The 69453-nt window shown below is 31.9% G+C and overlaps 9 protein-coding genes and 1 long non-coding RNA gene across 31 annotated transcripts in view; 5 read left to right on the top strand and 5 right to left on the bottom strand.

Annotated features, from left to right (window-relative positions):
• Positions 1-4782, bottom strand: part of LOC105136778 (UDP-arabinose 4-epimerase 1-like) — a 5038-nt gene extending 256 nt beyond the window's left edge. Inside the window, exons 1-12 of one of the 10 annotated variants that reach the window (XM_011042248.1) lie at positions 4528-4658; positions 4195-4262; positions 3543-3680; positions 3255-3379; positions 2761-2874; positions 2528-2635; positions 2330-2421; positions 1656-1797; positions 1399-1493; positions 962-1091; positions 372-516; positions 1-282 (exon numbers count right to left, since the gene is read on the bottom strand). The exon at positions 1-282 is cut by the window's left edge and continues 256 nt beyond it. In XM_011042248.1, coding sequence (XP_011040550.1) covers positions 41-282; positions 372-516; positions 962-1091; positions 1399-1493; positions 1656-1797; positions 2330-2421; positions 2528-2635; positions 2761-2874; positions 3255-3379; positions 3543-3603 — 1254 coding nt within the window. In that variant the 5' untranslated portion in view covers positions 3604-3680; positions 4195-4262; positions 4528-4658 and the 3' untranslated portion in view covers positions 1-40. The other 9 variants (XM_011042253.1, XM_011042249.1, XM_011042255.1 and 6 more) reach the window with 9 other exon arrangements.
• An 11471-nt stretch (positions 4783-16253) lies between these two features.
• On the bottom strand, positions 16254-18254 carry LOC105136777 (1-aminocyclopropane-1-carboxylate oxidase homolog 1-like). Its single transcript, XM_011042245.1, has 3 exons — positions 17635-18254; positions 17166-17487; positions 16254-16887 (listed from the first exon to the last, which is right to left on the bottom strand). The coding sequence occupies exons 1-3, from the start codon at positions 18159-18161 to the stop codon at positions 16630-16632; spliced, it is 1107 nt and encodes a 368-aa protein (XP_011040547.1). The 5' UTR covers positions 18162-18254; the 3' UTR covers positions 16254-16629.
• A 1517-nt stretch (positions 18255-19771) lies between these two features.
• On the bottom strand, positions 19772-20481 carry LOC105136776 (uncharacterized). The gene is made up of 2 exons (XR_844416.1): positions 20269-20481; positions 19772-20164 (listed from the first exon to the last, which is right to left on the bottom strand). It is a non-coding gene; the product is annotated as an uncharacterized LOC105136776 (long non-coding RNA).
• A 1885-nt stretch (positions 20482-22366) lies between these two features.
• Positions 22367-25336, top strand: LOC105136775 (mRNA turnover protein 4 homolog). Its single transcript, XM_011042244.1, has 8 exons — positions 22367-22507; positions 22937-23102; positions 23460-23550; positions 23647-23705; positions 24204-24264; positions 24623-24713; positions 24815-24891; positions 25001-25336. Exons 1-8 carry the CDS (start codon positions 22480-22482, stop codon positions 25115-25117), a joined length of 690 nt encoding a protein of 229 aa, XP_011040546.1. The 5' UTR covers positions 22367-22479; the 3' UTR covers positions 25118-25336.
• A 910-nt stretch (positions 25337-26246) lies between these two features.
• Positions 26247-27544, top strand: LOC105136774 (uncharacterized). Its single transcript, XM_011042243.1, has 3 exons — positions 26247-26401; positions 26997-27156; positions 27254-27544. The coding sequence occupies exons 2-3, from the start codon at positions 26998-27000 to the stop codon at positions 27299-27301; spliced, it is 207 nt and encodes a 68-aa protein (XP_011040545.1). The 5' UTR covers positions 26247-26401; position 26997; the 3' UTR covers positions 27302-27544.
• Positions 27545-29957: 2413 nt separating this feature from the next.
• Positions 29958-35083, top strand: LOC105136773 (protein CHUP1, chloroplastic-like). Its single transcript, XM_011042242.1, has 7 exons — positions 29958-31165; positions 31652-32587; positions 32947-33078; positions 33419-33600; positions 33699-33810; positions 34277-34426; positions 34715-35083. The coding sequence occupies exons 1-7, from the start codon at positions 30380-30382 to the stop codon at positions 34793-34795; spliced, it is 2379 nt and encodes a 792-aa protein (XP_011040544.1). The 5' UTR covers positions 29958-30379; the 3' UTR covers positions 34796-35083.
• A 4299-nt stretch (positions 35084-39382) lies between these two features.
• Positions 39383-40459, top strand: LOC105136772 (protein LIGHT-DEPENDENT SHORT HYPOCOTYLS 4-like). Its single transcript, XM_011042241.1, has one exon. The coding sequence runs from the start codon at positions 39463-39465 to the stop codon at positions 40162-40164; it is 702 nt and encodes a 233-aa protein (XP_011040543.1). The 5' UTR covers positions 39383-39462; the 3' UTR covers positions 40165-40459.
• An 851-nt stretch (positions 40460-41310) lies between these two features.
• LOC105136770 (Pentatricopeptide repeat (PPR) superfamily protein) lies at positions 41311-46547 on the bottom strand. Of its 13 annotated transcripts, none has more exons than XM_011042238.1 (5): positions 43874-46547; positions 43279-43395; positions 42689-43206; positions 41732-41770; positions 41311-41506 (listed from the first exon to the last, which is right to left on the bottom strand). In XM_011042238.1, the coding sequence occupies exon 1, from the start codon at positions 46531-46533 to the stop codon at positions 44008-44010; it is 2526 nt and encodes an 841-aa protein (XP_011040540.1). In that variant the 5' UTR covers positions 46534-46547; the 3' UTR covers positions 41311-41506; positions 41732-41770; positions 42689-43206; positions 43279-43395; positions 43874-44007. The 13 variants fall into 13 exon arrangements, with proteins under 13 accessions (XP_011040540.1, XP_011040541.1, XP_011040535.1 ...); XM_011042239.1 differs by having other exon boundaries at positions 43061-43206; XM_011042233.1 differs by having other exon boundaries at positions 41656-43206.
• A 1389-nt stretch (positions 46548-47936) lies between these two features.
• On the bottom strand, positions 47937-53993 carry SMU1 (transducin family protein / WD-40 repeat family protein). The gene is made up of 15 exons (XM_011042226.1): positions 53877-53993; positions 53422-53785; positions 52939-52987; positions 52516-52599; positions 52108-52211; positions 51844-51930; positions 51707-51760; positions 51089-51184; positions 50381-50508; positions 50011-50137; positions 49862-49921; positions 49584-49691; positions 49166-49266; positions 48915-48966; positions 47937-48336 (listed from the first exon to the last, which is right to left on the bottom strand). The coding sequence occupies exons 1-15, from the start codon at positions 53900-53902 to the stop codon at positions 48238-48240; spliced, it is 1539 nt and encodes a 512-aa protein (XP_011040528.1). The 5' UTR covers positions 53903-53993; the 3' UTR covers positions 47937-48237.
• Positions 53994-60945: 6952 nt separating this feature from the next.
• Positions 60946-68231, top strand: LOC105136767 (serine/threonine-protein kinase tricorner-like). The gene is made up of 14 exons (XM_011042225.1): positions 60946-61098; positions 61540-61788; positions 62102-62276; positions 62746-62829; positions 63264-63505; positions 64302-64527; positions 64914-64993; positions 65068-65152; positions 66263-66394; positions 66494-66607; positions 66797-66844; positions 67388-67475; positions 67571-67624; positions 67715-68231. The coding sequence occupies exons 2-14, from the start codon at positions 61541-61543 to the stop codon at positions 67861-67863; spliced, it is 1725 nt and encodes a 574-aa protein (XP_011040527.1). The 5' UTR covers positions 60946-61098; position 61540; the 3' UTR covers positions 67864-68231.
• Positions 68232-69453: the final 1222 nt, after the last annotated feature.

Here is a 69453-nt window from a genome sequence, read left to right as displayed (position 1 = left end):
TGAGTTAAATTTCTGCTATGGACACTCTTTCCCTAAATGTTCAAGAAGCCATCACCAAAGGTGATCCATACCCATTTTGATGTGATTTTTGCCATCTCCATGCAGTCTGTAAGCTCTTCTGGAGATCTGTGTATTGCGCTGTCCAGTTCAGCTCATGGTAAATTTTTGATGGGTCACTGTATACTTCAGCATAGTCACCAGGACGGCGAGGTAAATATTCAACTTTGATATCTACACCAGTTGCCTTTTTACATGCCTTAACAAACTCCTTGACTGATCTACCTGATAATAGAAACAAGAAACAAACAACAGCTTGAGAACACAAGAAGACTGAAAAATCACGTAGAGAACAGTGAAACTTGGTCACCCACCCTTTCCAGTGCCAACATTGTAGATTCCAACTTTACCAGGCGTTGCCTTTTCAAGTGCTTTCACATGAGCATCAACAAGATCAGTAACATCAATATAATCTCTTATACAAGTTCCATCATGCGTCTTATAGTCTGTTCCTTTAACCTGCAAAGTGAAAACAACACCAACACATTCTAAGAATTTCATTCTTTGTAATGTAAATACAACAGATCAGGGCATGGCACAAAGAATATGGAAGAAATCTCTAAGTACGAAAACTCAATAAATGTCCCAATAGCCTTATTCCCAGACTCCCAAAGAGTCCAAATTTTCAGCAAGGAAATCAACACCTAAAACTAAACCAGCCGAGTTCTGAAAATCAAAGTAACAACAATTACAAAGCAGGAAGGCACAGTGTTCTACATTCTTTTTCTGAAAGATTGAATAAAGAAAATCTCCTTTTCACCAGGAATTGCAGAATCATATATTTCTACCAAAATACAAACTGAAATTTCTAATTTTTTCGCAGGTTAGCCTTGAAATAACTCAACAGTCAAGTTGCAATTTTGGTCTAAAGGGAAAATTCAAGGAAAAAAACAAGTAAAAGTACCTTCAGCCCAGGAATAATACCACGAGCTGCATCGAAACAAGCACCGGAAATTCGTCCATGTTCACGCAGTTCAGGTCTAGGAGCCTCACCTAACCTGCCATCTGGATCTGATCCAATCACATTGAAGTATCTGAAAGTTGATCGAAAAAGCATTCATCATTTCACACCCTTTAATAGTGAGCAGTTATCATTATTTAACTTTCATTTAATGACGGGATGTTGCTTTAAAATATCAATTTTGTATTCAAATCTTCATCTTCTGCAGTTAGTTCAAATACTGAAGGGCATTTGAGGAATACTAAAAAAAAAACAGAGATCAACTAGTAAATTGAACGAAAAGCATTTGAGAAATACTTCAAAAATAACAAGTAAGAATATGCCAGCTATTGGAAAGTCAATAATTCAAAGAAAAGGGTATAAGGATACTCAACACCAACCTCAATATCATAATTGCCATGTCTGAGTTTTTAGAAAAATCAAGGATGATATCTTCTGCCATCTTCTTAGCTTTTCCATATGGATTAATGGGTACCTGAGTTGAGGGACAAACATAATTCAGTCACCTATCATGTAACCTGATAAAAAGGAAAACAAGTTGTAGCGTTCATTCTTGCACTCTCTTGACCTAAATGAAACTGTAGACAGGACAAGCAGAAGAAAAAAGAATGCCAGTTAGAAAGTTTTTAACTCAAACCTGTGGAGTTACTTCAGTAATCGGCATCTTTTCAGGCTCCCCATATGTTGCACATGTACTTGAATATATCAAAGTCTTTACATCACTTGCAGCCATTGCCTCCAACACTACCAAGGTATTTGATGTGATATTGTGATAGTACCTGCACAACAAGGACATGCATATCATCATTTTGGACACATGATTAAGTGTATTGATTTTGACAGAGAATATAGGTTTTCAGTTAGAAGATGATCCCATATCCATACAAAGTGAACTATATGATAAAAGAAAATCTCAAGACTTGATTTACATTATATAAGTTTTCAAAATCAATGTTCAGTAAGTATTCTATAGCTTCCAGTGGATTTTCTATGATTATTGGACTAAGAAACACAATATGCAAGATACAACAGAAGTTTCAACCATAATTGGCTTCCCTAAGCTATTAGAATCAGGCTATTCTGCAATAATTTGATGCCTGTTATCCCATCATCTAAATCTTACTTGCAGTTCTTGTACGCAAATCATAGAATCAGGCTATCCAAAAAATCCCTTGTATGAAAAGTGGTTTCAGTGATACCTTCTTTAAACTTCTTATTATTCCATGTGGCAATAGAAAAGGAAAACCTAAACTTGTAATCACACAAACTACTTTGCAGCAAGTTCAACAGGAAATCAAAAAGAAAGCTTACTTCAGGGGGTCCATGGTGCTTTCCCCAACATATGCAACTGCTGCAAAATGCATCACAGCATCAAATGCATTTTGTGAGAAGATAATGTTAACCTGGCATTTTGGTGAAGGAAACATGTTGCAACATCCAAGTTCAGCTATCTTTATAAACAACCTAAAATCAGCATTATACGTTATATATATCAAATTATAAGGATACAGTTTTAGGATCTCCCAGGTCAGCATATATAAACTGAAGCCTCCCGGGCTCCGGAAATAATTCTTGTAAAACCTTGACTGCACCTATGTTTCCTCGAGAAAGGTTGTCCTGTTAACAATATGAAAATCTTTACATTAAATATATAGAGATATTAACATCACGGGTGATAACAGGATCTTTCAAGCGATAACAGATCTGAAAGGAAGTTGCTATGTTTCATGTAAGGAACATACCACTATGGTTACTCGGTAACCATCCTTCAAAAGTCGCAATGCAGCATGGGAACCAATGAAGCCAGCACCACCTGTCACAAGGACATGGATCACCCCTTCTTCATGCAAAGAGAACTGAAAAACAAATCATCAAGTACATTAAAAAAAAATGTCATAAACTCAATTTGTAATTCAATGGCCGAACATAATTGAGATTTGGACAACCGATTTCACATTTTGAAAGAGGCGCGCAAAAAAATCCAAATGCTCTTTACTGGAGAAGTAAAGGTGGCAATACAATTCCTAGAGTGAGATGACCCTGTATTTTCTAGGGGCAAATAATAAACATGCTTCAAGTTTCAAAATGCCATTTCTGCAGCTTCAGGGGAAAAAACAGGATGCTTGGACAAGTCCAAGCAATCAAAATGCCTGTTAATTATTTTGATGTCAACTCTTCCACACCAAAAGAGTATTGACTTAACAGAAGACAAATGAACAAAGGATCAAGGAGTTACCGGGCTTGGAGAATAAAAGGTCGGAGATTGCTTTAGCATAATTATACATAAAGCTGTGAGGGTAGCAGCCAAAAGAATCTTTCCTACAACGTTGTTTTTCCTTTTTGGATCTGAATAATCCATGCCTGCAACAGAATGAGCAAAACCAAAAAAATCAAACCCTGAAAGCAACTAGCAGCTTCATATAATTCAAGCAAACAGACGCCAACCAAACAATTGCGTCGCCATAAACATCAAGGGAGTAAAGAGGAGCATTTTGATATCAAAATGTAGAGCCATGAAACAGACCTCCAAGAGACATAGATCTATTGGACCTTGGCTGAGCTCTGGTCCTGCCAAAGTTTAGCATTTGGAGAGTCCTTCAATTCCAGTCCCTTTCTCTCTCAAAACTAAGTTTCAGTATCAGTGATTTTCTGCTCCAGTCTGCTGCAATGAAATCAAATTCAAACAATTAGCAATGATAGAGTTTGAAAGAGAAGAGACCAAAAGACATGGAAGGTAAAATCAGAACCAAAAGGAAGACCAGCTGGGCCCTATACAAGTATTTGAAGCCAAAACAAAACGAAACAAAGAGAGCAAAAGGTTAAACACTACAAGTACAAAAAAAAATACAATTCAAATGGGGAAAAACAAAAACCCAGGAAAATTCACCACTCAATTCAATTCTTTACAATCTGAAACCAGTTAAAAGAGAGAAAAGGAGAAGAATTTCAAGATCCAGAAAAACCAGTAAACACAAGAAATCACTCCTCAGAACTCCATTTGTTACATAAAAAATAAAATCAATTAAAAAAATGCAGAGACATAGCAATTGTTTGTCAGGGCATGTCTGATACCAGAAATCAAAAAGCAAAATTCTCATATAGAATGTCCACCATAGACAAATGATGAAGCTTCTACCAAATATAAGGGGAAAAAAACATTTTACAGAAGAACAAACCAAATCCCAAAATGGGAATTCCTCAAGATCCAAGAACACCAATCAATCAAAACCTATTTCCAAAAACACTGAAAAAATCCCAAAAATCACACCTTTATCAAAAAAGAGCTAGTTAATCAAAACAAGAACAAGAAAAAAGCTCAAATGTTTAGCAGCAGCAGTCTACTTCAAAGAAAAATACTTAAATTCTAACATCAATACCACTAACGAACTTCCCAAAAGAAACCAATTTTCCTGATCAAAAACCAAAAAAAGATCTATCTTTACTGTAGATACAAATATACAGCAAAGAATGGAAGAGAACGCTTGAAATTTAAGGACATGTGCACTCACATGAGAAATGACGCAGAACCCACAAAAAGATGATCAAGAAAACGTTAAAAAGAGAGAAGTCTAACTACAGAAATAAATTAAAGATTTTTAAAGAGAGAGGAAACTTGTAAGAATTTAGAGAGAGAGAGAGAGGCGTACAAGTACAAGAAGAAAAAAAGGTGAAGACGAGAGAATGGAGGGTTCCGGTTGTTAAGGTACGTTTGAATGTGTAAGAGAAGAATTGTAGTCATAGGCGGAGAATTCTCTGTGCATTCCATGTTGTCATCGAATGACAACGCGGAGAATTCTCTGTGCATTCCATGTTGTCGTCGAATGACAACATGAGAGAGAGAGAGAGAGAGAGAGAGAGGAGGTTTGAAGATTCAATTAAGAAAAATATTATTTTTTAACACTAATTATTTCGTGTTCAGTATTTTGATTTTAAAAATATTTTTTAAAAACTTTTTAAATATATTAAAATTATTTAAAAACATTAAAACAATATTAATTTAATATTTTTAGCAATATAACTATATTTTTAAAACATATTTAAACACAAGTGAAAATAAAATATCAAATTAAGTGTTTGTTTGGAACTGTTTTTTGTACTGAAGTTTTAATAAATTTTTATTTTTTAATAAATTTGTTTATATATTTTTAAATTATTTTAATATATTAATATAAAACAATTAAAAATAAAAAAAAATATTATTTTAATATATTTTAAAATAAAAAATATTTTTAAAAACAACATCGAACACACGTCCCACCCATCATGCTCCAACTTTTTAATATCGGTTTGGCGACGCGATAATTGTGGCGCAATATGAAGAACACCAAGGATAAAACTTTTGCTAGGGCGCAACGCATTTCCTTTGGAAGAATTGATTTTTAAGATGATATGATGTTTTCTTTAGGTTTTCTAATAATTATATTATGTTATTTTAGTTTATTATAATTTAAAAATAATATAAAGTAGAAAAACATTTGTACTTTATGGCGAAAATATTGTAATTTATGATATATTTACATAGCAACTACTTTAAGGAGAATATATTACAATAAAGGTTTGTAAAATATTTTTTAGATTTTCTCTTGTTTGTCTTCAAAAAAAATAGAAAATATTTTTTATATTTATTTTTAATATAATATTTTACAAAAAAAATAATCTATAAAAAATATTTCACAATAAACCTTCAAACTTGGTTTATTTAATGTAAAATATTTTTAAATGATAAAGTTCCATTAAATATTTTATATGTATTTTTTTATCAATTATCTCTCCCTCCACTATTATCATTGAAAAGCATTTTATATGTAAAATATTTTTATAATAAGATATATTTCAAGTTAAATATTATATACATATAGGATTTGACTAAAACAATTACACAAAATAAACATTCCCTAAATTTGTATAATTTTGAATTTCAAGTTATCAAAGTAGCAAAACATTATATACACGTGTAGGTATTTTTGTGTTGAATTTCAAGTTATCAAAGTAGCAAAACGTTATATACACATGTAGGTATTTTTGTGACTTTATTTATTTTTTATTTTATTTTATTTTAAAAGTGCTTTTAAAAAAATTTAATTTTTTAATTTTTTATCTTAAATTAATATTTTTTTTAGTGTTTTAAAATTATTTTGATGTGTTGATGTTAAAAATAATTTTTAAAAAATAATAAAAATATTATTTTGATATATTTTGAAATAAAAAATATTTTAAAAAAATAACCACAACTACACTCAAAAAAATAATTAATGTGCTATATTTTTTTTTATTGGTTGATATTTTGAGATTGAATCTCAAGGGAATTTTTTTATTTTTTTTTAAAGCACTTGATTCATATGAAAGTTGTATTTTTAGAATTATTTGGAAAAAAAAAAAACTCAATACCGGTCTAAATCTCCCATTCCATTAAATTTCACAAAACAAGAAAAAGTAGTTAGATGAATGTAGTGAAAGAACCCAGATCCCTGTGAAGATTAATTTTTTTGATATGTATAAAAATTAAGGCCATATAATTTTTCTAAAATTGAATAGAAAATACCATGAAATTGGTAATCTAAAATGAAATATATGGGTATATTTAGAAGTGTTGTTGTGATTGTCTTTCAAAATATTTTTCGTGTTGAAATATATCAAAATGATATTTTTTTATTTTTTAAAAATATTTTCGAGATCAGCGCATATATATATATATATAATTTTTAACAAAAAAATAATTTTTTCTAGAAATGTAGTTTGCACCATATTCTCAAATAGTGTATTTAGTATTACAGTAGTTGTTGTGGTTGTGGTTTTAAAAAAATATTTTTGTAAAAAATACTTTTAACTGTGGTTGATTTAAAAAAATATATGTTTGGTTAAAGCAGTGATTGAAATTGAGGTTGAACAAAAAGTAATTTAATGTGTCTGGTTAAGAATGCTTTTGAAATTGAGGTTGTAAAATATTTTTAAAAAATACATATTAATATTAATTTTTTTAAATTTAAATATTGTAGATTTAACTATTATTATTAAATTATGAAACAAATAATACTTTATATAAAATATATTTTATTATTCCACTAAACTATCTACAATTTCATTATGTATGAAATATATCTGACAAATACTATAGTTTTTTAAAAAAAATTAAGAGCGTAACAACATCAGGTAAAATAAAATCAAGAATAAAATTAAGATTATAATTAAATTATGTAAATGTTGCATGATCAAACGATATCCATTTAATTTATATAGTATCATAATGTTGGACATTAATTTTTTAAATAAAATATAATTAAAAAATAAAATAATATTTTTTTTTGTTGAGTTAAATCAGATTTAATATATTTTTAATTTTAAACCGGAACTGACCATTTTTTCTATTCAAGTTAACAATGGAACATAACTTTACTGTTTAGTAATTCTTCGCCCACGAGAAGCAGCAAAATTATACCTCTACAAGACTTGCGGCACAATTATATTTTTAATAGATCCTACCATTAATGCACCTGTATTTTCTTAATCAAACGGTGATATTTATGTTGTGGGTAAACTTTATCCGTAACTACATAACTAACCGGTCACTAGATCTTAATTTAAACGTTAGTAAAAAACACAATATGATATATTTTAAAAGTAGTTTAACAATAATAGTAGTAATAAAAATAAAAATAAAAAACCCAATCTCTTGAAATTTGTACTGGGAATAGATTTTTAAAAAGGAATGCATGAAAGGGAGAGGCAGTCAATGACAAGCGAACGAGTTTCGAGCGGAAATAGCGGGGCGACGGCTTTTTCTTGGGTATCTGGAACTCATCTACTCTGTCTGTCACCAGTTACGTGCCTCCATGTCATTGCTCCTGTCTCCCCTTTTTCTTCGTCTTTAAATTAATTTTATAATAATTCAATGATTACCGCTCGACTTTCTATAAAACCATGTTGCTCCCTGCATTTTATAATTAGATACAACTTGAGAATGCCATGCAAACTATATCTTTAAAAATTTTATTTTTACTAAAAAGTAATTTTTTTATATATTTTAAATGGTTTTAATGTATTAATTTTAAAATATTTTTAAAAAATAAAAAAATTATTTTAATATATTTTAGTATAAAAATATTTAAAAAACAATTATAACTACATTCTCAGATAAATATTATCACTAACTTATAATCTAAAAATTTTATTCCAGTTATATTTTATATCAAGATATTTTTTTAATTTAAATGATATTTTTTTATTTAAGTTTTTAAAAAATAAATAATATTATTTTAGATTGAAGATTGTTTTTCTTTCAACTGTTATTCTGAATTTTCTATATTTAGCCTTGTTGTAAGAAATTAGTCAATAAAATTTACTTTTTAGTTGAGACAGAACATAAACTTCGGATGAAAGAAAATGTTTTTCATTTTTAAAAAAAGTATAAAACACTTTCAATAAATAGCTGGAAAGCTAAAGTGGTATATAATACAATAATAAAGTAATTTAAAGTATAATATTATTAGAAAATAATAAATTACTAATATATTTATATGAAAAAAATATTAGGATACATATCAATATATAATATAAAAGCACATTATTTTGATATATTAGTATATATAATACTTCAATTTATATAATATTACTATAAAATACATTCCAATACAAAACATGTCATGTTATACAATAATTATACATTTTAAATCATATTAATTGTGTTATAAAATTAGGATATTATAGGGGAAAAAAATGTTTGATAAACATAAAAATTCAACTATTTTTAAAGAAGTTAATAACTCAAAGTGTGTTATTTTTCAATTTATCTTTTTATATATCTAGGAACATTTTCAATTCAATTTTTATTATACAACCAAATATTTAAAATTAATATATTTCTCTGAAAAATCATTTTCCTTGAAAATCATTTCCCAAAATGAATCAATTTTTGTGGCCTCGGTCATGTCTAAATTTTTTTTTAAGGATTTGAAAATAAAAAAATTATTAGATTTTACTTTAGAAATATTTAACAAGGTTAATGTGTATAATATTATATTTAAAATATTTATATTATATATATAGTTACATCTTATAAAATAAAATATATAAAAAATATATAACATAGTAATTTTTTAGTTTATTTTCTATAATATAGTTAAACACTAAAAAATATTTTGTAATTTTAAAAAATAATATAAATCATATCATGAAACCTCACCTAACAACTTAAGTTATTGGGTTGAGATGGTTCTTTGACATAATATCATAGCCTTGATGACCAAGCGGTCACGAGTTCAAACCTCACATTCTTTATTTATTTGATAAAAAATCAAACACAAGATAATGTAGACTTATGCAAGTTTCAAACTCAAAATACTTTTACTCGAGGGGATGTGTTAGAGAATAATATAAATTATATCCTTTTACTCGAGAGTGTGTGTTAGAAAATAATATAAATTATATTTTAAGATCTTATTCAACCGTTTAAGCTACTAGGTTAAGATAATTTTATAATATGTAATTTATTTTTTATGATATTATTAAATATATAAAAATAATTTTTTTTAATAACATGTTTTTTATAAAAAATATTTTAAAAAAAAGCTTTTTTTCAACGAAAAAAATTTAATTGATTTGATAAAATTGAGGCACTGATTATGAACCGACAATATTAACTATGTTTTTTTTTAGATATTTAAGCGGGACCCATACAAAAAACAAAAAGAGAGGTGCGCCTCGCAAAAAAGAGGACAGCTAGAATGGTCGAATACGTTGGCAGGTTGTTTTTTACTGCACGTCTGAAAATTCAGTGGTTTTTTTAAATTTTTAATGTTTTGATATTAAAAATAAATATAAAAAAATTATTTAAATATATTTTTAAATAAAAATTATTTTAAAACACAGCCCCACTATTAATAATATAAACACGTTATTATAAGTCAATTTAGTTGATGAAAAGAACAGTTAGAAACCCGTATAAACTATATTTTTTAAAAAGTTAATTTTTTTATTAAAAATTAATTTGTTTTGTATATTTTAAATTTTTTTAGTATACTAATATTAAAAATAATTTTTAATAAATAAAAAAAATATAATTTTAATGTATTTAAATATTAAAATACTTTTAAAAAATAATTATAACTTCCAAACATATTCTAACACATTACATTGAGTAATTCAGTTGTTTATAATTTCAATTAAAGGGGCTTATAAAAAAGCTGTCAACAAAAAATGAGCAAGTAACCAAGCTGGGCAGATTAAACTAAACAATACTAGTATTTTAAAATTTGTTTCAAGTGGAGGTGAATTTAACCCAACTTAGATTTAAGATTTTATTTAAAAAAATAAAATAATATTATTTTAATTAAAAAATTAAAAAATAATAATTTATTAGTGATTAAATTTTGATCAAGTCAATCCTATTTTTTTTTTCTTCTTTTTCTTTTTTCTTTTTTCTTTTTTTGTTGAATGGGACACCCAAACTTGGCATGAAATCAATAAATCCTGTCTATCACGGGTCCATTATGAGTTTCTCCAGCCAAAGGGTCTTGTTTCTCTCTAGCTCTCCTCTTTTTAAATTTTTTTTTATCACTTAGTATGGAATTGTTTAATCAAATTTAATTAAAAAGTTTTCATAAAATTATATATATATTTTTTAGTGTTAATAATTGGATTTCAAATGAAATTCAATCTCAAAAAATATTATAAAAATAAATCTGAAATCAACTCTTCTGATTTATAATTCAAAAAAATTAAATTTAATGATAAAATGAACCTTTTTAAAATATCTGTCTCCCTGTTTTTTTAGATAGACTTGAAGAAATAAAATGAAGGTAACAAGAGTATTATAAAAAATAGAATAATTTGAATTTTATTTTTATTAAATATATAAACTTAACTTATTTGTAAATTGAATTCAAATTAAACACTATGAAAATAATTAATTACTCCTTTTGTTTTTCATTTCCTAGAAGTAATGCGATCCAATAATTAATTCTCCCGACAAATAAAAATAATAATTAATAATTTACAAGTGATGACGACAACAAATATTAATAACAATTCCACCTGCTCTGCATAAATAAAGCATTGCTTCTATTCATTTCTGTCATGGATTGACACGTCTCTTCGCTTGATAAAAAAACAACTGTTGGCAGTGTTGGAAAGTTTAATTTTTAAATTATATTTTTATTTGAAAATATATAGAAATGATATTTTTATTTCTTAAATTTATTTTTAATATCAATACACCAAACTAATTTAAAATATACAAAAATAATTTAAAACTATAAAAATTATTATTTTAAAAAAATCTAAACAAAATAAAACCTTATTTGAAAATAAATTATGGAACTCTTTTATTTTAGTTTTTTATTATTATTTTAAGATAAGTCATGGGGTAAAATAAAGCTCATGTTATAAAGATGACATCAAGTTTTGTTTGTTTTTATATTTTAAAAGTATTTTAAAAAAAATTAAAAAATTTTATTTTTTTACTTTAAATTAATATTTTTAGATATTTTAAGATTATTTTAATATAATGATGTCAAAAATATTTTTTTAGAAAAAATATTATTTTGATATATTTTTAAATGAAAAATATTTTAAAAAATAATCACAACTACACTTTTAAAATACTAACATAAATCAATAGTTAGATTTTCTTAGTAGTCAATAAAAAGTATCTTATTAAATAACTTTAAAGATATATTTCTTTAATTCATTTATGATATTTTTTTTAATATCTAATTTAATTTGGTATTAACTTGGTTTAAGCCTCGAGTTATTAAGTTTTTGGTTTAATCAACGAGTCATTGGGTCAATTTAGTTTTATCATTTGTTTTGGTAAAATGAACATTGATGTAATAAATCCTCGAGAATAGAATCATGAAAACGAAACCCCCTATATCCCATGCGCAAAAAGTCTTCAATACAAAAACCCACATGAAAAAAAAAAGAAAAGCATCATATGATCATTGACAAAAATAAACAACCTTTCCCTTCTCTTTTATGGTGATGCTTCAAGAAGATTAACTGATTTAATATTTTGCCTTCCACCATGGACCATCTCATTCATTCGTTGTCTTCTAAATATAAATACATTGTGGCACACAAGAAATGGCAATAATATTGCACATGTAATGGCATAATTGCATCATGGTCCAACTTGTTATAGTTATGAAACTCATCTTAATTTATGACTTGATTAAAATTTAGATTATAGGTTAAGTAACTTAATTTAAAATGTTATTATTTAAAAAATATTAAATTTTTATTTTATTCAAATCTTAACCCTCTCAACTAGATTACAAGTTGACTCATCGTATTAATTCTTATCTGATTTAATATATTCGAGTAAAATTTTGAATTAATGAGTTATTAAACTGACTTATTAAATTAATTTATTTTTTATTAAAAATATTAAATTTAATATCGCTTAAACTTTTATCAAACCAAGATATAAATTGACTCACCATCTTAATTCTTATTTAATTTAACATAGTAGGGGAATCGGTAACCCATGAAACCGAGATGCATTTTATAACACTCAATGACTTCCATTGTTTTGGACCCTCGTCATAAACTAAAGGAATTATTCCCTTTCCATGCAGGTAATGGAGGGCCGGTTGATACCTAACTTGGTGTTGGCTTCTGACTTGCAGCCACTTGCATTGTTTGACTTTTCAATCACGCTCAGGACTCGAAGAAGAAGAGCCTCCTCTAAGTGACTTCCAAAGTCCTTCCCACCATGCTTTCAACTCTCGAGGAGAAAGACAAGGGGAGATGAGATCTTCAATTTGGTGCTTCCATTTAAAGGAAAATAATTAACTATTAATCTCTTTCTTAATCCTAATATTTTTCTTAGTCAAGGGATAATCCATGAAATGATTCCATCATTTCAACCAACATGATCATGTGACACTTCTGGTCCTTAAATCTTAGAAAAAGAGCGGATGAAGTCATGGGAACTCGAAGAATATTATGTGTTTTACTTATTCTAATTGTATTTGTTAATTTCTTAATGCCTTAAATTTGATTGAATTAATACTGTAAATTAACTTAATTAATCTCTTCTTAAATTCCCATGGTCCAATTGAAGCCTACATGATGTAGGATTTGGGTTAGGTAAAAGGATAAGAGAGAGAGAGAGAGATCAAATGAAATTGATAAGAAATACTGAAAAATCTAGATTGCTTTGACTAAGTAGTGATTAAGATGGAGATATACTGGTATTAAGCCAATTAATCGATGGAGATGGACCAAACTTACGATATGTGGACAGAGAAAATCAATAAATTCTTGACCAAATCATACTCTTTATATTGGCTCTTAGAGGGGTCTAAGGGTTAATCTGATTTATTTTTATATTTTAAAAATTAAATATTTTTATTTTATTTTTAACTTTAAACTAATATTTTTCAGTACTCCTAAATTATTTTAATATGTTGATTTTAAAAATAATTAAAAAAACAATATGAAAATAACAAATAACAAGTTAATGGAAGCCAATTCAATGCCTTGGTTTTCTTTCGTAGGTAGGGATAGGTAAGGTTCTTGTACCTATACACAAGTTTTTATTTTTTTCAGTATTCCTTTCTTGAATTGCCATTAATTGAATTTGACTTCATATTTCAAACATCTAAATCAAGAAAAAAATCTTCACATAAATTAGGCCAATTATACGGCTGACAAGAATTGCCACATGCACGCATATGAGTGGACAGGGAGGCTTGAACAATCAAGAACTAGAAGTACAACCGTCTAAGATTTGAGCAGAGAGGTTAAGATTAACAGGATCATAAACTTAAGGGACCACAATGTTATTTACCCTGCAGAGTCGTCGGCATGCTCCACCAGCAAGGTGTTGAAAAGTCGCCCATTTTAGCTGCCGATTTTGGCCACGAAATCGCAGATTCCACATGCAATCTTTGCAGAGAGTGGGTGTTGATTGAAAGCAAAGTACCTTAATTTGTAGTTGGCTGAATTTGTAAGACAGGCAGATCACCTTTCTTCTCAAGGTGTGGTTAGATGGGGTGTTTGATTGTGATTTGTTTGTTAATTTGGTTGCTTGATTCAAAGTTATTAAACCCAGATTTGATGACCCGTCTCGAGTCCCCGGCTAATAAAATTAAAAACTTATTAACTCTGGTTATCTCAAATTATTTTAACATATTTTTTAAAAAAGTTAATATAATATTATTTCAAAGATGTTTTTTTTTTAAAAAATTAAATTTAATTTTAATTGGATCTTGTAAAGGGATAAGATCGACGAGTTATCAAGTTGATGTTTGATTGTAATTTAATGGTTAAGACATTTATTTTCTTCAAGATATTTAAAAAATGAACATAAAATGAAATTAAGGGATACAATATAATGCTTAAGGCTTGGATCAAGGGATTCATACTTTGTAGTTTCTCGTCTAATGTTATTTAACATATGCTTAAGTTCAAGAAGGATTGGTAGGAAGAAATTTATGATATATACATTATTGTTTGCAAGAAATTCTATTACTAGAAAATATGAAAATAATTTTTTGATTTAAGAATATACATAAATTGTTGAATAAAAGAGATACACCAATGTATAAAGTTGTTTAAAAGTGCGAGAATAATTGCATTTAACTCAGGAAACATCTAAAAATAATATATATTTTTTAAAAAATTATTTTTTATATTAATACATTAAAATGAGCTGAAAATAAAAACATAAAAATAAAATAAAAAATTATGAAAATATTTTTAAAATAAAAAAATAAACATATTTTAAATTACCCAAATTAAGAAATCACAATATTCTTTAATAATCTTAAGATTCTCAATATGCCCTTCCTTTCTAAAAAACCCTGATAGTTTTTGAAGCTCTCTCTCATGACTCCATGATATTTCTTGATTTAATATTAATTTTTAGTTTAAGAGTGAGTTCGATAATATAATAATAGTTATTTTTTAAATAATTTTTCATATCAAAATAAATAATAATAATTTTTTTTATTTTTTAAAAATTATTTTTAATATCAATACATCAAAACAATATAAAATATACAAAGTATATTAAATTTTAATAAAACAAAAATTTTTAAATTTTTTAAAAACACAAATTAAACTGCATTCCAAACCGTTACTCAAACAAAGACGCTTTTAGTTTCATTTCGTGAGCAGGGATCTCAAGCATACTCTTCTCTTTCTATTATAAAAATTAAAAAGAAGAAGAAATTGTTGTGGACGAGTACAGCAATCCATTGACCCCTACCCTACATCCTAGACATTTGACAAAGAAAAAGTGGTCACGTCCTTCTTGCCGTGAACACACCAATGGGAGTTTTGCCCTGCACAGATCCATCTCTTTCTAAGTGCTTGCCGTGAACACACCAAATCACTTCAAAAGCAAACGAGAAAACATAATTTGCGGCATTGTTTTTGAGGCACTCTTTAGCCTTTTCTTCTGTTTATGTTTGAACTTTATGGCTCTCTTACGTTTTGCCGTCTGAAAATGATGATAATACTGGCACAAATGGACCTCAATGCAGGAAGATTCAACACGCGCTCAAAGACCTTCAGGAATCAAGAATATCCCCAAAACAGAGGAAGCAGTCTGGCCTACGGTCACAGAGATATAGCCATATCAAAATCATAAAAGGTGTATTTGATTCCAGAATTGATCTGTAAAAGCATGTGGGTTATTAGATCAAGTCCTGAATTATCGGTTAATTATTATAGCCGAAAGATATTGATTTGTTTTTCTCAAAATGAAAAACAAATTACAAGTTTTCTCAGTTAAAGTTGCAGGCAGGCAGTGTTTAATATTATAGTATTGGTTGTTTTTTAAAGTATTTTTTATTTAAAAATATATTAATATATTTTTTATTTTTAATATAGTACATCATAAAAACATAAAATTAATCTAAGTAAAAAAATAAACTCAAAAGCGCTTTCTGATTACAAGAATAAAAAAAAAGGGACTAAATTACAAGTTTCTAATTCCTACCTTACAGATGGAAACAAATTAGTAATAAATATGGAACCAATCCACCGACTTGCTCCAGCTGTCGTGGGTTTGAACAAATATACAATGACATTGTTAGGAAAAAGAAAGGCAAAGCAAACACGGTTTAGCTCACTGCAACACATTGGTTCGTCTGTGCAAGACAACTTGGGTTTGAAACTTCGAAGTTTGAACCGGGGGATGTACTATCTTTTGTATGGATTTCAACGTGTGTGAATTGTGATTGTTATTAAGGTAATCTGCTTCAATGGGAGCTTAAAATAACCATGCTTGTCAAACTAGATTCTTGAATGATGAGAGAAAACAGATAAATTCGTTGGGGAAAAAACAAACAAAGAGAAGTGATCCTAAGTTTCATACCATTTCCTGCTGTAGTTGTTCTTTTAAAAATGGCCGACTGCCACTTTCAGGTTAGATTCGAAAAATGACAGCAAACCAACCACACCTAACCAGCTTCCAAGTCCAGCCGATATGAAATGTCTAAATGTAATTTAGTCGAAATACATACGGATCCGAAGAGGAAACATATGAAACAAGACAAGGCGGCAAGACAACCTCGCTCATACATAATTATCACCGTTCGAAGGAACAGCATTTCACTAGCATTCTAGCTAGAGCTTGAGCAAGAAGATACTCACAACCAGTTTCACAGCTTGAAATGCTCCAATGCAGAGATTCCATCGAGCCCTTTTGCATAGTAGTGGGTTACCAAGTCCTTCACAGTGGTTTCTCGGTAGATTGCGGGGCTTTCTTCTGATAGCAATTCCTTGATTGGCCCATATAGTCTCGAGGCATTCTCAGGCGGAAGGTGTTGCCTTATAAAGCATGCCACAGAAATTCTTGGACCTACAGTTTTTGCTAGCACTCTGTGCTGGACACTAATAAATCTGTCATTCGAAATTAACTGCACCAAGACATGGAGAAAAGGTAAGACATGTACCTATAGTTTTTGCTAGCACCATCTAGTTATCACAAGCATGGCAAGTCGCAACTCTCATTCAAAACTGTAATAGCATTGTCTCAGAGAGTGGACTGATTTGGTTCCCAATTGAATTACAAATTCTAGTCATCATAACTCTCTGCTGGTCAGTCTAGATCATTCATCAATCAAGTAGAGGTATTAAACTTCACACAATCATTACCTGACAAGCCAATGAAGTATGTATTTGGACATGAACTTACCTGGAACATATCTCCCAGGTTTATAACAAGAGCTCCTGGAATGGGGTTAACATCAACCCATTGATTTTCATGAAGGACTTGGAGGCCGCCAATTTGGTCTTGTAGAAGAACAGTGAGGAAGCTACTATCAGAATGGCTGCTAGTGCCAAAAGTCAAATCTGGTTCAGGACATGCTGGGTAGTAATGGCCCAGAAAAAAGAGTCCCTCTGCACAATGAATGTCTTTAAGGTAATTAGGATCGAGTCCTAGTGCTTCTGACAGCAATTCGAATAATCTTTGTGCTAAAACCATTACTTTGTTTGAGTAATCAATCATAATATCTCTGCAAATCGATTAAATAGGCATATTAAAAGAAGCATAACACAAACACCTTAAATGAAACAGCTAAAAACTACTTTATAATTATAAGCAAAAATCACATCTTTTTTCTCTCACGAATCCATCCTTTTATCAACTATTACCAACTAACCTGCACGCATGAGGCAAGTCTTGGGGATTCGGCTGGCGAGGAGCCATGACACAACTCAAAGTATCTCTCCAATTGGCAGCTGGGGCTTGATAAAGATCAAAATTTGAATTATAAAGCACCTTCCTTGTGTAATCCCTTGAATACCATTCTTTCTTCACTTCACTTTCTTGCTCATGAAACCTAGCTACCCCACTAATCATTTCCTCCAAAACACTAACTGGGATTCCATGATTGACCACTTGAAAGAAACCCCACTCGGCACAAGCATCTCTTATTCCCTCGACTACCTTTGCACGTTGACTTCTATCTTCATCTATGCCTTCAAAGTCTATCAACGGAACAGCCGCATTCTGATCAGAATCACTTGAAACATCTGATCTTTTGTCATGAACGAATATCTTTGGAATCTTGGTCATTCCATTATCTATTAGACCCTTCACTCCAGCTCTCGTGTCATCAAAAGCTTTGAGTTGTTTTTTTTTGTCATAGTTTGATTCTTGAACTTCAGCTGAGCTTGTGATCACCATGTTGTTCTTGATTTTTTATGGTAGGAGGGGCAATTGAGATGTTATTTTGACTTCAAGACATGTAAGGCTCTTTAGGATTTGTGCAAGGAGGCTCATCTCCTTTGAAAGTGATATGGGTGGCTGTGATCAAGGTAAAATTATTATTATTATTATTTTAACCAATTGTTCGGATAATTTATATGTATTATGATTATTTTTTAAACTAATTAAATATTTTATAAAATAAATAAATAAGTAAAATATCATAAAAAGTAAAACATCATAAAAATAATAAGTATATATATATATATAAATTAAATTTAAATATTAAAATAAAAAACAAGCCTATTTTATAACCACTGCATCATAAATTCAAGTCGAAAATAAAATTATTTTAGTTTTACCATGAAAAGGTTGATATACATGATTTCTGGGCTCAGTAAAACATAAGCTCAGATATTTGCAGGTCTAATTAATTATCAAATATGTTATTTTTTTACCTATTAATAAATTAGAAATATTTTATTTTGATAGCAAATACTAAATTTTTCCCTACAAAAAAGAAAGCACCCAAAGAACAATAATAGAAAAAAACAGTCAGATTCAATTTTTTCTCCTTGCTTCAACAATGATAATTTTATCATAATAATAAAATTTTATTTAAAAAGATAATTGATTTTTCTTGTGCCCATTCTAATTTAATTAACAAAAATCTTCAAATAAATAAACAAGGATTTTTTTTAGATAACAATGATGATTCACCTATGTTTTCACTATAGGCTAAAACTAGAATATTAATGACTTTATTCCTAATCCAGACCTGACCTCATGATGTCTCATTAAATTAGTCCATCCAAGCTGAGTTGGGCTTACAGTTGTTGGCCGGTTGCTTCCCTGCCTGCCTGACACCAGGGCAGGAGTTATGACACTTGTTCTTCCATTGTAGGGAATTTTTTTTCATTTGAATATGAGCCAGATCCTTCTCATTTTTTTTTCTTTTACTTTAGAAATTATGATGTATTATCAAAATTGAAACTTGAACCTGGTTTTAGTTTTTCATGTTCCATTGGTAAATCCCTCAAAATGGAGTGTGATTAGCTTCAATAGATGCTGCATGGTCACGAAGATAGTTCATCACCACTGTGAAATATTGCAATTGATGATTAGTTCACCTCCACTCTCAGTATTCTTATTAGAGCTAGCCTATCCTTCTAATCAAAGAACTCGACGCATGCATCAACATTGGCCAGGGGAACTATGAATTGATGCAGTACAGTAGCAAGAATTTCAAGAAGCTCTAGTATTACCAATCAGACGCCTACAGTCCAGCAAAATGATAATAGCCTATCAGCATTACCAAATACACAGATATGCAAAAATCTCCTAAAAAATGAGATTAATTTATACCCAGAATCCCAAATGCAAAGATTACTTTTCCCTTCTAAAGAAATGAACCATATGGGGTTCCTTACCATACCAACTCAAAAGCACCAATTCGAAAGCCTTACAGACCACAAATGGCGTCATGTGATGATTTTACAGTTACATCTTAATGCACTCAAGATGAAATATCATAGCCAGATTGAGATAAATCCCAGCAGATCATGCAATAAATCAATCATAACTCAACATTCGAACAAGTCACTGATGCTTCATTCATGTCGAATCATTGCCCAGACTACACAAGGTCAAGCACATTAGACTAGTCAATTCTCTCAACAACAACAACAAAAGAAGAAGAAGAAGATCACACCTCACTCTTCACCTAAACTAAATTCACTTTCATAGCTAATCGTCCATGAACCCCAGCTCATTCCACGCCCAACACAAAAACAACATATACTTAAACAACACAAATAAGGAAAAAAAATACTTGACTAGATTTCACTACAAAAAAATCCACGCATCTAGCCAATCCCCCCGCAAACAAGTGCTGAGCATCTCGGCGTAATCTGATGCAAAAATTTAACATAATCCTCTGAATGAAACTGAGCAAGCTTAACCGGATATGCCTTGTGGGGTCTCTACCAAGCAAGTTCAACACAAATAAAAGCATCCCGCGTCATAGTTTCCAAAAATTACACAACAAAACAATAGAAAGTTCGAATCTTTAGCATAATTACCATACATAAACTTCCATCTTCTTGTGAAGCTTGTAAGAGAGAACAAGATGGTGTGTCATTCAAAGCCTGTGTGGTTTCAATGGATGGTTTGGTCTAAAACAAACACCGCCCACATCACCTACAAAAAAAGATCCCATCTTTATAAAACTTCCATAAGTTTTGTTAGCTAAGAAGCAATGCATAATAAAATTTGGATGCTACATTATTCACTATTATTGATAGCAAAGAACAAAACAGCTTAATAAAAGTTTAAAGCTTTTTAACTTACCATTGTAGAATAGGAAATTCTGTCCTTCGAGAGCTTTTTTTCAGACAAACTTAGCAGACAAAATATATACTTTTTTATTCTCTTACAGCTTAATAGCTGATAAGTTTTCAATATTGTTTTAAAAATTATTTTTTATTGAAAATATATTAAATTATTTTTAAAAAAAAATAATTTCAACATTAATGTTTTAAAATATCTAAAATTATTAAAAATAGAATTTAAAAAAATTTAAAAAATTTAAAAATACTTTTATACTATTATTACTCATGGACATAGAGGGAATGTACAGTGTAGGTTTATGTTTTGAATGTTTATTAAAGTGTTTGGATTTGTTGTTGTGCTGCTGCATTACTATTCACATGAAAAAATATTTTAAAGTGTTTGGTTACTACTAACTATATTTTTTTATATGGATTTTTTTTTAAATTAAGGTTAAACCTGAGTTTTTAAAAAGCAAAAAATAAATATCTTTTGTTATCGTGCTTTTTTTTCTCATCAACACTATATAATTTTAATTAATATTGCAATACTTTTTCATTGGAGAGCCCATCTTCCCCTCTGTTTCTAATTTGTTTTGATATCTTTGGCCTGGACAACGATTTTGTTGAACACCTTATCCTCATCCAATATCCTTTCCAAACAATTCAAGTAGTCTAAATTTACCATGTGCAATGAATTCTTTGATTCTATTGGATTCTTTTCAAAAGTTTTCCCCAGTTTTTTTTTAATCTATCGATGTTGAGGAGATAGATATCTTTTTTTGCTTATTATTCAGTAGCCATCTTTTAATTAAAAGTAGTTGTGCTCTCTCCTCTAAATTTCAGGACAACTACTATAAGATACTTCGTTGTATTGGTAATTACATCTTAATATAGTTATTGAGTGGTTATATTTAGAGGTAATTTGCTTCGTTGTACTGGTAATTACATCTTAATCTTGTGTTGTTTTTAAACCGAGGGAGAAAGAAAATGAAAAAGAGGCAAATGAGAGACTAAAGGGAAGAGAAGATTTGATGCTTTTTATCCATGCTTGAAAATGATACCCTTTAAAAACGAGTATAAATACAAATTAAATATGCTTAGTTTTTATTGGTCGGTGAAAATTCAGGCAAGTTTTTATGTAATAATGGCAACAAAACATATATTATTTATTCTATTATAATTTATTTGTATAAAACTTTTTTATTGAGTGGTTATATTTAGAGGTAATTTTTGTATATGTTTATTTAAAAAAATTAAATATGTGGATGTTTAGTTATATCAACGGCACTATATAACTATATTAGAAGAAGATCGCAGGATGATGAGATTTTTTTCAAATATAATCGCAATTTTAATTTTATTTTTTACTTCACATTGTACTTCGCTCAGTTATTCAAGGATTATAAAGGCTTCCACGTATGAGATTTATAGCCAATAAAATTACAAATAGTTTTTTTTTTTTATATATATATATACTTTTAGGTAATTTTACAATCAAACCTAATACAAAAAATATATTAATCAAACATAAAAAGTTGTTTTTTTAACCATATTTTTAATTAAATATATCAAAATTTAAAATGGATCTTACATAAAATACTTTTTATTAAACTATTTTTTTAAAATTATAACTACAAAAATAACTATAATACCAAACAGAGGCCATATACCTATACAAGATTGCTATTTTTTTTTTGATCGTTAACTTAAAGCCCGTGGAATTAGTCGTGGTGCGCGCAAGCTGACCGGACACCCACGTTAATCTAAAAAAGATTGCTATTTTTATAAGGACATAAATACCCTCTTTTGTTTTTTAATATTACAATGGTAGCACTTTAAAAGGTCTGCTATTTCCGTCTAAAACCCTAAAACCAAAGCAAGCAAAGCTTGCATCTTTGTTTCACTCTCGTTTATAAACTTCTCTTGTCCCTTGAAGTAGTAAAGGAGCCGCCTTTCGTAAACTAACCATGCCTAAGTCTAAGCGTAACAGGCCAGGTTTGTTCTGCCTTTCTCATATTTGCACATATACGTGACTGTGACCTATCTTGTGTGGGCAATTTAGTCTATGAGAGAAAAACTGGCTCGTGGGTGTCTGGGATTTTGTTGTTTTAGGCTTAAAAGACAACTGAGTGTAACTTTGTCTGGGTGATAGCTGTAGTTTTTGGGTTTAGTTTGTTGAGTAATTGTGGGGATTTTGAACTTGTTTTGATCAACTTTTTTTTTTAATTGGTGTTTCAGTATTTTCGATCTTCAGCTTGTGCTGCTTTTGAATTATATAGGCAAGAAAATCTGCGTAATTTCATGCTTTATGTTGCCGTTGGAAAAAAAAGAATAAAAAATGCTTTTGAGGTCATAGAAGATGAGAATTTGCAATATGGATGATCGGTTTTGTTATTTATAGAGGTTTCGTTGTGTGATATGCAGTTACATTATCAAAAACAAAGAAGAAGGGGAGGGAGCATAAAGAGTCTATAGTGAATTCGATAAGGGATGCTGTGGAGAAATACAATTCTATTTATGTGTTTAGTTTTGAAAACATGAGGAATCTCAAATTCAAGGAGTTCAGAGAACAGCATAAATTAACCAGCAGGTAGCTTCTGATTTTCTTTTTGTTTCTTTTTAGCAGAAGACAAGCCACCCGAGATTGTCTTCTTTGTATTAATGAAACATGAGGAATCTCAAATTCAAGGGTTAGATAGTTTGCTTCTGGATTGTTGAATGAAACTCCTTGTGTTGTTTGGGGATGCCGTTTAACTATATGTGATTCAAGATAGCCATCTTCTTGAATGAAACTCCTTGTGTTTTTGTTTTCCTCAAAAGTTTTCCTCATTTTTTTTAAACAATTTAGTTCATGGGAATTTCAAGCACTTGGCTCTTCAACATCTTACCAATTTGTTGAGCACTTGGTTTTCTATACATAACCAACTTACTGTTATGGTTTTGTCAGATTCTTCCTTGGGTCAAACAAAGTGATGCAGGTTTCTCTGGGCCGATTTGCTGCTGATGAAATCAGGCCGGGTCTTCACAAAGTTTCTAAGGTAGCATGAACATATACACAGCCATAGTTTCACATTTTTCTATCTTGATAAAGAATTCTGATGACTTACATTTTCTTTATGCATTTTTTCTCTTAGCTTCTATGTGGTGATTCTGGACTTTTTCTTACCAACTTGTCAAGAGAAGAAGTTGAAAGGTAACCCTAGTACTTATTGTGATAAATGTTACATCCTGTACTCTATTGGGTTGTTTGGAAATAGAGGAACCAAATAGAGGTCCTGGTGTCTTGCTGTTATTGGAATTATTCCAGTCATCTTTTTGATGAAGTAGAAAGGAACTTCAATTACTCAAATAATTTTTATTTATGTTATTATTTGAATATAAATAAGAGGAAACCTGATGTTCCTCAGTGAGAAAATGATAACCACTCACATATGTAATGCCTTGTTACCTGTGACAAAAGGGCCATATTCATAATCTGGTTCTATAGATGTAAGGCAGTGCCATATGTAATGGGTCAGCGGGGGGGCATATACACTGATCATTTATAATATAACACTTCTAGTTCTTTATTGGGAGCTTGTACTTGACAATATGTTTATGGATTTGGTTGAATTTCTGGCAATTTTGTGCACCTATTCTGTGATAAAAATACAACTTCATGAGTTAAATGTTTTTAGTTGTTTTTTTGCAGGTTGTTTAATGAGTATAAGGAATATGACTTTGCTAGGACGGGAACCACTGCAACCGAAACGGTATGCAAAATCTTTTATGGCTGGCAGTAGACTTACATGCTGGTTGAATAGGTTGAACCTTGCCTTGCTGCATTGAATCAAATAGCTAGATACATGCATGCACATGTATAATGATTACTATATATACATACCCTTTTTGTAATTGACTAAGGAAAATATCATCGTGGATCTTTAATTTGCTTTTCAGTCTGTCCTTTTTTAACATCCACTTGAAGTCTCCAGTTTGGAAACAGTCAAATTTTTTATTTCATCTTCATCAAAATATAAATGCGTAGTTTAGATGCGTTATAAATCAATGACCTCCTCTTTTGCACTGTGTATAAGTTCTGTAATTCTAACTTGGTACTGGGTTTTACAGGTGGAACTTAAGGAGGGTCCCCTGGAACAGTTTACTCATGAGATGGAGCCCTTTTTGCGCAAGCAAGGGATGCCTGTTCGGTTGAATAAGGGTGCACAATTGCTTTCTGCTATTTTCTGTCTCTTGCACGCACGCACAACACACATGCACAAAGGACTTGAGGTCTGTTATTAATTTTATCGTGGTCTGCAGGTGTGATAGAGCTTGTTTCCAACTTTGTTGTCTGTGAAGAGGGGAAGCCTCTCTCGCCTGAGTCTTCTCGCATACTGGTTAGTTCTGGCATGGCCTTTGACTTTGCTTGCTAGTTAGTATGCTCACAGTGTGTTTTCCTTTTCTTCTGGTTAAAGATACGTGGCTGATGTATTTTACTTATTTCAGCGCTTGTTAGGCACCAAGATGGCCACCTTCCGACTTCACTTAATTTGCCGATGGAGCCCTGAGGATTTTGAGCTTTATAGAGAAGGTCTGGATGAATCAGATGTTGAATCAGCATAAACCTATGCAACTCGTTTGACTATTTGCAATGGTATTCATGTGAAATCAATCAAAATCGTTGAGAGAATACCTGTATAATTGAAGTTAATTGCAGTAGGTGTTGAATTTTTGTAGTTCAAGGTGATACAGGAACAAGATCCTTTCATGTAAGTTTTGGTGATCGAAGACAGCATGATATTTTATTGTTGAGCATGTTTTATCTTTGAGCTAAATTACTGTAACATTGTTTTTTAGAAGTGTTTTTGAAAAAATATATTAAAGTAATATATTCTTTATTTTTTATTATTTTTATATCTATGTGTTAAAATGATATGAAAATACTGAAAAAAAGTAATTTGAAGGAAAAATAAAAACAAAAATTTTCATTTATTTTTTCAAAATGAAAAAACAAAAATAAACTAAGAAGAAGAAAAAATCATTTTATTAGGCATTTGCTGCCTCAAAAAATGTTCCTAGGCCCAAATGCTTGCAATTCACTTGTATTTTATTCATTTTAAATCAATAATTAATTTCTAAAAAGTGATCATGTGTTGAAATTTCAATATCCTAACCCTAAGGAGCAAGAGAGTTAACCCATGAATGGGAAGAACACAAATAAATTTCTAGTAAGTAATCACCAAGGAGCAATAATGAAGGAAAGGGGAATTGAAGAATAAAACAATTAAGCAATACCATTCCCCAAGAAAAAAATAGCACCATCAACAATACATTATATGAAAATTAATTTAGAAATTAATTAATTCCACTAATTTAATTTAACTAGCTTTCAATTCGTTTTTCTTAGTAATTCTAATTGCAAAAGAACACTATACTAAATATTTTTAAATTAATTTTTTGTTTTTTTCAACAAAATTAATTCATGGTTTGTTTCTCATATTGGGTTTGAATTCAACCATGAATAATCAATCTGGCTAATTACTTCATTGAGAAGGAAATTAGTCTCTTTACATGAAAAATTGTTGAGAAATATCTATATGGGAGAAGAAAAAAAAAGAGAAAATAGAAAGAAAAAAAATTAGTTTGTGTGAAAATATCCTTATTAATATTGGATAATCTTCTCTCAATTTATCACAGGTGATAGTGTATTGATTTTCTCTCAATTTATCACAGGTGATAGTGTAATTACACAAAACTATGGGGCAAAACGTGTAATTTAAACAAAAAAACCTCAAAAAAATAGACCTTCACTGTGTTCTCTCATTCAATTCTCCACAGACAATCTTCTCTGGTTTCTCTCTCAGCATCCAGGTCCTAACCAGACTTTCTTAAGCTCCATTCATCAAGGTAATCCATTTTCTCTCTCAATCTATCCATTTCAATACCTTCTCTCAAAACCCTAACCTTTTTGGCTTTTTAATGGACTTTTCCTCCCGAGGATTCTTTGAATTAATCCTTCATTTTAAAATTTTTGAGATTTTATTCAGCTTGGTACTTCAGAATTTGGATTATAGGCTTTGATTATGGCCTTATGATGTATGTTTGTATCTTTTTTTTTTAATCTGAATTTAGATTATCGAACGTTTTTAGTTGATGGGTTTCAATTAAATCTGAGAGTTTCCATGTAAATATTTTGTTTTTAAGGCACCCAATTAATATCTAATTCATGTGAAGATTGTTTTTTTAATTACCCAATTAGTATCTTTTCATGTCAAGATGGTTTCCTTGGGTGCCAAATTAGAATTCTATGACTCTTACTGTGAATTGGGCTGTTTTTTTCCTTCTGCATTTAATGACTGAAACTGGGTTTTTTTGGCTAGGCCCTATTGTTTGGTTATTGTGTTTATTCAATACTTGTTCGATGTTGTTTATGTGTAAACATGATGGATTTGTGCTTGCGCTTAAAAAGATTGGGATTTTTTGTTGTAATTTGAAATTTAAGGATGACGATGGAAGAACCATTTCGACCACGTGAGAAGCTATTAGAGAAACAGAGATATTTCCAAAGCATTCACAAGCACACATATTTGAAAGGACCTCTTGATAAGATCACCTCTGTTGCCATTCCATTAGCATTGGCAGGCACCACACTTTATCTTATTGTGAGTGGTCTAGCCTGTTGTTTTATGTACCAACTCTTGCTGATGATTTTCCATGCCTTAAGATGAATTTTGAACATGTTATCTGTTTTTACTTCAGGGGCGAGGAATCTATAATATGTCTCAAGGGATTGGAAAAAAGGAATGAGGAGGCAGTTTGTGTCACGATCGGTTTTATGTTCTTTGTGCTCGTGTTTTGAAGGATTATTTGCATAGCATATGGATAGTGTTGTTTCTAGGGTTGTTGTTAAATAATTGCATGGTGGCTGGCTGGCTGCAGCTACCAATGGAAGTAGAAACTTCACCGGTGAAGTCTTTGTTCTCTATTTAACCTTTAATGCCTGCACGTTTGAATTTCAGGGTTTCCCTAGTTGTTTGGACCTCTTTGCTAGCTCCGTGTATTCTCATTCAATCTCTCTCTCTCTCTGTCGTTGCATTGGAAGATAAGATAAGATGGGGAAAAAATCTCACCAGGCAATCATACCTTGCTTCTTACTTGTTGTGACTATTTGCGCGAGTTGCTGAGCGCTTGGTTAGGTTTAGATTTCTTGTGCGTTTTTTAAGAGTATGTGGGGTTCAGGTCGACTCAGTCATCTGAGAGACAGTTATTTGAGCTGTTAAGCTGTTGGACCAAAGCCCTCACTGAATTCCTTACAGGGAAGACTGAAAATTCTGTAGCCATTATTCTTTTGTACCTTTCCCAATTTCTTGCATATTTCCAGGCTTCTAAGCTGAAAATGGGGTGCTGATGTGCACCCAGAAAGAAGCTCATTATTGATGACAGGGAAGTGCAAGGACCAGAGTCGTGGTGAATGCCAGTACATGAAATAGCCCTGTCAAGGTGAAGAGATTTTTCCAATATATTTCTTAATCTAGTCATGGAAGTCGCGCGTCTCAAACAACCCCTCAATCATCTACCTGGCCTCCTGTTGTTTTTTAGCTTGAGTAGCTGACGTTCGTGATTCAGGGCAGGCTAGATGCATCATATGACCTCATATAGGCTAGAGAGTGAGGATCCAAAAGCCACTCTATCTCCCTAAACAGGAACATCTTACAATTTTGTTAGATGTGTATGCATTGCGTTGCACGAGTAGTATATGATATGAGTGACTTCCATTATGTTAAATTGAAAAATGTTTTTCTTATTTTCGATTTCCCAGGCCAAGAGTATGAGTTGGATACTCGGGTTACATGTTAAGTTTTGTAACTACAAGCAAAACAAAACAGGACTTAAACTTGGGTCAATGTAGTTTAAGGGCGCATTCAAAAATATAATCGTTGTGTTTGAAAATATAATTGTGGTTGTTTTGTAATATTTTATTTGAAAATTTATTAAAATAATATATTTTTTATTTTTTTTTAAATTATTTTTTATATCATCATATTAAAATATTTTAAAATATAAATTAAAAGTATTAATTTAAAATAAAAATAAAGAATTTTTTAAAAAATATTAAAAACACTTTTAAAGCTTTAAAAAAAAAATATTAAAAACACTTTTAAAGCTTTATTGTCACGTAATCATATCCCTAGGCTTCAACAGGTTTCATACGGATTTGGTCTATACATTCTTATATTCTGGATCAAGCCCTCCAGGTTCATGGATGGCTTCAATAGATCAAAATTTGCTGAATGAGACCCTTTTGAGAGGATTTAGATCCCATCATTAACGTCCTGCGGCTTGTTCAAATTGGAAAAGAGAATTTGGCAAAAGTAAATGATGCAGGACAAAGAGAGATTCGAAACTAATAAAGAAAGAAAGAGAAGAAGCTATGAAGATAAGCCAGACAAAAGAAAAAAGGAGCTGAAGAAGAAAAAAGATGTAGGAGGAGAATTACAACTTGTAATCTATATATATATATATAGTAAAATCCTAAAATAACTCATTTTTTTAGTCAAATGCTACCTAAAACTAGACTGAAGTTCTTAAAAAAATAGTATTAAATTTAATAACAAAATTCATTGAAATAAATTAAATAATCTGAACTAAAAAACATAAGTTCTTGATTAAATGAAAAGGCTACCCTCTATTATTTATGATTATATACTTACAAGAATCTTGTGTAGGATCTAGTATCTAGTACCTAGTATCTGCCACTAATTTTTGTTTTTTTGGAAAGATATAAAATCACAAATTCTATGTTGGGAATCACAATCAATCAACTATCTTTTAGTTTATTGTGATATTAGAGTGGGAACTGATCAAGCAGGCTCAAACTTCTATCTTTGAAATTGTTAGAGTTTAGATTAAATTTGTGTAACATAATTCAAAATTTAAGTTAAACCTTTGAATGTGTAACATAATTCAAAATTTAAGTTAATCAAAAGAGTAATTTAAAAATAATTATATTTTAATTAAATTGATATATAAAATAAATCAAGTTGTTTGATAGAATTAATTCTTACCCAGTTATTTATTAAATTATATTGGATTATATTTTTATATTAACTGATTAATAAATTGATTATGAATTTTATTGAAGTTAGATTTGTTTAACATTATTTTTAAATTTTAAATTTTTATTTTTTAAATTATTTTAACATATTAATATAAAAGTAAATTTTAATATGTAAAAAATATTATTTAATACATTAAAAATTATATTTTGAAAAACAAATTCTGCCGATCTCGCTCAGCTCATCATGAAGGAATGAACAAGCTGACAATTAGTGGCCCTTTAAATGTTTTGACCTCAACCTTGTCGCGTGGAATGTGGATCCCACCCGGCACAGAAAACGACCGTTGCACACTCTCCCTCGAAGTCCTCAAACCCTAACAAAAACAAACTCAAAAACTACAAAAATGTTCTCTCTTTTAAGAAAAACAAATTCAAATTTCAAACGTTCAAAATCCTGTAATAAAGAAAAGCTGCCACCTTTTCTAACTGATAATCTCCTTCCTTCACTCTCTCCACTCTATGAGTCCATCTTGAGAACTGGACTCTTTTCTTCCATTTCTAGCGCTGTACATGGCTCCACTTCAAATTCAATTTCTTGCACCATCAAGACTCTAGCTTTCTGTTCCATTGAGGACCAACCCATGATTTCTGCTTTGATTCTTTGTGACCTTTCTTAGCCTCTTGGTTGAAGAAAACCCATTTTTGAGCTTCGAAGAATTTATGGGTTTTGATTGATTGTAGGTTGAATGATCAGAAGTCCAAACCCTTTTTTGTTTTTTGTGTAGGTTTTATAGAGGTGAAAGTTTGATCTTTTTTTATTCAACAAAATGAGAGAAGAAAACACAGTTGAAACTAAATCGAAAGCAGTAAAATTTGCTGATCAAAACCAAGCACCAAAGCCACAAAACATTAAAGGAAACAACAACAACAATGGTTCAAAGATCAAGTCTTCATGGGGTTCACATATAGTAAAAGGCTTCACAGCAGATAAAAAGACCAAAACGCAAACAGTCACAGTGACAGCCAAGAGACTTCCACTAGCAAGCTCGGAGACCACAAAACAAAAGAACTCTCTTGTGAATTCTCATTCAAGAGTCAAGAGATCACTTATTGGTGATTTAACTTGCTCAGTTACAGGAAGCCAGGCGCACCCACAAGCCTACCAGGCCAATCACAGGAGACAATCTTCAGGGTCAAGAGATTTGTTTGTGGAATTAGACCAATTAAGGAGCTTGCTTCAAGAATCAAAAGAAAGGGAATTTAAGTTACAAGCAGAGCTATCAGAGGTTAAGAGGAATGTAAGAGTAGTGGATCTTGAAAGGGAACTTGAAGCTAGAAGAAACGAAGTGGATGAGCTTTGTAAGAGAATTGGGGTTTTGGAGTCTGAAAAAAGTGGTCTTTGTGAACAAGTGAATGAGTTGTGTTTGATTTCAGAGAAGAGAAATGAAGAGGTATTGAAAAGGGAAGGGAATGAGAGTTCAGTGGGGAATCTTGAAATGGAAGTTGTGGAATTGAGGAGATTGAATAAGGAGCTGCAGATGGATAAGAGGAATCTTGCTTGCAAGCTCTCTTCTTTGGAGTCTCAATTGGCTTCTCTTGCCAGGTCTTCTGAGGTATAAATATTCAATTCTTGTTCCTTTCGTTCTGTATGCTTTGTTTACTTGATGATAAAATGTTGTAGTAGAAAAGAAAATGAAGTTAAGTTTTTCAAATTTAAAAGTTTTCAGCATTAGGGACTGGAAAGAATAATGATTTGAGATAAACTAAGTAGAATCTATGGTTAATTGATTTAGTTTGTTTCTAGAAAACAAAATAGATTTAATTTGGCAATGTTTAATTCCATCTTGATATTAAAAGTTCAATTCTTTTGGCATTTTTTAATCCTGGCTTGACGATGGCAAGCTAGTTCTTTGATCCATGCTGTAGTCTACATCCATTGTTAGTTACTTTTTTATGATGGGTTCCAGAATTTAATTGGAAAGCAAACAGTGGGCCAATGATGTCAAATTGTTGGAATTCTCCTTTCTTTTTGCTTGAAGAGACTAAGTTTAACATAGCTAGCCAGGATTCATTACTAAACTCTCTATTGAATTTATCAGAGTGATGTTGTTGCAAAAATAAAAGCTGAGACATCTTTGCTAAGGCACACAAATGAAGATTTGTGTAAACAAGTTGAGGGTCTACAGATGAGCAGATTAAATGAGGTAGAGGAGCTAGCTTATCTGAGGTGGGTCAATTCATGTTTAAGAGATGAATTGCGTAATTCATGCTCAACGATGAATTCTGACGAGGTCTCAAGCCCCAAATCAGTAGAGAGGAGTAATGAATCTGCTGGCTCAATTTCTTGCCAGAGTAATGACTCCTTAGAAAGTAATAGTAAAATGAGACAGAATTTTATTAAAAAGTTGAAGAAATGGCCTATTACTGATGAAGATTTGCCAAATTTAGAATGCCAAGATAAAAATTGGGTCCACTCGGAAGATGGGAGAAGTCCTAGAAGAAGACACTCTATAAGCGGATCAAAGCTCTGTTTAGAAGATTTGGCACCGAATAGGAGAAGGCAATCTGATGTTTTTATGTGTATAAAGGAAATGGAAAACGAAGTAGAGCTTGTAAGTTCCGAAAAGTATGAGTTGGATATGATGCAAAGACCCCAAATCCTTGCAAACTGCCAAGAGACCAACAAAATTGTAGGTCCATTAGATGTCGAGAAAAGGACTTTGCGTGTTCCAAATCCCCCTCCAAGACCCTCATGTTCTGTTTCTACTGGACCTAAAGAGGAAGTTCAAGCTCAAGTTCCTCCCCCACCACCGCCTCCGCCTCCCCCACCACCGCCTCCGAAGTTCTCAGTGAGGAGCACTACAGCAGGAGTGGTGCAGCGAGCACCTCAAGTTGTAGAGTTTTACCATTCATTGATGAAGAGGGACTCCAGAAAGGAGTCTTCAAATGGAGGAATCTGTGAAGCCTCAGATGTTGCGAATGTTCGGAGCAACATGATTGGTGAGATTGAGAACCGGTCATCACATTTGCTTGCTGTAAGTGATTTCTGACTTCTAATCCCAAGGTCAATGACAAGTGATTTCATTGAATAGCTTGGATGCCCTTTCATTAAATCGCAGCTCACTATTTGTGTTAAAAAAATGTTGAATTTTATTGCGTTACTATGAATAGAGAGGAATGGAAAAAGTACTTGTAAGCTGGCAACATTCTAGGATTAATTTGCTGCTGTAAGAATGCAAGTATTGTTTTCTTTTCAGACTATTGTCAGATGGATATGAAATGAAAGAAACAGTTCTGGATTTTTTCTTTCCATAGAGTTTGACATTTCTGCGCGGTATAGAAGTTCAAATGCTTAAAAGTGATTCTTTTTTTTTCTCTTTTTTCTTCCTCTCAGATTAAGGCAGATGTTGAAACTCAAGGAGAATTTGTCAATTCTCTGATCAGAGAGGTCAATAATGCAGTTTACCAGAACATTGAAGATGTTGTAGCATTTGTGAAGTGGCTTGATGATGAACTTGGCTTTCTAGTAAGTTTTTCCCGGATAGAATAACTTATTTGTAAAAGGATTCCATAGAATTCTATTGCCATAGGCAACGAATAAAGCAAGTTAGGAAGAAAACCCACAAATGCTGTCACGGCTCCGCAACTGCTATAACACTTTTTACAGCATGTACTTGATATACTTTGAAAGCATTTACATGGGCTACAATCACCTTGAAAATCCATGAAACATGGAATTTGAAGTAGGGAACTTCTATATGCACATGGGATCCATACTTCTCGAGTTGAATTAACAGGGGAAAATAGTACACAGTAATGACAAAAGGATTTCATATCATCCTCGTAATCCATTCGTTTATGTGAAGGTGGATGAAAGGGCAGTCCTGAAGCACTTTGATTGGCCAGAAAAGAAAGCTGACACATTGCGAGAAGCAGCATTTGGGTTTAGTGATCTCAAGAAATTGGAGTCTGAGGTGTCTTACTACAAGGATGATCCCCGAGTTCCATGTGACCTTGCTCTAAAGAAAATGGTTGCTTTGTCTGAGAAGTAAGAATCTGAAATTTTGCACTGTGGCAGATATATAGTATTCACTTTGTGGCGAATCTCCCGTTTATAGATATATATTAATTGGATATCATCTGCAGGATGGAACATACAGTTTATAACCTTCTACGAACAAGAGAGTCCTTGATGCGCAATTGCAAAGAATCCCAAATTCCCTCGGATTGGATGCTTGACAATGGGATTATTAGCAAGGTAAGCTTCACTAAGTCACTCCATTCTTTTTTTGTTTAGTTTTTAATACTATACAAGTTAAACATTACAAGATTTAGGCCAATAAAAGAAAAAAAAATGAATTATGTTCCTTCTCCTTCATAAGAGTATTGGATCAAAGTACTAGAGGTGAACAAGCAGCAAAGCCTGGTATTGATATGAAAAGAAGTGGCGTTTGGATTATTAGAGTTGAGGAAAAAATTAGTCTCAACAATTTAAGATTTTATACTTACTGTTAATGCCAAACCTACATACGACTCTAGGCTTTTACTTTCCAAATGATTTCTGGAAATGGTAAATCTACATATGACTAGGGTTTTACTTTCTAGATGCTTTCTAGACATTTTCTAATAACAGATCTTCCCTGCCAATCCTTTCATGCTTCATTTCAGAAAAGAGGTATTTACTGACTTTCACGTGGAAATGAATTCCTAATTTTGTGTTGTAGATAAAGTTTGGCTCAGTTAAGTTGGCGAAGAAGTACATGAAGAGGGTAGCCACGGAAATCCAGTCTAAGGCAGCAGCAGCGCTAGAAAAAGACCCAGCTCTGGACTATATGCTGCTTCAAGGGGTTAGATTTGCTTTCAGAATCCATCAGGTTTGTACCGTGATAAGCATTTTAATGGCTGTTCATTTTATATTTTCTTGTTCTATTAAGCATCAATAAGATGCCTGTTTGTGCTAATGGAAAGTAGCATTTAGAACGTGATTGTTGAACTGAACTGTCTGGTTTGGTTGGCATTTACTAAGAACATAGATAGGGGTACAGAAACAGCTGAGACTAAAAAAAGGAAGCGGTATGGCTGAAACATCTAAGTAGTGTTCATGAAGGGGAAATAGAACGATGCATGGCAAAAGTTATTGATTTTTTTCTTGCGTTATGCAGTTTGCTGGAGGATTTGATGCAGAAACAATGCATGCATTTGAGGAACTTCGCAACCTTGCTCACCTGCTTAACAAAAAGTAAAGATGAATGGTGGGGAGTGGGAGCAATTCGGGCTTGCCATCTCAATAAGCTTTACTTGGATATCTAATCTATATAGTGAAGATCTGGCTGGGGTAGTGTATGTATGGTGTGGTTTGCTCAGGGTTTTAAACAGTTGAAAGTTGTACAAGTTTTGTGTGTAATATAGGAAGCAATTTTGTTTGTGCTTTTTACTTATTCTTAAAACAAAGGAATGTAAAAAATTTGATGAGAAAGCGTACAACTGTTCATACTCAAGTTTCTATCTGGAAGGTTTCTGTCAGATTTGTCCACTGAAGCCACCCTCGCTGTTTTCTGGGCACACATGGCGGTCATGGACAGTTTCTTGGAGCAGTTGCTCTTGTTCAGTTAGCTCCTTGGCTTGTTTTGAATTCTCTAGACAAATAACTAGACAAGGCATGCAAATTCTTTAGATCATCCCTCTGTCTGGAAAGCTACTGGTCAAGCAAGCTTGGGAAGTTGATGTTCAAATTCAGAAAAGGGCTTCTCCAGATTACTGGAGGCTATCAGATTCTTGACATTGGGACTGGGGATCTTAAGAACTCACATCCAAAATGATGATACAGGAACTTACAAATAACATTTGAATTTGAAGCTTTCATGCTTCTTGGCCGTTGTACATTTTTTTCAAGTTCAAGTTCATCAGAACCAAGTCAAGATGATGATGTAACCAACCAATCAACCAACCCTTCTTCTCATGCCAATGTTTTTCAGGTTCAAGTTCCAGGAAACTTCATCAGAACCAAGTCAAGATGATGATATAACCAACCAATCAATCAACCAACCCTTCTTCTCATGCCAAAAATCTGTCAGGTTGGAAGGAATTGGATTTCCATCTCATTGATCGAAAATGGAAGCTAGCTCCATGTCAAATTGCCATTGAAGGCAACAGCAATGACAGATGATCCAAAGAGTAAAAACAAAGAAAAGGGAAATCACCATGGATAGACTATTCCAATAACCATTAGACACTATCCTTGATGCATGGGTGTCCACTGAAAATCCAGTCATGGACCAGAGAACTAGGCCAATGGCCTGTAGGTCAATCCGGTAAACTTGAAAAAAACAACAGTTCAAAACAATGAAACTGTCTATAACAAGAACAAGTGAAAATATTAGTATTTTTACTGTTTTGGCAAAATATATTAAATTAAAAAACAATAAAAAATTATTAATTTAATATTTTTTAAAGAACAAACCCCTTTTAAAGAATATCAATCTATCATTTTTTACTTATTTAAAAACCCACAGATGATTTTAATTATTATTTTTTATAAAAAAAATCTCAGCAAAAAAGCGGAAAAAGAAAGGACCCTGAGGGATTTGACATTTGACAAGATGTAAGATCACAAGCAAGCAACTTGGTGGCCAGACCAGAACAAAACAAGAAAGAAAAAGGAAGGATGGATCTTCACTGCCTGGTCAATCAAATTGATTTTGCTCCTTCAATTCTCGATTTTACCCTTCCTCGAATCTTTCCTCTTTTTAACCCTACCTTTCTTCTTACTTAAATAATTCAGATTTCAAAAAAAAAAAAATTAAAAAATAACACGTGCAGAAAAAACTCTTGTAATTAATCTCTGCGGGTGTCTTTGCTTGCACGGCCACGCAATGTTTTTAAATTTTTTTTATTTTTTTAAATTGATTTTTAATATTTTTTTACATTATTTTAATGTCCTGAAATCAAAATAAATAAAAAATCTAATTTTTTTTTAATATATTAGCAAGTAAAAATACAAACTAAACACACATTAAGATTTGAATTTGTATTACATAAAATATTTTATAGGAAAATATTATTTATGTTTTTTTGAAAAAATATTTTTCATAAAAATGTTTTTATGTATTTGTCCCTAAAAGTATTTTACAGGGAAACAAATCAATATAAAATATTTTACAATTAATTTTTAAACTTAATTTATTTGGAATGAAAAAAAATAACTCGTGAAATTTTATGAAATATTTTATAAATAATAATTTATTAATAATATCATTCATCTATGTTAACTATTATTTTCATCTCATTATCACCATTTTTATTTCAATAACATCATTATTATCACTTTCTTTTTCACTATCATTGTCATCTCATCAACATCAACACTATTATTATTATTATTATTATTATTTTACTATTTTGATCACTATTATTATCTTATAATCACCACCATTATATCATTATCACTACTATTTTTTATTTCACCACCACCATTTTTTAAAAATTCAAGTTTAAATTCTTTTGTGAACAAAAATCTCTCTGAGTTATGAGTCATAAATTGCAAAGCACCCTATATAAAAATTAATTTCGGGTTACAGGGGATAATTCAAATTATAATCATAAAAATTATTTTAAAAATAAACACGCTTTAAATCTAGTGTTTTAAAGCTAGCCATGCACTGTGTTTTCAAATGAACATATAATGTAAACCACATAATATTTTAATTTCTCTTTAAAATACTTTTAATTATGTACCATAGAAAGAACATCAGTTCATCAATAATTGGAAACCGATAGGGGTATAGACAATCTTGAAATCATTGACATATATATATATATATATATATAGTATTAATTTAATACTTTTTAAAAGGAATATCAATCTATCATTTTTTATTTATTTAAAAACCCACAGATGATTTTAATTATTATTTTTTATAAAAAAATCTCAGCAAAAAAGCGGAAAAAGAAAGGACCCTGAGGGATTTGACATTTGACAAGATGTAAGATCACAAGCAAGCAACTTGGTGGCCAGACCAGAACAAAACAAGAAAGAAAAAGGAAGGATGGATCTTCACTGCCTGGTCAATCAAATTGATTTTGCTCCTTCAATTCTCGATTTTACCCTTCCTCGAATCTTTCCTCTTTTTAACCCTACCCTACCTTTCTTCTTACTTAAATAATTCAGATTTCAAAAAAAAAAAAATTAAAAAATAACACGTGCAGAAAAAACTCTTGTAATTAATCTCTGCGGGTGTCTTTGCTTGGACGGCCACGCAATGTCTTTAAAAATCTTTATTTTTTAAAAATTGATTTTTAAAATCTTTTTTACATTATTTTTATGTACTGGAATCAAAATAAATAAAAAATATGAATTTTTATTTTATTTTAATATCTTAACAGCTAAAAATACAAACCAAACACATGTTATAGGGAAATATTATTTATGTTTTTTTAAAATATTTTTATGTAGTTGTCCCTCAAAGTATTTTACAGGGAAACAAATCAATATAAAATATTTTATGATCAATTTTTAAATTTAATTTATTTATTAGAATAAAAAAATAACTCATGAAATTTTATAAAATATTTTATAAATAATAATTTATTAATAATATCACTCATTTATATTAACCATTATTTTTATTTCATTATCATTATTTTTATTTCAAAAAACATCATTATTATAACTTTCTTTTTTGTTATCATTGTAATCTCATCAACATCAACATTATCACTATTATTATTTTTTATTATTCCAATCACTGTTATTATCTTATAATCACTATTATTATATCATTATCACTATTATTTTCTATTTCACCACCACCATTTTTTTAAAGAATTCAAGTCTAAATTCTTTTGTCAACAAAAATCTCTCTGGATTATGAGTTATAAATTGTAAAGCACCGTATATAAAAATTAATTTCAGGCTACAGTGGTTAATTTAAATTATAATTATAAAAATTATTTTAAAAATAAACGCGCTTTAAATCTAGTGTGTAAAGCACATAATATTTTAATTTCTCTTTAAAATACTTTCAATTATGTACCATAGAAAGAACATCAGTTCATCAATAATTGGAGACCGATAGGGGTATATACAATCTTGAAATCATTTATATATATAGACCTGAATATTATACTAAGAGATGACATTATTGTTTAAATTATAGTGTCCTCAACAAAGCAAGTAAATTTTACAATGTTACTCCTATTCTTTAAGGTCAAAATAACAGTGTTATAAGACCTGGCTTGGCTTGAGAGGTCAATCACGTGACCTGCTAATTTTACATCTAATCTAGGTTAGAATATTAGTGAAAAATCAGATATTTTGTTTTATTAAAGCAATATTATTTTTAAAAAATCAAAGTTTAGGCTACCCTCCTAATTAACCTGCGAATCAGCTCGGACAGTACCTTGTAAGTATGCAAAACAATATTTCCTGATGGAAACTATGCATAAGGGACTCGTCAGTTTGGATATGTTGTTGTGTATCCACAGAGGCGGACACAACTGAGATCTCAGTGAAACATCTTATCATCACAGCAAGAATCTTTTTGGGCCATGCATCGACCCAAACTTGTAATATGGTATTAATGGCATGGTCAAGTTACTGTCCTCATTTGCAGGCTCTATAAATGATATTTGTCTTCGCTTATAGTGCAAGATCATAAATGTTACATGAACAATCACATGTTGTGTGATCATTCAACTCCATGTTTGTTTGCAGAAGTTCATACAAGCAAGTATGATCCTCTCTTTAAATATTTGAAAAAAGTTATAAGTTGTAGCTTCGTTTAAATCTATTTTTTCAACTTGTAATTGCAAAAGCTGCTCAAAATAAACCCCCCCCCCCTCCCGTTTTATGTGATTCCTCAAGAAAATAAGCCGTCTCTTAATTAGCTCCATCCCCAACAAGACTTGTAACATGTCAGCTGCTGTTGCTGCCGCCGCGTCTGCGGCCGCTATATCACATAATTCTGCAAGAAGTGGCTCGTCAGGAACTCCTGAGAGCCACCAATTGCAGAAAGGAGTGCTATTACCACCATCATCACCACTACCATTGAGTCGTTACGAATCTCAGAAGCGACGAGACTGGAACACTTTCGGACAGTACCTAAGAAACCACAGGCCACCACTGGCACTGTCACGGTGCAGTGGAGCTCATGTTTTGGAGTTTTTGAGGTATCTTGATCAGTTTGGAAAGACCAAGGTGCATAACCAAGGTTGTCCATTTTTTGGCCACCCCCATCCACCATCTCCTTGCTCTTGCCCTCTCAAGCAAGCATGGGGCAGCCTTGATGCTCTCACCGGACGTCTCCGTGCTGCCTTCGAAGAGAACGGTGGACTGCCGGAGACAAACCCTTTTGGTGCACGCGCTGTGAGATTGTACTTAAGGGAAGTAAGAGATACACAGGCAAAAGCTAGAGGGATAGCTTATGAGAAGAAGAAGAGAAAGAACCCAGTACAACAGCAGCAGAAGAAGAAATCACAAACTGCAGGAAATGGCACTTACAGCCATGTTCAACAAGGCATTTGTAATGGTGGAACTGATGGATTCGTTCCAAGAAATGTCCTGTCAAATGAGGCTGCTGTGATTGATGTTGGGGATGTGTACGTGTTCAACTAAGCCAATAAAAGTTGTTCTTAATTGGTCTAGGGTTTAGAAGGATATGTAATATGTAAGGTAATATTGTAATGCAAGTTAGGGTTTATCAGATGTTTAAGTACTTTTCCTTGTTATCTGTGCTAATGGTGTGTTAGTTGTTGGTAATTAAGAGAGAAAGTCATCATTTTCTCCTATTTTGGATCCTATGGTAACCAGGAATCATCAGTTAATCAAAATGTTTGTGAGATTTTCCTAAGATATAACAGCACAGGGACTGTGAGCAATATTTCTAAGATTATTTTTTTCCCTCTATCAAGTTTTATTTTGTATTAGGTTTTGATTCTATGTGACCTATCTGTAACATTTTAATTTTCATTCAAAAGAATCCATTCTACATAGCAATGAAAAACAGCAGAAAATAATCTTCATAACAAATTGAAAAGGTGAGTGTCCATCCTAAGAATACCTGTGTGATCTCATGAACATGATGGAACTATTTGAGCACAGAACATGTAAAAGGATTTCATTGTCCCACATAAAATTCTTTAGTCTGTGGTGAACTACCTGAGAGATTGTGATTACCATATGAAAACTAAGTAATTCATACGGGTAGTTCCATATAGGGTAATGATGGGATTGGAAGATTAAATAAGATATTTAGCATTAAACAATCTTCTGTTTACAAAGAAAAACAGGCCATATACAGTTAAACCCTAAGATTCTTCTTGACCAAGTCCCCCTTTTTTGCTCCTGTTTCAGTTTCCTTTGCTTGTGAAACTCTCTTTCCTATCTCTTTTTGCAATGTTTGAAGAAAAATCCAAAGATGTGCATAGCAGCTCTTTTATGGAAAGTCTCGTGTATCCGAGACACCTTTTCATATCCACAAATCCTCTGATGGGAAGACCAAGTCTTCACGTTGACAACTTCCCTCTCTTTAGCAAAGTAGTGGTGGTAGAGGTTTCTGATTTAGATGGGCAGTTGAGCACATTATTTCCTTCAATTCATATCCCCCAACTTTAATCATTACTCTGTAGTGGTATATTTTCTGCATTATTTTATACCATCCAACTGATTTTTATCTCATGGAATTTTTTTAGAGGATTACAGATATTAGCATCTTATATGGATGACATCTGTTGCACACATTAGGCCCTACATGAGCTGGTATAATATGCAAATGTGATGTAATCTGATAAAATCATGCTGCAAATAACATAATCTTGTGTTTTACAAATTTCCATGTCAAGTCAGATGAATCTTCAAAGCTTGCTTCAATAATGTGAATTAATTCTAGCCATAGGATCTCTTCAATGAAAAGAAGAATTGCAAGGAACTCCCAACTCCCTTAGAATTTACAACAGTCCTGCCAAGAAAGACAGCTTGACTTCCATCATCGGTCATGAAACACAGAGAGATACAAAAAAGGAAATGCACTCTTTTAAGGAATATGACACTGTCCACCCTGAAACAAACAAGATAGACCTGGAAAGATCTTTTAGGTACCAACTTCACCTCAGCAGTTTTGCTTTAATGCCCAAAATTCCTATGCAGTAAGGGTTGGCTCCTGTAGATGGATATGTTTTCTTACCTGGATTGTATGTGCTCGCGGCCGCACTGTGTGGCACACCTGTGGAAAACAAACTAGAATGCTATCACAGACAGCTGGTTCATTAAAATATAAGCTCCAGATCAGAATCAAATTAAGACACAAAGGTGCAAATTATGCTGGTAAGATTTGGAGATTATGTCCATGAAAGATGGGGCCTAGTTCTTAAAATAATCAGAGAAAGAGGATCTGGTCCTCACTTTAAGCAGCAAAGCATGGTGGGATTAGAATAGCAATACTTATCTTTTATTGCAACTTTGTATGCTATATAGCAATAAAGGGAATTTTTGATCCCCGGATGTCTTTGTATCAACTACGGAGTACCACTGCTCATCAGATACGAAAAGAATTTTAGCAGACATCATGCATCTTTGTCATATACATAATGAATATATCAAGGACAAACAATTCCCAAGTTCAATACAGAATGGCAAGTAATGTCATGGAGAGAATAAAGTATACCACGAACTTTAGCCTCAATACCAGTTCAGGAAATGGTCATGTTTCTTTTAGTAAGTTTCTTATCCTCGAGAACTGCCTATGAACCAAGATGGTAATCATCAAACTGCCGAATATAAACCAGACCTGGGTGTGTGATTTGTGACACTTGCTAATTATCTTTGTTAGTCTATAGATTTTTTTCTGGCTACAGAAGAGCATGAGAATTTATCAACAAGAACATACTGGAATAGGGCATTATTGTAAGGAGTTTACTTGATTATTGAGGTATTTGTGTTGCTTATTAAAACAGAATTTTTCGCAAATACCATTCTTGAAGTCAAGGAGTAACAGACACGTTGATATTTTTAACTATTATCATCGTTCTCTCCATGTGCAGTCTTCTATATGTTGCACACGAAAGCAATGACATCAAAATCAACTCAAAAGTTCTGTGTATATAAACAGACTTCTAATATCTATGCTATTGATCATCCAAACCTCAGTTCCAGATTTAAGTAGGACGCCAAACTTAGCATAGCGTTCACCGCTCTGGATAAATCTTTGGTAACCTAGACTCATCCTGTTTTCGATCAAAGGAGTTATCACCAAACTGCTGATCTAGTTGATAATAAGCTCTAATATCTGTTCAAATAAAACAGTAGTGAAAGTTCACAAGCCCATGAAATTTCGATGGGGATAATCAAGGTGTTACAAGGACAAGACACTAAAATTGACATGGGGATTACTAAGTAAGCAAATGGGGATAATCAAGGTGTTACAAGGACAAGACACTAAAATTGACATGGGGATTACTAAGTAGGCAAGCGAGAGCTAGACAGAAAAAGAAAGAGTGAGCAGAGAGCAACTCGCTGAACAAGAATATGGCAATGATCAGCAGGGAGCCGCCAATAAGGTTTCCTCAACAAGAGAATGTTTCGTCATAAATTAAAACTGGTAGCATGGGAAAATCATAAACCGAACCAACCTGTCCCGTCCAACTACATTCCAACAGAAAACTGGTAGCACATGGTGTCAAACAGCAATGCACATACATGAGCATAATAGATATGGATACATAATACACCAACCTTAGTGTTGAGTGCGAGAATTGTTCAATACATGTCATCTATATCTTGTTTCATAGCAGCCATTGCTAGATATAAGGGGAATGTGTCCCAAGAAGAAGCCCATCCTGAATAAGCCAACTGCCAAGTAGCCAAAGTTTGAGGGTCGGTAAATACATTAATGAAAAGATGCACCAAAGCAAATGTTGATGCGTACATAAAATAAATAAAAATTAAAAATTGTAAGAATAGGAGCGTTTTAGAAGCAACTTGACTTCTAGAGAGCAAGGAAGTTCATTACGTGAGGCAACACAAATGTAGTGTATTGATGAGGCTTCATCATTTGAACAGTGAAAACAATCACATTTTCAAATTATAAGGCCGCCTAGGGTAATACCTACTTAGAGTGTAAACAAGGGGAAAAAAACCTAGAGCAATCTGTGCAAGTTCTCTCTTTATTCGATTCTTGGTAAACATGTCATGTTGCATGTAGTAATTTTAAGCTAAAAAGAACATTTTTTTGACACAGGACTACAAAGACAAAAATTAAATAAAAATAACCAGTTTCATTATTTGACACATACAGACATTAATAATAAACCACAAACAATTTCCTAACCTCGTTTGGATCAAAATCAGATGACACAGAGAGGATGCTCGAGCCACAAATATGTTTCATGATCGCATCTGTTTCATCACTCCATTTCCTGCATTTATCTTAAAATTTCTTGTGCCATGTCCATTTCTCAAGATTCAATCATTTCCAAAACAAGCTACAGCTTGAGGAACATAACCAACTTTTCTTAGCTCTAGGAGGAGACTCTTCAGCAAAGAATAGATCTGAGGAGATTCCGGGTGACTTCCATCTGCAGCAAAAAACATACAAGTGGTGTTGTTGACCTCAATCCAACTGCATCCAGGAACTTTCTGGACTCCTCTTTCTTTCATCAAATGTTGTATCTTATGCACACTCCTCCATTTTCCAGCATCAGCGAGCACATGAGTAAGCAATAAATAGTAACCAGAATTTTTTGGTTCCAAGTCAAGTAGATATCTTGAAGCCACTTCAGCAAGTTCAACATTGCCATGGACTCGACAGGCTCCCAGCAACGTGCCCCAAACACTGGCAGCAGGTGGAAATGGCATGCTTTTTATGACTTCAAACGCTTCATCCAAATGGCCTGCCCGGCCAAACAAATCTGCCATGCAAGCATAATGCTCCATTTGAGCTGGGATACCATATTCCTCAGTCATGCAGCGGAAGTAGTGAACTCCATCCTCGACCTGTCCAGCATGGCCGCAAGAAGATAATATAGTGAGAAATGTGATATGATCTGGCTGAATTCCTTCTTCCAACATATTATGAAACAGTGCAAGAGAGTCCGCAAGGTAACCATGGTACCCATAAGCAGCAATGATGCTATTCCATGCAACTTCATTCTTCTCTTGCATCAAGTTGAACACCAGGCGAGCAATATTTAGTTTCCCACATTTGGCATACATGTTTATCAGAGCACTCATATCAAAAAGATCAGGCTCAAATGCACCTTTAATCATGAAACCATGAATCTCTTTCCCATAATGAAGCGCTGGAATGTTTGCACAAGCAGAGAGAGCAGCTGAAACAGTCACGCAGTCATACTTCACTCCTTCCATCCCCATTTGACGAAAAAGATATATGGCCTCCTCTGGTTTTCCATCCTGGGAAAAACTTGTGATTATTGAGTTCCAACAAATAGCATCCTTTATGGAAATTCTTCCAAAAATTAGGTGTGCAAGATCCAATCTTCCACATTTTGCATACATGTTCATAATTGCGCTTCCCACAGGACATTTCTCATCTAACTCATTCTTGATTATGTAACCATGCAATTCTCTCCCCAATTTTATAGCAGCCAAACCAGCACATGCTGGCAAAATACTTGAAAATGTTAAAGCATTTGGAATCATTTTCTTTTGAAGTAACCACCTAAAGATTTCTAAAGCATCCTTATTCATACCATTAAACACATAGCCTGAAATCATAGCCGTATAAATAACAATATCAAATTTTGTGCTTAGATTAAACATCTTGCATGCCACCACGGCAGCCCCGCATTTAAAGTACAAGTCAATAAGAGCACTGTTCAAGTACACATCCAAAATCACACCATGCCTCACTATATAACCATGAATTTCCTTAATTTGCCTGAGACTCGATGACTCAGCAAGTGATGGGAGGAAACTAGTAAAAGTGATAGAGTCTGGTTTAATACCGGCAGATATCATCTCATTAAACAACATCGAAGCATCATCCATAAACCCATTTTGTACATACCCACCAATCATCCTATTCCAAACCACCAAATCAATCTGAGGCATCATATCAAATAATTTACGTGCATCGCCCAATTGCCCGCCTTTTGAATACACAGTCACTAGTGTATTCCCCACCAAAGGATCAAAATCTAACCCGCTACGAACAACAAGCCCATGAAGCTGTCTACCATACTCAACCACTGCCTCAGAGCAAGAGATAGAAAGAACACAAGCAAACGTCACGGAATCAGGCTTAGCTTCAGAGCTCATCATATCCTTAAACAACTTAATAGCACTATCAGATTCCCTACACTGTACATAACCGTTAATCATCACATTCCACAAAACACAATCTTTATCAATCATTTTATCAAAAAAGAGCCTAGCATCCTCTAAACAGCCATTATTGGCATACAACTTGATCAAAGAACTAGCAACAAACATATCCAAATCAAAACCCATCTCCAAGATCATATCTTGAATCACCTTCCCTAATCTCACATTATTCAAACCACTGCAACACTTAATCACAGGAGGGAAAGTATACTTATCAGGAAACACACCACAACCCAACATTTTGAAATAAAACAATAATGCAAAATCAAAACAACCCATTTTGACTAACCCTCTAATCATCCAATTCCAAGGCATGGCATAATAAAACTCAAGCTGATAAAAAAGCTTCTTAGCATGCACGAAACTATTACATAGCACATACAAACCCAACATTTTCCCACCCAACAAGCCATTGTTGGTGATGTTTATTCCACTAACAACGAATTGGGCATGTAGTTGTTTTGCCTGTTCAAGTTTTGTACTTGGTTTTTGCAAGAATGATTCAAGTTGGGTGGCTAAAGAGTGTTCGGTGTTTAAAGAGATTGGATCTTTAAAGCCTTTTTTGAAGTTCGTGTGTAAAGACTTCGACTTTAGCCAACGATTTGTGAAATGCCTGTGTATTGAAGGTAGTTTTGTGTAGGACATCCTCAGTGTTTCGGTTTCTTGGCCTTCCGGTGCGAGGTTAATGAGTTATTTATGCAGGGTTTAAACGGTCATGATGGAGAGGTATTTTTGGGTTTAGAGAGAATAAGGGTATATATGGAAAAACAAAATTCTTTTTTTTTTTGGTTTAAGATCGTTACTTTTAAAACACCAATTATTTATGATTGTATCGAAAACAAAATAATTATAGAGTGAGCAAGGAAATTTATTGAGTTCAAATTTAAAAATAAATATTATAAAAATTTATTTTTCTAAACACACCAAACTAATGTAAGAGATGGTTTTCGCTCATATATATATATATATATATATATATATATATATATAAAGAAGAATTAGACTGATTTATTTATTTTTACCTTTTGAGTTCAACTTTTAAAATCTACATTCAAAAAATTATTTGTCAACTGATGTAGGAAATATGCATTTAGATCATATTAAAAAAATATTTAGTTTTGATTTATGTAAAAAATTCTAAGAAGAGAGAACAATTTAAAGAGAAGGAAATTCTATTTTTTTAGTGCTATGCCCTTTGACACCCTTTGTATTTATTGTTAGCAAAATCACATAAATAAAAATTTCCAGACTTAAATTAAACAATTACTTTTAAGAAATCTTAAAATTTCTTTAAAAAAAATTAAAAGAATTGCTCACTAAACGAATTTTATTTGAATAATACATGAATATCATCATATATATTTAAAAAATATATAAAAATGAAAGAAAAGTCAAAACATTTCAGTGTTTTTCTTTTTAGTAAATAGAACTACTAAATGATTTAATTAAGATTCATACAAACTAAAATTTAATCTGCTTAAAATAAGATAATTAATAGCGGTTAATTTTCAAATATTTAAGGTTGTTAGCTATGTAATTAAATATTAGTTAATTACTATGCATAAAATAAAAATAATTAAAGTTCGTTAATTTAAAAAAATTAAAGCTATTTTTGTTCTTTAAATAAAATAAACAATTTTCCTTTTAAAAGAAATTACTACGCTTTTTAAACTAAAAACTCAAACACCTTATAATTGTTTTTATGAAAATCACCTTCCATTCTTAAAGATTAAGCAACTAACACCTTTCTAGTACTTTAAAGCAAAGCAATATAAGTTTTTTTTTAAAAAAAAAAAACAAATAAAAGTAAGCTTTTTAAAAAAAAAAAAACAAATAAAAATAGAAGGGGAAACAGGTTGCAAGGAAATGCTTCCTCCAAGGCTATCCTCCCCTGAACCGGAAGGAAGTGGTTGCTCATCAACAGGGCAAATAAGAACAGCTCAGAACTCAGAAGTAATACGTTCAGAAATGGCAGCTCCAAGTGTACGTGGGGCAAGATAATTCATCGAGCGCACGTGCCGTGAATGCGAGGGCGATGCAGGTTGACAGAGAGAATATAACAGCCATCTGAACTAGTGTTGCTATACAAGAAATGTAATCAAAATCTTCGACTACAACAAAGAATCTCTCTTCCAAATGATGCAGGAAAATAAACTGTCATTTTCAAGGAAAGTCGTCCGGTCTATACCAGTCAGTTGCCATCAGCTACCAACTCTTGCACTCTGACAGGCCAGTTACAGGCGGCTCTTCAACAATTGGAAGTCGATCTTGAAAGATGCGATTAACAAATGATAACAGAGCTAAAAGGAGTCTTCCATGAGGGAAGTAAATATGGTCAGCGAAGAAAATTCATGGCTTCCATAGTTTCATTGTGGAATCTTCGCTGTAGGTGGCAAGAAGATTCCTATGAGGATGATGGGTCACGCCTATTACATCCTTCTCGTGAACCTGGCAGTATCAAAGGTCAAAACATGCACTTGCAAAGTTAGAATGACCTACGCACGAAATGGCACATATAAGGAGAAAGCCAAAACGACCAACTATGCAATTTCTTTAGCTGGTTTTAAAGACAGCTTCTGTATTACAACATTCATGCACAAACATGAAACAACATGCTCAGAGAAGGTTCTCCCTGACACTAAGATAAACGACAAACACCAGTCCATACAGTGTGGGAATGGAGGCTAGGGGTTAAAATTTGTTGGCCCCGAAAAACAATGATGGCATAAATGAATTAGCAGAAATAAATTTCATAGCAGCTTAACATCATGTAAATTCGTTATGTTTCACATATCACCCTAAAAGCCCTCCCTGGTAGTTGAAACAAGCACCACGTCCTGCCCAGATTCTTCCTTTTCTTCCCTCATTTTGTTTGTCTCCCTTCTGGGTTTATACCACAACACTCGATTGAGAATAAGTTTATTTTTACAAAATGTACATTGGTTGCCGGTTATAAATGATGGGGAAAAGGACAAAATAGAGAGCAACCCAAAACCCTAGATCCTGCCACCCTAGTAAAAACTCACCTTCATTAGATGCTCTAGTTTGCCAGATTGGTAGCTGAAGCAGTAAATATTCCTGCATGCAATTTTGAGGACCATTATTAACAAAATTAAACCATCTCAAACGCCCATCTCTCCAACTTATTCTCAGTAATAAATTGACATTTTCATTTCATCTCTCTCTTCATTTCTAAGATAACTCTTATTTTATGAGAAAAATAAATACAGAACAAGGTTGTAAATTTTACATAAGAACCAGACGGACAAAGGAATACCTGTCTTCACCAACACAGTAGATCCATTCCCCTTTTGGTGATATACAGGCTGCAGCAAAATCTCCACCTTCTCTTTTACCGGAAGAAAAGCTCTTCACAACCTGCATCGCAATCACGCAAAGCAATATGTCATTGATAATGAATTATCTAAACTCCTCTACTTATGTACTCTGAAAAAGTTTCAGTGAACAAAAACAAAGTGCCTGAACCAGTAAAACATAGAATCGTAATCTATCTATAGAATGATTATCAGTTTATATTTGCTTTTGTGGTGGTGTCTAAGGCTAGTGAAATATGCTAGAAGATGCTACAAAATGTCATGTTTTGCTGCCAAAAAGTTGCAGTACACTATAAAATTTGGTCCCAACCCCAAAACACAAACATAATATTAGCATCAGCTCGAGTTAAGAGAAACTACCTGTCCTTGAAGTGTCATAATGCATATCGATGATGTCTTGTTACATACAACAATGTGATCAGTGTTTTTGGGGAAAAGATGAACAGAGTTCACAGAAGCATCACCTCCCTAACAATCCACACAAGCAGCGATAATCAGCCACGTGTTATAGAAGGCAAAAGGCAAGACATATAGCAAGAAGCAAGATGAATTAAACGTATTCTATCCCAGGTAAGCCACACAAGACAATGCAGCTAACTCAATCTCATGATCATGCACATTGCATTGAGAAAAGGTACCCTCAATGGCGGTGGTGGCCTGAATGTATGTATACAGTCTGTACTCTTCATATCCCAAACCTATTAGGAAAAAAATTGGAATCTGTTATGCAAGCTGGAGAAAAGAAGTGTAACCTCATGAAAACACTGCACTTTAATGTGTGACTTACCTTGACCGTGCAATCACTGGAGGCAGTAATAACACGAGTCCCATCACTAGTGAAGATGGCATCATTCACATAGGATGCGTGTCCACGGAATTCTTTTAACAACTTCCCAGATTTTAGGCCATGAATTCTACAACAATGTAAAATATAGTTATTTAAAAGAAAATAACGGAAAATGATTGTTGTATGGATATGGAAATGGATAAAGTTAGAAACTAAATGACCACATGGGTTACATAGAAAGAAAAAAAGATAATAGTCTTAAGAGGTGTCATCTCCAAACCACGAGCTGCATTATAGTCATTAAGAGGGTCAATATAGAAAAAATTAATTTACTATGCACACAAAAAAATGTCCATTGCTGTAAACGAACCTCGCTGTGTTGTCAAAGGATGCACTCAGCAGCTGGCTTCCATCACGAGAGAAAGCAAGACTTGTGACTCCCTGAGAATGTGCACGTTCAAGACGACGCAAGCATTGACCAGTCCTTATACGCCAGACCTGAGAAAAGGTACATTTTAGACTAAGTTTCTTAAAAAGACGGCAATGTCAAATTCCAAATTTAAATCATTTTTTTTCCATATGTCCTCACCAAAATGCAAATTTCACCACAGCTGAAACAACACAAGCTTAATTGTAAAGGAGAGCTAAAACATCAATGTTATCATTATGTATATAAAAATAAAATGTTTTCCTACAATCATGAAGCATTCTCTTAGTCCTAAAATCTGCATGTCAATAAACTCAAATACATGCAACCTTAATAAAAACTAAAGTTTCAGGTTCTAAGAACTTTTTGCATTTCATCTTGTCATGAATTTTTTAGCTCCCTGATTCTCTTGAGAAAAACTTCCCACTTCCCCTCTCAATAGAGTTACCAAATTGTCTCAAGAACTCGTACTTCACAAGATCTATTAAACTCATGCCTCTATTCTCTCAGAAGGGAGCTTTTATGGATAATATAAGATCCACAGCCATCAAGAGAACTAGAGAAGATAAAATTAGATATCATGTAGGATATATGAAAGAGAGAGAATTCAGAGCTACAACATAGATGCAAGCATGTAAGGGTATGACTTACTTTGATCTTCCCATCTTTCGCTCCAGATGCAAGCATCTCAGAATCTCGGCTAAAATCAACACAGAGGACAGGATCATCGTGCATCATAAAAGTTTCCTGGAAAGATTTTACATTTTTACCAGAAAATATACAACTAGTAAAGAACAACTCCACTGAAAATTATTTAATCCTAAATCAATTTGAAACAATCAAAGGGTACATGGAAATAATCCCATCCAATTATCTACTTTTCATTCTTTCGCTACTCATGTTTTGGCACATGCTTGAGTTAATTGACTGCTTGTAAAACTTTACAAAATACAGGACACCAATGAAGACCTAATTTGGGATTCTTTAATAATACAGAGCATGTCATCACCGAAGCAGCATCAGTTTAGTGTGGTGAATGGAAGAGTGTTCAGTTTTGGATGATATATGATGCAGGGATCAACCTTAGATGTTTATTTTTCGAGATTTTATTCCATAATAATGGACAGATGAAATAATGGTATAGGAATTGATCAGGTGAGGTTTGGGATGCATGAAAACTTATCAATAGAAGAGAGTACACTATCTCCTTCCTGGTATTGATAACATTAAAGGCAAGCAAACACAAAGAGTTATAAAAAGAAAACTCACATCAGCCTGGTACTGAAGATCCTTTTTGAGCTTTCCACTTACATAATCCCACACCTAGCGGTGATCAACAAATAAAATATCACTAAATATCCATTCACTAATCTTTCATCATCTGGAAGCAGTTTCCTAAAGGATACCTCAATGAACCCATCAATAGAACATGAAACAAGGAATTGCCCATCTGGAGAGAATTTAGCACATTCAGCATGACTTTTGGTTCCAAACTGCAGAAGAACACAGCAGGGTGTAATATGAGGAGCTAACAATTTAAGGACGCAATATATATATACATATATATATATGACTGTACAAAATACAAAGTAATACATGCAAACCAAATAAAAATAACTATCGCTTTTAGTCAAAAAAATCTGCGTAATAAATTTGGATAATGCACCTACCTTTATGGTATGTGTAAGAGTTGTTGGGTACATATCATCAATATCTTGTTTCATGGCTGCTGTTCCTCGGAATAGATCAAACTGAGTTCCCGGAGGAAGCAACCCTGGATGAGGAAAACAAAAAAGCTTCCATTATCTTTGCAGTGAAAGTAAATGACAAGAAAGTGTATCACATTTCCCATTGCCCACTCCCATGAGCAGAGGCAGTATCCAGATTTTGAATACATTAAGTTCGTAAAAAAAGAAAAAGCTCCAAAAAAAAGCATGCATGCTGAAAAAAAAGGAAAAATTTAATAAGAAGAGCATATTTTAGAGGCAACATGAATTCCCTTACCATCCAAGTGAAACAAAACAATATGAACGAAGCTTCCTCTATCATGTATAAAGTTTCATTGAAGCAGAACATACCTTGGTGTTGCTGCCACTTGAGAGCCTGACCAATTAGAGCCATTAATCTTGAAGGTGGAACCACACTAACTTCTGCAGCAAGGGCTGAATACGGAACAAGAAAAATCACTCGTAAAACCAGCAAGGAACAGGAAACAAAAGCATAACGAGAGCAAGCAATCCAACAACTACTCTGAAAAGTTAGAGAAAACAAAAAAATTCAACCCTTTCTCTAGCTGTCTTGATTCACAGTGTTCAAAACAAAATCTGTTAATCATTCCTCTAGTTGCCTCAATTTACCAAGTAAATCCTTCACATTTCAACAGTATTCATTCCCTGCATTCTATTCTACATTTGACTCTAATTTAAACTTCCAGAATCTTCACAAATGTACACAGCAACCACTAGGCACACAAACAGAGGGAAAATCAAGAAAAGAAAAACCTTGAGCAATCTGTGCACGTCGTTTCTCCTTGGTTGATTCTTGATAAGCCTGTCATATTTCACACAATTCCCAGGTCTCAGGCCCAAAAAACTCAGATATACACTTATTAGAAACAAAAGTCTAAATCTTCACTACTCCCATTGTAAGCTACACCTTCCCTTCAAATCCCATTATTACTGTACTAACAAAAGTCTAAATCTTCCCTTCAAATCCCATTATTACTGTACTAACACCGACTACACTTTCGAAACCAAAGTGCATTAAAAAATCCAAAATCTAACTAAAATCAACAAAACTCATTACAAAACAAACCATAAAACACAAGCATTAAGAAGAGCAAACAATGCACAACACCGATAACACTTTGGAAACCAAAGAACATTAAAAATCCAAAATTTAACCAAAATGAAGAAAATCCATCACAAAACAAACCATAAAACACACAGAAAAGCAGAAAAAAAATTCCTTTTTTCCTCACCCACCTCATTAGGATCAAAATAAGTTCTAACAAGCAAATGCTCGAGCCTCAAATATCTCTCCGGCTGTTCCTGCTTCATGACACCCATAGCTTGAGTCTGTCTTAAAATAGCACGAGCAGTATCCAATTCTCGTAACTCAATCATTTCTAACACTATCTGTTCGTACAAATCTTCTAGCTTATTCCTCGGCAACTTAAGTTGCGCCACTTGAGGCAAGATCGTGTCCCATCTTCCTCCGTTTATGTCTGCCACGAATGTTTCAATGCTGTCTACTGTGTTTAAGGAGACTTGACATTCGTTTTGTAGGGTTTGGAATGTTTGGTGCAGAGAGTGTTCTTTGCAGAACTGCAGCACAATTTTTATTACACTGAAAAAGAAAAACAATTATAAAAAAGTGTCAGGGGAAGGAAATTCAAGTGCTGTGTCGTGTTTTTTTAAGGAGAGGAAGCAGAACTTACTCGCGAGCTTCTATTTCGAGTGCCATGTTTGGTGTGTTGAGGAGGGAGAGAGGAGGTGTTAGGGTTTTTGATTTTGTTGGAGATGAAGAGGACGAAAGAGTGTGAATTTTTAAATTTCTGGTTTTGAGTTCGGTTTTGTGTATATACTTCTCCCAATTCTCAATTTAGTCCTGATGTTAAAACTTCTATCAATTGAGTTTCTAACCTTTCATTAAAAGTTACTTTAGACACGGATTAACAAAGATGATCGCTCATGCTTGTAACTAAGCAAACCTAAATAATTTATGAAAACAAGTTAAAAATAAAACAAATATTAAAATTCAAAAAATAATTATGAAAATCTTTTTACCTAATAATATATGATATTTATGGATACTAGGCTACAGAAGCTTACTTAGTAGAGAGAGAAAAGAGATAATATTTAATTTTAAAAAAAATTGAATCATTAATTAGTATATCATGCATGCTTACACTGAGAGTATACTATTAGTGATAAGGATGACAAGCTAGAAAAGTTAGTGCATAATCAAGCTTAAAGTAGCCATTAGTGAAAAAGATTGTCAAACCAAGCCTAAAGATAACCTCTAATGAAAAGGTTAGCCTAAAATAGTTTGGAAGAAGTTTTTATTTATAAGAGATAATTGCTATTGCATGTTAGTAACAGGGTTCAGTTGAGTTTATTTAAGGATAATGAGGGTTTGGTTAATGATAGAAGGGTTTAGATTTGGCTGAAGAGGAGAGATTCGATTGGGCTGTCTTTTTTCCTTTTTTTTCCTTTTTCCTCATGCTTAGCCTCAATTGAGCTAATAAGGTTTCGTTAGGCTAGCTTTCAACTCCCATCTTGTTTTTTTCTTTTTTTATCTTTTTATTCTTTTCTCTATCTCCCTCTTTTCTCCATTCTCTTATCTTGATTGGGTCATCAACCTCTGGGGTCGAATGAGTTCTTCTATAACAATGTTTTTCTCTAATATATCTTTATAATATAAATTTAACTAACTTGATCCTTGAATATACACTAAAACTAATTACGTAAAGTAGCTAATCACGTGATGCAGGGGCTAAGAGGAAGAATGTGTTTGGCAGTGTGGTAGCGGTTGCTTTTCAAATAATTTTTTATGCCGAAATGCATGCTGATAATATTTTTTTATTTTTTAAAAATCACTTTTAACATCAGCACATCAAAACGATTCAAAACGTACAAATTATATTAAATTTTAATAAAAATAAAAAATAAAAAATTTTGAATTTTTTAGGAACGCAGGTTCAATCACATTCCTAAACACTGCCTTCAGCTAAAAGGAAATAAAGGCTCGAGCCCAGGCCCTGCAAAAACATTTAAAAATTTTGTATTACATAGTAGTTAAATACATGGAAAAAAAATAATATTTTTTTTAATTAAAATAAATGAGCTGGTCCTTACTTTACTAGATGTAAGAAATAATAGACGTTTGCTCTCTCTCTCTACTTTAATTTTCTTTACTTGATGTTAAGCTCGCTTAGCTAGCTATATGTGGAAAGAAACAAAAAAAATTCTCAATTGAATTATCTTCTTTTTTAGTCAAACAAAAAGAGTAAAAAATAGAATCGAGAATAAAAGGAGAAAAAGGCAAAGGCTAAAGTATAGCTAGCAAAATTAATTCATCTTTTATCAAAAGAAGGTAATTGGTAACCCAAACTTAAAATCTATTTTTTTCTTATTTTGGGATGTTTGTTGAGAATTTAATGAGTGTTTTTTCCTAATTGTGCTATTTTTGCTCCTTTTCCCTTTAAATTTGCTAGTTTTGCCAAAAAAAAATGAATTCTATTTGTAGATGAATGTTATTTTCCTAATTAATTGGATATTTTACATATAATAAATAATGTTATTAGAATTATTGTTTTGTTTTGCTAAACCTTGTAACAAAAATCTCAATATATTTTAAATTATATAAATTTGGTGATTACCACAAAGAATTTGATTCAAAAGTTAAGAGATGATAGTTAAAAAAAAATTTTAGAAGAAGTGATATCATTTAATAAGATTTAAAACATTGAAGTTTCTGATATTAATGTTTGTTTTTCTAGCATGAGATGATCTCACTATCAAAAGAATCAAGTGATATTTAAGCATCGCTAACAAGTTAATATATTTACAGCTATCATTAATAATTACAAGAGCTAGATAATAGATTTAATGTTCAGGCAACCAAGCTTCTTATGTTGAACACAATTTTGAATCTTAAAAATACCTATAAATTATTTAGCATTGAAGATATATGCTTGCTTATTAATAATTTATATCCTAAAGATTTTTTTGGGCAAGAAAAAATTCATTTGAGATTTTCGCTATAATATTACAAGCTTGATGTACCTGATAATCCAAAGTTAAAGAATATGTTATTGATTGCTAATTTTAGGCCAAGGATTGGTTGAAACTAAAAAAAAATAAAAATTAACAATTTATCCACTCATTAATATGTTAATTCAATTTATTTTGATTCTTCTTAATCCAACAACAACTATTAAACATGCTTTTCAATAATGAAGATTGTTAAGACAAGACTTTGCAATTGGATGGAGGATAATTTTCTTGTAATTATTTGATTGTTTACATAGGAAAAAAATTGCTGAAAGATTCACAATTAATAAGATAATTGATGATTTATGTTTCATTAAAGCATGACGAGCATAATTAAAATAAAAATATAAAAATCTTTCTTTATTATTTTTTACTTCATTTTAAAATTTATTAACATAAATCATACTTCATTTTAGTTAATATTTCTTATATACTTTATATGTTTATATTTAATAAGTATAAAGACAAACAAAATTAAAATGGTGGATGAATTATAAAAATGAAATTTTTTTCATAGTTTTAGTTTAACTCATATTATTTTAAACATCTTTCCCACTACAAAAATCATTATATACTTATAGCAAGTTCTTCAAATTATACTCCATACTAAAAGTCATCAACTTTTTACTATATGAATCCACAATAAAAGGCAAATGTTTTTTAGTTATAGTTTTATTTTATTTTATTATTGCTTTGTTTTTTTATTTATTTTCAATTAATGTTTTTGTTTTTTTAATTTAGTTCTTTAATATTAATTTTTTTATATTTAGTTATTACATTCTCATGATAAGGATCTCGAGTTTGACGAGTTATCTTGGTTTAACGAATTAACCCAATCGACTAAGATTTTTTTTTTTAATTAGTTTTTTCTTTTATTTTCATCCTTTAATATTGATTTGATTAAGAATTAAACTTAATAATTTATTTTATTTACTTTTCATTAGATTATCTTGATACCATGATATGATTTTATTATACCCCTCCTTATAAAGTATTATTCATCAGAATAATGCTTTGTTTTATTTTTTTTCTTTGTTTTTTTCTTTTCAATTAATCTTTCTTTTTGTTTAATATTAATTTTTTTCTATTTAGTTATCACACTCTCATGACACGAATTCGAGGTTTGATGGGTTAACATGGTTTGGCGGATCAATCCGGTTGACTCAGATTTTTTTTCTTTCAATTTTATTATTTAATATTAATTTGATTGATAATTAAATTTCATGATTTGTTTTGTTTACTTTTCATTAGATTATTTTGATCTTATAACATGAAAATAATGCTTAACAGATTAACCCGAGTTAACTTGAATTGTTTATTATATCTTTTATTTAATTAATTTTTTTTAATTATATCATTTAACATTGAATCGGTTAAGAAATGAGTTTTATAATCTATTTTAAATTGCTTTTTATGATAATATATTGGTCTTAAGATCAATGTCACAGGTGTTGGCATTTTAACCTTTGTTAAATCAATTTTTTTTAAGAGGTTATATTGGTCTCATTATTATTTAAAATTAGGTTGATTGAGAATTGAACTTCATAATCTATTTTTAACCTAGTTGAGTACATTTTTTTACTCTTATTTAAATTAACCCCTCTTGATTTTATCAATTAATATTGTGTTTAATTAAAATTAATTTTTATAATTAATTTTTGTTTGTTTTTCATTAAGTTATTATGGTCTCATAGCTCGATAATAGTATTTAATGGTTAACTTAGGTTAACTTGATTTATTTTTTATGTTATTTTTTAATTAAGATTTTTACAATTTTTATTGTTCAACATTAGATCCGAAAGGGATGATTGAGAATCAAATTTTATAATTTATTTTGACATACTCTCTATAAAATTATCTCGGCGACCAAAGTTATATTTTGTTTTACCCTCCTAATAAAAAATTCTAGTGACGTCCCTGGCGTGATGTGCACGTAAGAAACATGACTCAAACTTACATTATATTCAATTAAATCAGTCATGTCAATTATCCTGATATCATGAGAGGATTTTCTTATACCCCTCCTTATAAAGTATTATTCATCAGAATAATGTTTTGTTTTATTTTTTTTCTTTGCTTTTTCCTTTTCAATTAATATTTCTTTTTGTTTAATATTAATTTTTTTCTATTTAGTTATCACACTCTTAAGATACGAATTCGAGGTTTGATAGGTTAACATGGTTTGGCGGATCAATCCAGTTGACTCAGATTTTTTTTCTTTTAATTTTATTATTTAATATGAATTTGACTGATAATTAAATTTCATGATTTGTTTTGTTTACTTTTCATTAGATTATTCTGATCTTATAACATGAAAATAATGCTTAACAGATTAATCCGAGTTAACTCGAATTATTTATTGTATCTTTTATTTAATTAATTTTTTTAATTATATCATTTAACATTGAATCGGTTAAGAAATGAGTTTTATAATATATTTTAAATTGGTTTTTATGATAATATATTGGTCTTAAGATCAATGTCACAGGTTTTGGCATTTTAACCTTTGTTAAATCAATTTTTTTAAGAGGTTATATTGGTCTCATTATCATTTAAAATTAGGTCGATTGAGAATTGAACTTCATAATCTATTTTTAACCTAGTTGAGTACATTTTTTTACTCTTATTTAAATTAACCCCTCTTGATTTTATCAATTAATATTGTGTTTAATTAAAATTAAGTTTTATAATTTATTTTTGTTTGTTTTTCATTAAGTTATTATGGTCTCAAAGCTCGATAATAGTGCTTAATGGTTAGCTCAGGTTAACTTGACTTATTTTTTATGTTATTTTTTCATTAAAATTTTTACAATTTTTATCGTTCAATATTAGATCCGAAAGAAATGATTGAGAATCAAATTTTATAATTTATTTTGACATTCTCTCTATAGAGTTATTTTGGTCTCTAGACCTAATTCACGAATTTAACAAGATACCTCGAGTTAAACCATATTATTTTTTTTTTATTTTTTTCTATAAAGTTATCTCAGCCTAATGACTCAGGTTGTTTTTATATTATTTTTTATATTAATGTTTTTTAATTTTATCCTTTAATATTGGGTTGATTGAGAATTAGACTCAATAATTCAATTTGATTTATTTTCTATTGAGTTATCATAATCTCATAACCCGGGTCATGAATGTTATCCGTTAACTAAGGTTATCCAAAGTCAATCCAATATGTTTTTATTTTAATATCAAGAAAATATATTATCTTAAAATTTTATTTAGTCAAAATTTATTTTCACAAATTATATGAGTTGTTTTTAGACCAGTAAAGTCAACCTAGTTACATTGGATAAACTCTTATATAATTTATTTTTTTATTAAGATAAAAACATTATTAATATATAAATATTTTTTTTATATTTAAGAAAAATTTAACTTGATCTGTGAAAATTAATCATCTAATAAAACTAAATCTAAATGATGCAATATTTTTTTTTTATAAGTTATACATAAATTACAAAAAAATTATATCTTGCTAAATTTTGTTTTACCCCCTAATAAAAAATTCTATTGACGTCCGTGGCGTGATGTGCACGTAAGAAACAAGACTCAAACTTACATTATATTCAATTAAAAATTCATCTTCTTTTTTTACCTCTTTTTTTTTTTTGGCCCTAACCGTGCGTTTTACTAAAAAATAATTTTGTAAAATCTTTATTATTCTTCCTGAAAAATCAAATACATTCACAATCTTTTTCAATACTTGTAATTTTTTTTTTAAAAAATAGGCCATCTTTTCGTCAATTAAACCCTAATCAACTCACCAAAATCCATATTCATAGCAACTTAGTGGCTTGTTGCTTCACAAATATGTGTAATTAGCCCCTAATTAATCATAGACATTAATGACCCAATGGGAACCAGTGATTGCATGACCCCACACGGTTTCTAACCCGAAGTCACCTATAATTCTCTCAACACGTGTGCGGCCAAGATTCCCTCCTCCTCCAAAACGCGTTAAATCCTAACCTGCGCGCCTTCTATTCTCGTCGCACGTGTCAATAGCCATTTCATCGTGCCTCCACGTCGTCTTCCACTCAAAGCCGGCTGAGATTTCCTATCATATACTCCCACGTGTCAGTCATTCATCCACTTCATCTGCCCTTAAATTACCGGCTGGTTACCGGGTCTTCCCTTAACTCCACGGCACCTTCTCTCTCGAGATAACCGTAACTTGCACGATGTTTAATCATCCAAAAAAAGTTTACTTGACAAGTTTGCCCCTCATGTAATGGTGGTTATAGGGCGTATTTTACCCCTAAACTATTGGATTTGTGGCAAAATAAGACCTGGACAATCGACTCGATTGTATCCTCAAACTATTATGTTTTGACCAATCAAGTCCTTCTTGCAGAATCGTTAAGACTAACGGTCATCACTTGACATCGTATATTCAGGTTTTGCAAGAATATGTATTGACGTTCGAAATTTGACGATTAGTTTCAACTATTCAATTTTAAAAAATAATTTAATTGTTTAAAAAATAATAGTTTAAGGATACAATTGATCAAATTGATAGTTTAGTCCTTATTTTGCCAAAATCCCAATAATATATGAATGGAGAAAATAAGTGCCCTTTAACCCTCGTATTATCATATGACCGCATCTTCTAGTCCTCTACCTTTAAAAGAGAGGTCAACCCATGTGGATAATTGGGTAATTTGACAATCTCAATAATGAAATAGATAAAAAACTATAAAGTGTATAATAATATTCAAAAGTTTATAATATATATTCCATGTTTTATTTTCTTCCCATTTTCGGTTCTTCAATTTTGTAGTAGGAAAAGGGAAAAAAAAAAAAAGAAATAAGAAAAGAAATGCACCACCACTTCAATTCCTAGCTTGATTCTCACTTGTGAATAATTTTAATCAAGTAAGTTCTTCTTATGATTTTTAATTCTAATTTCAATATTAACAAATTTTTATATTCCTTTAGATTGATATCCAAAAATATTTTTTTTCATAATGTTTATTGTGCTTTATATGCTAATTTAGACCATATAGAAGTTTTATTTATTTTTCATTGGATTAAGAGATTCATGATCTATAAGGAAAGTTTTCAAAACCCAAGCAACACCATGGTCTAAACAGTTCACAATTAGTTGTATTTGTATCCTTTCCATTTAAATTTCCTTTTTCTGGGCTAAAATTCTTTAGGGTTTTGTGTTTTATACACAAAAGTGTAGTAAAGTTTGAATTTTTTTTGTGTTCGGAAAGTGATTATTTTGTGATGAAGATTGTATCTTTTTGTGATTACAAAGAAGGATTTTTGTTTTTGCTGTGATTTTGATTGAAATTCTGTGATTTGAGAAAGAATGGAGTCATCAAGGAGTTGGTTTAAGATATTTAAGCAAGGGAGTAGTAATGCAAAAAAGAAAGAAGCTGCAGCAGAGAGTGTAAAGAAGAATAATCATGGTGGTGTTGGTGTTGTTAATAGTGGTAGTAAGCCACCAATTAATGATGCACCTTCACATGCTACAAAGCAGAAAGTGGATGCAGCTAAACAGTATATTGAGAATCATTATAAAGCTCAGATGAAGAATTTGCAGGACAGGAAAGAGAGGTAAGTTTGAATTTTTGGGGTTTAAAGTTTTTTGCTTTTTTTGGAACATTTTTTTAGGTTAGAGTGGTTGTGTTGGTTACTGACCGGATAATCTGACATGGGTACCGGTACTTAGGCAAATCGAATTCACGGGGAAATTAAATGAATTTTGAGAATATAGATTGAATGTGTTAGGTTAGTCGAATTGGATGGTGTATGTTGTTTGGGGTTTGGATTTGTTAGAGTTTTTTTTTTTTTTTTTTTTTTTTTTTTTTTTTTTTTTTTTTTTTTTTTTTTTTTTTTTGTAGTTAAAATGGTGTGTTGGTCAATGTAGGAGATGGATGTTGGAGAGGAAGCTTGCAGATGCGGACGTTACTCGGGAAGAACAGATGAATATACTGAAGAAGTTTGAGGAGAAGGAAACTGAGTATATGCGTCGTCAAAGACATAAGATGGGGGTCGATGATTTTGAACTTTTGACCATCATTGGCAGGGGTGCATTTGGGGAGGTATTTCTCCTTTCATTTTTTAAACTTAAGTTATTATTTCTTTGTTGCATTAGAAGCAGTTTGATATTTATATTATCCAGTGCTTTCTTAGATTATGAATGCAATGAATTCTTTTATATAGCTGTATGATTTTTGGCTGTTCGGAAGTCTTGAGAGTAGAAAAATAAATTTTATGCTAAGAAACTTAGAAGTTGTGTCTTCATTCAGTAGTCTTGTTGATGAGTTGATTTATATTATCTTCTTGGGGCTGATAAGATAACTTTTCATTTCTCTTTCAGTCGGTCAAAAGTTGTTTTGAGGAAATTTTCATGTTGTTATTGTTTTGAAGTTTTTAAAATTCTGTCCTTCCTGTTCTTTTGCCATTACCTCTTGCCAATGAACTCCATATAGTTATATTATTGTGATTACATGTGCAATTTTCATCCAGGAGTTCTTAATTTCACTAATGGTGCATATGTGGTCACTATAGGTGAGACTTTGCAGAGAAAAAACTACTGGCAATGTATATGCAATGAAAAAGCTCAAGAAATCCGAGATGCTTCGTAGAGGACAGGTTTGTCGCTGTGGTGCTTCATTCAGATCAATGTATTTTGACAATTTATTTGTCCAATCAACTTTATTTTCATTTTGGCGGTGCTGAATTTTGTTATTCTCCCCTACTATTTGCATTATTGGCCAAACATGCCCCCCAGTTTTTCAAAAAGTGCTTTAGATTGATGTTCATTGTGGTCTTCACTACTTGCTTGTAAAGTTGTGTCAGCCATATCATTTAATAGAAAATGCTATAAAGAAATAAACTGCAGGCTTGATGAAGAAATAGGTGTCTTTCGAAAAGAAAAGCTAAATTACACCCTGTTCAATTTTTATTTTATTTTTTATCAATGGGATTGTGATGGAAACTTCACCACTAAACACCAGATATCTCATCTAGTTGGTCCTACGAGCAAGATTCATCCCTATTTGCACTCTCTTTCCTTTCTCATTCAGGTGGAACATGTTAAAGCTGAAAGGAATCTCCTTGCCGAGGTTGACAGTACTTGTATCGTCAAGCTCTACTGTTCCTTTCAAGATGATGAATATTTGTATCTTATCATGGAATATCTCCCTGGAGGTGACATGATGACATTGCTGATGCGCAAGGATACCTTAACTGAGGACGAGGCCAGGTTTTATGTTGGGCAGACAGTTCTTGCAATTGAGTCTATTCACAAGCACAACTACATCCACAGGTTTCCTTTTAATCTTTTGATGCCTTTTGTTTCATTACTTCTGTCTCTGTTATTGGGTGGACATGGTTTATATCTATGTGGAACTGATACTATGTTTATCTGCATCGAATACAAATGCCCCTCATATATTTAATACGGGGAAGTGGGAACTCATATACTCAGATTTTCTGAAGAAGAAATTGGCTTTCAAAATTAATACGTGCTGCATGTTCCTTAACATGCTTCAGATGAATGATTAGGATTGCCTATTTGGTGGTTCAAAAAGGTGAGTGCTATCATAAGTACAAATATAGAAGCCTTATGAGACATGTTTTGTTAATGCTTCAACTGGGAATGCTGGCACCATCAAGTTGTTATGAGGCATACCTGTAAGAACATTTACCATTGATAAAGATTGATGTAGACATTGAACAGATGAAAATGTATATATCAAATCCTTACTTTTTTTGTGCCCTGGTGAACATTTTTGTTTCATATCCATTTTTCTTAAGCTATATTGATGATATGCTGACTTTTTAGTTGTTATAGGGAACATATCTAGTGGGTGGTATACCTGACCAAGTTTGTTTTTGGCCTTTTTCAATGGAATTTGTATTGCGTCTTTTAGCTGCACAAATCTTTTTTTTTTATGTATTGCTGTTGGTGGTGTATTAGTAGCTGTCTTTTAGCTGCACAAATCTTTTTTTTTTTCACGACTTGTAATTTTGTGCACCTTTTATTTTCATATTGCTTCAAAATTTTCAGCTATACACTTACAATCATGGATGTTGAGAATCTATTCTTACCTCTATAACAGGGATATTAAACCTGATAATTTGTTGCTCGACAAAAATGGCCATATGAAGCTTTCAGATTTTGGGCTGTGTAAGCCCTTAGACAGCAGTAGCTTTCCAAATTTTAGGGAGGATGATTCTGCAGGTGGAAGGAACTTGAAACCTTTAGCAGAGGGCAATAAACCTCCTACGCCAAGGCGGACACAGCAGGAACAGCTTGTTCACTGGCAGAAGAATAGGCGAACATTGGTATGATCTCTCAGCTATATTTATAGAAACTATGTTTTCTGGATAATTTAATACTGAGATTTGCCTTGATAAAACAAAATAGCATCAATTGATGGATGCCATTATGCATTTCTGCTTTCTGTCTCTTCATTTTGGAATTATTTTCTACAGTTAATTTTTAAGGTTTTTAAAATTGAAACTTGTTTCTTCTAAAAATTTGTAAGCTGTTAACTAAAAGAAATGAGTTATACTGATGCTTATATTATTCTGCTATGCACTTTAGTTTGGAAGCTGCAAAGACCCATTTAAATTTTGATATTTTCATGTCATTTCTCGCAGTTCTGCTTTCAAGTTTTCCTCATATGCTCAGTTCTTTCATGTATTAATTTTCATATTTTGCTTTTCAGGCATATTCAACGGTTGGCACTCCAGACTACATTGCCCCTGAAGTATTATTGAAGAAAGGCTATGGAATGGAGTGTGATTGGTTAGTTTCCTTACTAGTGGCATGCTTGATAAATTCTATTTTTTTTTCCTTTTGTTAATTAATATGTCTATTAGGTGGTCTCTTGGGGCAATTATGTATGAAATGCTTGTGGGATATCCACCTTTCTATTCTGAAGAACCTATGTCAACATGTAGAAAGGTAAGCAAACTATTTTCATCTATTAGAGAAATACCTATGTATCAAGCATGCGTGCATGTGCCCATGCATGTGTTTGTACACATGTATGCATGTTTATGTAGGTAGATTTTTTTATTAATTTTTCTAGAGGTTTGAGTAAAAATGACATGAATATGTGACTTCAAGAAAATTCTCTCCTTAATAACAAGATACTGAAAGTCTAAAAATACAGCAATCAATTTAGTTTGTTGTGCATGCCACTACTTATGGATGGCAGCACATGTCATGCTCCTTGTCTCAACCCTTTTCATCTAGCAGGACAGTAAGAACATTTATTTCCCCACGTAAAGAGCATTTTAAGGAAATAAACATATTGCAGGAGTTTACGTGAGATAAGGGGATAAATTCTGTACATGACAGGAAGGATTGTAGCAATTGCTCTAATGTCTGTCTATCTGGACCAGCAGATGTGGATCCTGATATTTCGATGTAGTATCTGGACTAGCAGATGTGGATCCTGATATTTCGATGTAACTAGAACACCATGTGGATCACTGACAGTGGTTATAAGATAAAAGTGAAAGCAACTTGGTTGTATTTATTCTCCCGCAGGATGATTTTTGCAAGGAATGTGCTTTTAAGAGACACCACATCTGCATAACTCAAGAACCAAGAGAACTTTTGAAATAAGAAAACATAAGAAAACTTTTGAATAACTTAATATCAAATCCAGTACTGCAGAATGATCCTTCTACTATGAAAGATAAAAATGATATGTTGAAACATGCTTATTTAAGAATTTCTTTAATCTTATAAAAAAGATCTGAAACATGGAAACTAAAAGAAGTCTGTTTTGGTAAAACTTTTATTATAACTCCATTAAGGGGTTACTTCTGTGTTAGATCTGACTCCCCATATGAATTAGTTTTGAATCTTGATTTACTCTGAATACGTACAAGCTTGTTCTGCTGTTGATTGATATATCTTGTACTATCATCTTATTGATAGGATTACATGTTTCTTTTCCCTCTGAATTGAAATTAAATGTATATTTCTTAATGTCATGTGATGGTTTGCTGCTGTATTTGATTGGATAAATTTTATCAAACAATGGTCAATTGATCCATGCAGATTGTCAATTGGAGAAATCACTTAAAATTCCCTGAAGAAGCTAAGCTGTCTGTTGAGGCTAAAGACCTTATCCGAAAACTTCTATGCAATGTAGAACAGAGGCTTGGGACCAAAGGAGCTCATGAAATAAAAGTTAGCATACTTCAACCATTGTTTCCCCTTTAGTTGAATTCCTGAATCCAGGGATGACATGTGTTTCTAAAATATGCGTTTGACTTGTTTCCACCTCAGTCACACACATGGTTTAAAGGCACCGAATGGGACAGATTATATCAGGTAGAAGCTGCTTTTAAACCAGAGGTCAAAGATGAGTTAGATACGCAGAATTTTGAAAAGTTTGAAGAGGTAAGGAATGGCTGTAAATTTGTGAATTGGTTCCTTTGTTGAGAGGTATCTTTACCGTTTTCCTAAGGGAATGGTGATTGGTGTTCGCTGTGCATTTTGATCTTGCTGGAATTTGTTTCATCTTGTTTTGTTTTTGCTGCTGCTTTTACTCAGTGACAATTGACATGTTTGATAATTCCATGTATACAGCTGGGGACGTCTCTGCAATCTTCATCAAAATCTGGTCCGTGGAGAAAGGTAAGCTTAAACTTTTCATAAATCATAACATGGATTCGTGTTCCTTTCAGTAAAATTTATTTTTGCTAGACTCTGAATTCAGAGTGCAGTGCAAGTTCAGTTAGATAATAAAAATGTAGTGCCATGTGATTCACACCTATTCTGTACGATGCACTGGCTATTTCAATGACACACTGAAATCAAAACTGCAATAGCTTTTCCTGAATGGTAGGATTATTGCAATATTGGAAGTATATTTCTCAATTAGGAATTTTCCATACTCGATGCTTTCCAAGTACTTGGTAGAACACTTTCTGCAACTTGCGTTGTCCTATGCTGAACAAAAATATATCAGGAATGCTCACTGTTTTGACTCCTAGATCAACATTTCATTTTATGCTATGGTGGAATATTGTAGTTGTTCATCCTGATTGCATCTAACGAGTTTGTTTCTGTCATGCCTCTTTTACCTGTGATAACGTTTCATAGTACCCTGATATTGTTCTCTATATTCTATGGAACATTGGATAAATGAACTCATTAACTTTTATTTTTTATTTGCAGATGCTTCCATCAAAGGATGTGAACTTTGTTGGTTACACTTACAAGAATTACGAGATTGTCAATAATGATCATGACATGCCATCTGTCGGTCTGTGTATCACCCTGAAGATTAGGATAGCTTGATTCCATGTTTAGAAAATCTTTTATTAGGATTAACCGTCTTCATTTGTGTTTTGAATGCAGAGTTGAGGAAAAAGAGTACTGCACCAAAGAGACCAACTATCAAGTCATTATTTGGTACAAACCACAGTCGACCCCCCCTGAATCTCAACCTCCTTTGGGTTCGACCTACTTTCTCTAACTCCCACTTTACCATGCCTTTTGCAGAAATACCTGATACTTCTGACCAGCATGCTCAAGGAAGCTTTCTAAACCTCTTGCCCACCCAAGTCGAGGTATCGGAAAGCCCTGAATTATCTCCACGGTCCACTCGAACTTCACAACACCATCACAACCACAAGCCTATAAGAAGATAGTAGAAGAGCACACACTTGAGCCGTGATTTTTTATAGTTGCTGCAATTGATTTGGAGGGTTTTCATTTCTTGTAATGCAAATCAGGAAGAAGAAAATGTTAATACAATATATGTATGTTGTATCTAGCGTTGATGCTCCAAGTAGAAGAAATGATTTCTTGTATAGTCAACTAGATAAAGAAAGATTAGGGCAAAGTAACTTGTAGTCTTATCAGCTTCTTATTCTCAAATTCTTTCCTTCAGGGTATAGTTCATGGCCTCAGCCTGTGTTGACTATCGAATCCACTTCAACTGTAGAATAACAGAAGTAAATTCTTACTATCATTTGATGTGATTACTAACTACAATATCTACTCATTTTGGCATCAATTCCTTCTAGTGTAGAAAGAAAGAGAATTCTTAGCATTGAATTTTGGTATATTCAAGCCTCTTAGACTTGTTTTTGCCATGGGTGAGGGTTTTCCTCTTTTCTTCCGAGGTATCTTCAGGCTACTGTCCAGGGCTAATCCTTCGAGGTTTTGTTGGGTGTCAAGACAGGAAGCTTTTGTAAAAAAATTTGCTGCATCCACAAAGGCTCTAACCTGCGACCATAGCCCTTTCCACTAATGCCAATATTTGTTGTTTCTAGTCTTGGAGCTCTAGTTCTGATAAGATATTGATTCAATAAAAACCTAAGTTCGAAACTTGCATATTGAGTTTCTAGTGATGTCTATTTTAGTAATTTCAGTTTAGATTGTTTTTGTTATTTTTAATATTAGGTCAAATTATCGGAAAAGCAATAAATGAATATTAACATGATATGTTAAAAGGGTATTTGTTTGAGAGTATAGTTATAATTATTTTTTAAAGTGTTTTTTATTTAAAAATATATTTTATTAATATCAAAATAATTTAAAATTATATAAAAAAATTCAATTTTTTTTTGGAAACGTGATTTCAACAACGCATAAATATAAATGCAGAAACATGCAGCCTCGTGGTTGAAATTCTCACTCTTGGTGTTGCCATGGGGTTGCCTTTGGTGGAGTAGCCCAATGGCGGTTTGGCCCAATTCATAGGTAGAGGAGAGATTTTTTTTTTCAATCATTGATTTTTGATTGTCAATACGTACTATATATAAGGCCCTACTACTGCATATCGGAGTACATCTTTGATCGTTAAATATTGATTCCATGAGCTCTTCTTTTTTTTTTTTGGGAAAATAGGTTTTTTATTAGTTAATCTTATGTTTTATGTTTTATTTTTATTTTTCTATCTTGTAATATTATGCATTCTTTTTAATTGGGAATAGTTTTTCTTGTTCAATGTTACTAAGATTTTCTAATTTTTCTCTATATAAAAATTTTTACAAGTGTGACATGAAAGCATAAAAATAAATATTTTAAAAATTCTCAGTTATAGTGTTCTTAATATTTAAGGATTTTGATTTATAAAAAATCTCATTATATTTCATTTTCATGACACCAGCCTATAAATTATACAAAAGTAGGATAATCCAAATTCATGAGTCTCCATTAAATATAAAAGTGTTAACACTTTTAGGATTTGTGGATGTAATTGAAACTGTATTTTAAAATTTTTTATATTTTAA

This window comes from Populus euphratica, unplaced genomic scaffold (assembly GCF_000495115.2).
Source record: "Populus euphratica unplaced genomic scaffold, PopEup_1.0 scaffold62.1, whole genome shotgun sequence".
NCBI classification, from domain to species: domain Eukaryota; kingdom Viridiplantae; phylum Streptophyta; class Magnoliopsida; order Malpighiales; family Salicaceae; genus Populus; species Populus euphratica.
The sequence above is the reverse complement of the archived record's forward strand: the minus strand, read 5'-3'. Positions and strand labels throughout refer to the sequence as shown.

Coding starts and splice junctions, on each gene's coding strand:
- LOC105136773 (XM_011042242.1), top strand. CDS start 30,380: ATGAGAGAAGAAAACACAGTTGAAACTAAATCGAAAGCAGTAAAATTT. Junction 33,601..33,698: donor ATGGTTGCTTTGTCTGAGAA/GTAAGAATCTGA, acceptor TATCATCTGCAG/GATGGAACATACAGTTTATA. Junction 34,427..34,714: donor TTGCTTTCAGAATCCATCAG/GTTTGTACCGTG, acceptor TGCGTTATGCAG/TTTGCTGGAGGATTTGATGC.
- SMU1 (XM_011042226.1), bottom strand. CDS start 53,902: ATGGCACTCGAAATAGAAGCTCGCGA. Junction 51,931..52,107: donor CTCTTACACATACCATAAAG/GTAGGTGCATTA, acceptor GTTCTTCTGCAG/TTTGGAACCAAAAGTCATGC. Junction 51,761..51,843: donor CTATTGATGGGTTCATTGAG/GTATCCTTTAGG, acceptor GATCACCGCTAG/GTGTGGGATTATGTAAGTGG.
- LOC105136777 (XM_011042245.1), bottom strand. CDS start 18,161: ATGGTGATCACAAGCTCAGCTGAAGTTCAAGAATCAAACTATGACAAA. Junction 17,488..17,634: donor GACTTGCCTCATGCGTGCAG/GTTAGTTGGTAA, acceptor ATCGATTTGCAG/AGATATTATGATTGATTACT. Junction 16,888..17,165: donor ACCTGGGAGATATGTTCCAG/GTAAGTTCATGT, acceptor GTCTTGGTGCAG/TTAATTTCGAATGACAGATT.
- LOC105136772 (XM_011042241.1), top strand. CDS start 39,463: ATGTCAGCTGCTGTTGCTGCCGCCGCGTCTGCGGCCGCTATATCACAT.
- LOC105136775 (XM_011042244.1), top strand. CDS start 22,480: ATGCCTAAGTCTAAGCGTAACAGGCCAG. Junction 23,706..24,203: donor TCAAGAGAAGAAGTTGAAAG/GTAACCCTAGTA, acceptor GTTTTTTTGCAG/GTTGTTTAATGAGTATAAGG. Junction 24,714..24,814: donor GCCTGTTCGGTTGAATAAGG/GTGCACAATTGC, acceptor CGTGGTCTGCAG/GTGTGATAGAGCTTGTTTCC.
- LOC105136767 (XM_011042225.1), top strand. CDS start 61,541: ATGGAGTCATCAAGGAGTTGGTTTAAGATATTTAAGCAAGGGAGTAGT. Junction 63,506..64,301: donor AAGCACAACTACATCCACAG/GTTTCCTTTTAA, acceptor CCTCTATAACAG/GGATATTAAACCTGATAATT. Junction 66,608..66,796: donor ATTTTGAAAAGTTTGAAGAG/GTAAGGAATGGC, acceptor CCATGTATACAG/CTGGGGACGTCTCTGCAATC.
- LOC105136774 (XM_011042243.1), top strand. CDS start 26,998: ATGACGATGGAAGAACCATTTCGACCACGTGAGAAGCTATTAGAGAAA. Junction 27,157..27,253: donor GCACCACACTTTATCTTATT/GTGAGTGGTCTA, acceptor TTTTTACTTCAG/GGGCGAGGAATCTATAATAT.
- LOC105136770 (XM_011042227.1), bottom strand. CDS start 46,533: ATGTCCTACACAAAACTACCTTCAATACACAGGCATTTCACAAATCGT.